This window comes from Arvicola amphibius, chromosome 3, assembly GCF_903992535.2.
Source record: "Arvicola amphibius chromosome 3, mArvAmp1.2, whole genome shotgun sequence".
Lineage (NCBI taxonomy): Eukaryota > Metazoa > Chordata > Mammalia > Rodentia > Cricetidae > Arvicola > Arvicola amphibius.
In genome coordinates this window covers 60,833,653-60,905,741 of record NC_052049.1, presented here as the reverse complement: position 1 = coordinate 60,905,741, position 72,089 = coordinate 60,833,653, and the positions used below count along the sequence as shown (strand labels likewise).

The 72,089-nt window shown below is 38.3% G+C and overlaps 1 protein-coding gene and 1 non-coding gene across 2 annotated transcripts; both read right to left on the bottom strand.

Annotated features, from left to right (window-relative positions):
* Window positions 1-39,573: 39,573 nt before the first annotated feature.
* LOC119809813 (cytochrome c oxidase subunit 7C, mitochondrial) lies at window positions 39,574-42,029 on the bottom strand. The gene is made up of 3 exons (XM_038322959.2): window positions 41,823-42,029; window positions 40,909-41,050; window positions 39,574-39,668 (listed from the first exon to the last, which is right to left on the bottom strand). Exons 1-2 carry the CDS (start codon window positions 41,895-41,897, stop codon window positions 40,934-40,936), a joined length of 192 nt encoding a protein of 63 aa, XP_038178887.1. The 5' UTR covers window positions 41,898-42,029; the 3' UTR covers window positions 39,574-39,668; window positions 40,909-40,933.
* On the bottom strand, window positions 39,747-39,808 carry LOC119810919. Its single transcript, XR_005284857.1, has one exon. It is a non-coding gene; the product is annotated as a small nucleolar RNA Z39 (small nucleolar RNA).
* Window positions 42,030-72,089: the final 30,060 nt, after the last annotated feature.

The following is a 72,089-nucleotide window of genomic DNA, read 5'->3' as shown; positions in this document are numbered from 1 at the left end:
GATAGGGGAAAATTAGTGTCTGTGTCCTGAAGCTATTAAATGGAGACAAACAGGTTGTCTGCAATGTGATGTCAGCATCTGAACTGTGCGATAACAGTGGGTCTCTGGTATCTGCTTAAAGCTACCTTAATTGTGACAGGCTAAAGAGTAAGTGACCTTTGCACAAAAGAACAGTACACTCACTGCATCAAATGGCTTGGTTTTATCTGCTAGGACAGATGTTACACTATCCTGGCATTTGCAGAAATGCACAAATAGTTTCAACTAAGGTTGTTAATTTGCAGGAGAATTTCTATTACCCAGAGCCTTGGTGTGATAAATCCTATCGACGCTCTTGTTCACACAGGCTTTTGTCAACATTTTTTGACATGCACGCAGGAGTGTTTTGTTCTTGGGAAAGGTCACCTCATGAAGACTAACAGTGTGCCCACATGGTAAAGATGATTTGTGGTGGCCACCATTACCAAGCCTACTGCCAGTTTCAGCAAAAGTAGTCAAGGAAGTTTAGACAACTGAGGAGTCAAAGGAAGGGGTGGTTTTACAGAAGTCTTTATGTATCCTGTCATGTGGGCAAGGCTCAGGGTATTTCATCTCTCCAGCTTCTTTCAAATCCAGTCATCATAAGCTTTTTCATTTTGAAGTATTTTTGTCTTCTTTTTCGCTAGCTGTCAATCACCAGAATGAAAGGCACATGTTGCTGAAGCTGTGTTTGACACTGTGTTCCTATCCCAGAATAGCACTGAAGAGAGTTTCCTAAGATCAACATGAAAAAAAAATATGAAGATTAAATAACACTTGAATTACAAAGCACTATTTCCCTTACAAAATCATTTTATTATAGAAAGTTTTAAAGCAAAAGAAGAAGAAAGACATCTCACACTGAACAATTACATATTCTGAAGATCTTTCTTCAGTTTGCCACTCCTACTTATTTTTGCATTGTTTGCTGATGAACTCTAGTGGACTTTTAAATAAGTGTTCAAACATCATGTCAATTGTTTCAGAATTGATGTCTTTCTTTAACATAACAATTTTAAAGTACATTGACAGTGCCATGATAATACCTAAAAGATTATTAATTTTATATGGACTAACAGTTAGTGCATGCTTAGACATTCCAATTTTCACAAAAGAAACCTCTTTATAGTTGACATAAATTTGAAAACAAATTACGCATGTCACATTTGATGGATATCTGTCTTAATCTTCTAATTTTAAACACTTTCTATCTTTCTACTCTTTTTCTTTAAATACCACTTCATCCTACAGTTGGTTATTTGTCATTAATAACTTTGTAAATCTGGCTGATTGATATTTTGTGAGTTCATTAACATACCAGTCTACACTTATTTGCTGTACATAGTGACTTGTTCCAAAAGCTTGATTGGATTCAGGGATGGAAGCTTCTTATTTTGCTGGTGGTTCTATATCACAACAGAAGACACATACTGCATGATTTTTTTACTATTCATGATATTAAGATTGATCAAGAAATTCAGTTTAATCCATCTCCTATAGTACTGCTATCTTTACAATACTTACTAGTTTTAGCAGCCAGTCTTGATTGTTGCCACATTGTACTGGAGTATGAGAATAGGTACACTTTCTAATTCTATTATACTTTCTCTACTTCTTAATTAAATTTCAAAATATATATATCAAATGCAACAATGTAATTTTACTTGCCATAAGCAAAAGCAAATAGCTGTCAGCCAAAATAATGGAATGATTTCATAACACAAAGCAAGAAATAGACAATCTAACAGAGTGATCCTTATGAGGGACAGGGCTGTTGGGGGCTGCAGACCGCTAGCCCCTTGGCTTTTTTTTTTGCCTGCTTCAGACCCTTTGCCTGATGAAGTAAAGAGAGTAAACAACTTGTTTTCCTGTGCCTGCAGCTGCTCTGAGCACAAGACCCTCATGAGTTCCTGGATAGTGGTTCCTGGTGGATTTTACAGCTGCAAATCCCACAAGCTGGGGCATGGCTATCAGTTAAGGATCCCTATATAAGCTTCCCTGGAGCACAATAATGTTGACTCTTGTTTCAAGAATGACCATTATCCCCCGTCTCTGTCTGTGTGTGTGTGTGTGTTTTATATATATATATATATATATATATATATATATATATATATATGGTTTATTTTTTATATTTAAAAATTTCCATCTCCTCCCCTGCTCCTCTCCCTTCCCTCCCCTCCCCTCCACCCATACCCCCCCTCCATCCCTCTCCAGGCCAAGAAGCCATCAGGGTTCCCTACTCTATGTTAAGACCAAGGTCCTTCCAACTTCCCCCAGGTCCAGGAAGGTGATCAACTAAGCTGAGAAGGCTCCCACAGAGCCCGTCCATGCAGAAGAATCAAAGCCCAGGGCCATTGTCCTTGGCTTCTCAGTCAGCCTCCACCATTGGCCACATTCAGAGAGTCCAGTTTGGTCTCATGTTCCATCAGTCCCATTCCAACTGGAGTTGGTGATCTCCCGTTAGTTCTGTCCAACCGGCTCCATGGGTGAACGCACCCCTCAAGGTCCTGACTTTCTTTCTCATGTTCTCCCTCCTTCTGCTCCTCATCAGGACATTGGGAGCTCAGTCCGGTGCTCCAATGTGGGGCTCAGTCATTTTCTTCATCTATCGCCAGGTGGAGGTTCTATGGTGATATGCAAGAAATTCATCAGTATGGCTATAGGAACTGGCCTTTTCAGGCTCCCTCTCCTCAGGTGCCCAAGGAACTAGCTGGGGGCATCTCCCTGGAAACCCGAGAACCCCTCTAGAGTCAAGTATCTTGACAACCCTCAGATGGCTCTCTAAATTAAGATATATGCTTCCCTGCCCCCATATCCACCCTTCCTGTATCCCAAGCATCCCATTCCTCCGAGCTCCCCCCATTTTCCCATTCACGCTTTTCTCTCCCCATCTTCCCTTGGCCCCGTCTCACCCCACACTCAAGTTCCCAATTTTTGCCTGGTGATCGTGTCTACTTCCAATATCCAGGAGGATTATTATATGTTTTTCTTTGGGTTCACCTACTTATTATCGTCTCAAGGATCCCAAATTAAAGGCTCGATGTCCTTTAAAAATGGCTAGAAACCGATTATGAGTGAGTACATCCCATGTTCATCTTTTTGGGTCTGGGTTACCTCACTCAGAATAGTGTTTTCTATTTCCATCCATTTGCCTGCAAAATTCAAGATGTCATTGTTTTTTACCGCTGAGTAGTATTCTAGCATGTATATATTCCACAGTTTCTTAATCCATTCTTCCACTGAAGGGCATCTAGGTTGTTTCCAGGATCTGGCTATTACAAATAATACTGCTATGAATATAGTTGAGCAAATGCTTTTGTAGTATGATTGGGCATCTCTTATTACCAAGAGTGGAAATACTGGGTCCTGGGGTAGGTATATCCCGAATTTCCTGAGAAACCGCCACACTGCTTTCCAAAGTGGTTGCACAAGTGTGCATTCCCATCAGCAATGGATGAGTGTACCCCTTACCCTACAACCTCTGCAGCAAATGTTATCATTGGTGTTTTGGATTTTAGCCAATCTGACAGGTGTAAGATGGTATCTCAACGTTGTTTTGATTTGCATTTCCCTGATAGCTAAGGAGGTTGAGCATGACCTTAAGTGTCTTTTGGCCATTTGAACTTCTGTTGAGAATTCTCTGTTCAGTTCAGCGCCCCATTTTTTAATTAGGTTAATTAGCATTTTATCGTCTAGTCTCTTGAGTTCCTTATATATTTTAGAGATCAGACCTTTGTCAGTTGCAGGGTTGGTGAAGATCTTTTCCCAGTCAGTAAGCTGCCTTTGTGTCTTAGTGACAGTGTCCTTTGCTTTACAAAAGCTGTTCAGCTTCAGGAGGTCCCATTTATTCAATGTTGCCCTTAATGTCTGTGCAGGTGGGGTTATACGTAGGAAACAGTCTCCTGTGCCCATTTGTTGTAGAGTACTTCCCACTTTCTCCTCTATCAAGCTTAGTGTGTTCAGATTGATATTGAAGTCTTTAATCCATTTGGACATGAGTTTTGTGCATGGTGATAGATATGGATCAACTTTCATTCTTCTACAGGTTGACATCCAGTTATGCCAGCACCATTTGTTGAATATGCCCTCTTTCTTCCATTATGTACTTTTGGCTCCCATATCAAAAATCAGGTGTTCATAGGTTTGTGGTTTAAGATCCGGGTCTTCTGTATGATTCCATTGGTCGAATTCTCTGTTTTTATGCCAATACCAAGCTGTTTTCCATACTGTAGCTCTGTAATAGAGTTTGAAGTCAGGGATGGTAACGCTTCCAGAAGTACCTTTATTGTATAGGATTGTTTTGGCTATCCTGGGTTTCTTGTTCTTCCATATAAAGTTGATTATTGTCCTCTCAATATCTGTGAAGAATTTTGATGGGACCTTGATGGGGATTGCATTGAATCTATAGATTGCTTTTGGTAGAATTGCCATTTTTACTATGTTGATCCTCCCAATCCACGAGTAGGGGAGATCCTTCCATTTTCTGGTATCCTCTTCAATTTCTTTCTTCAAAGACTTAAAGTTCTTGTCAAATAAATCCTTCACTTCCTTGGTTAGAGTTACTCCCAGATATCTTATGCTATTTGTGGCTATTGTAAAGGTGATACTTCTCTGATTTCCCTCTCTGCTTCCTTATCCTTTGTGTATAGGAGGGCAACTGATTTTTTGGAGTTGATCATGTATCCTGCCACGTTACTGAAGGAGTTTATGAGCTGTAGGAGTTCTTTGGTGGAGTTTTTGGGGTCGCTATGTACACCATCATATCATCTGAAAATAACGAACTTTAACTTCTTCCTTTCCAAATCGAATCCCCTTGATTCCCTTATTGCTATTGCTAGAACTTCAAGCACTATATTGAAGAGATAAGGAGAGAGTGGACAGCCTTGTCGTGTTCCTGAATTTAGTGGGATGGCCTTGAGTTTCTCTTCTTTTAATTTGATGTTAGCTGTTGGCTTGCTGTAAAAAGCTTTTATTATATTTAGGAATGACCCTTGTATCCCTAATTTCTCCAAGACCTTTATCATAAAGGGGTGCTGAATTTTGTCAAATGCTTTTTCTGCATCTAATGATATGACCATATGGTTTTTTCCCTTCAGTTTATTTATATGATTGATTACATTGATAGATTTTCGTATGTTGAACCAGCCCTGCATCTCTGGGATGAAGCCTACTTGATCGTAGTGGGTAATTTTTCTAATGTGTTCTTGGATTCGGTTTGCCAGTATTTTATTGAGAATTTTTGCATCAATGTTCATTAGTGAGATTGGCCTATAATTCTCTTTCTTGGTTGAGTCTTTGTGTGGTTTAGGTATCAGGGTAACTGTAGCCTCATAAAAGGAATTTGACAGTGACTCTTGTGTTTCTATATTATGAAATACCTTAAGGAGTATAGGTATTAGGTCTTCTTGGAAGTTCTGGTAGAATTCTGCTTTGAAACCATCTGGTACTGGGCTCTTTTGGTAGGGAGGTTTTCGATAACAGTTTCTAATACTTTGTGACTAACAGGACTATTTAGAGGACTAAACCTGTTAAACCTATTTAACAGGACTATTTACCTGTTCCTGGTTTAACTTTGGTATATGGTATTTATCTAAAAAAGTGTCCATTTCTTTTATATTTTCCAATTTTGTGGCATACAGGCTTTTGTAGTAAGATCTAATGATTCTCTGAATTTCCTCTGTGTCTGTGGTTATGTCCCCCTTTTCATTTCTGATCTTATTAATTTGCGTGTTCTCTCTCTGCCATTTGATTAGTTTGGCTAAGGGTTTGTCAATCTTGTTGATTTTCTCCAACAACCAGCTATTTGTTTCATTCATTCCTTGGATTGTTTTCTGTGTTTCTATTTTGTTGATTTCTGCCTTCAGTTTGATTATTTTCAGTCTTCTACTTCTCCTAGGTGAGTCTGCTTCTTTTTTTTTCCAGAGCTTTCAGATGTGCTGTTAAGTCACACCAATGAGTGCTTTCTCTGTTTTCTTTAAGTGGGCACTTAGTGCTATGGACTTTCCTTTTAGCAATGCTTTCATTGTGTCCCATAGGTTTGAATATGTTGTGTCTTTGTTTTCATTAAATTCAAGAAAGACTTTAATTTCTTTCTTTATTTCTTCCTTGACCCAGGTGTTGTTCAGTAGTTGACTGTTCAGTTTCCATGATTTTGTGGGCTTTCTGGGGGTAGCATTGTTGTTGATTTCTAATTTTAATTCATGGTGATCTGATACGACACAGGTGGTTATTAATATTTTTTGTAACTGTGCAAGTTTGCTTTGTTGCCAAGTATATGGTCAATTTTCAAAAAGGTTCCATGAGCCGCAGAGAAGAAGGCATATTTTTTCTTATTTGGTTGGAATGTTCTATAGATGTCTGTTAAGTCCATTTGGTTCATTACCTCCATTAAGTCTTTCAATTCTCTGTTAGGTTTCTGTCTGACTGACCTGTCCATTGGTGAGAGAGGAGTGTTGAAGTCTCCAACTATTAGTGTGTATGGTTTGATGGTTGCCTTGAGTTCTAGAAGTGTTTCTTTTACATAAGTGGGTCCTTTTATATTAGGGGCATAGATATTCAGGATTGAGACTTCCTTCTGAAGGATTTTTCCTGTTATGAGTATAAAGTGTCCCTTTCCATCTCTTCTGATTGATTTTAGTTTGAAGTCAACTTTATTAGAAATTAGTATGGCTACACTGGCTTGTTTCTTAGGTCCATTTGCTTGATAAACCTTTTCCCAACCCTTTACTCTGAGTAGGTGTCTGTCTTTGTGGTTGAGGTGTGTTTCTTGTAAACAGCAGAATGTTGGATCCTGTTTTCGTATCCAATCTCTTAGCCTGTGCTTTTTTATAGGTGAATTGAGTCCATTGATATTAAGTGATATTAATGACCAGTGGTTGTTAACTCCGGTCATTTTTTTTGTAGTAGAGTTTGTGTGTTTCCCTTCTTCTAGTTGTGCTGGTGAAGGGTCACTAGATGCCTGAGTTTTTGTGGGCGTTGTTGGACTCCTTGGTTTGTGATTTTCCTTCTATTACTTTCTGCAAGGCTGGATTTGTGGCTACGTATTGTTTAAATCTGTTTTTGTCCTGGAATATCTTGTTTTCCCCGTCAATGATGAATGCAAGCTTTGCTCGGTATAGTAGTGTAGGCTTCCATCCATGTTCCCTTAGTGTCTGTAGCACATCTAACCAAGCTCTTCTGACTTTCATAGTTTCCATTGAGAAATCAGGCATAATTCTTATAGGTTTCCCTTTATACGTTACTTGACCTTTTTCCTTTGCAGCTCTTAATATCTGTTCTTTATTCTGTATGTTTTGTGTTTTGATTATTATATGGCGTGGGGATGTTTTCTATTGATCCAGTCTATTCGGTGTTCTGTAGGCTTCTTGTACCTTCATAGGAACATCCTTCTTTCGGTTGGGGAAGTTTTCTTCTATAATTTTGTTGAATATGTTTTCTGGGCCTTTGAGTTGTAATTCTTCTCCTTCTTCTACCCTAATTATTCTTAGGTTTGGTCTTTTCATGGTGTCCCAGATTTCCTGGATGTTTTGTGTTAAGAATTTGTTAGATTTGTTTAGTTCTTTAATCTGTGAATTTATTTCCTTTGTAGTATCTTCAGAGTCCGAGATTCTTTCTTCCATCTCTTGTATTCAGTTGGAAATACTTGTCTCTGAAGTTTCTGTTCATTTACTCAGAATTTCCATTTCCAGTCTTCCCTCAGATTGTGTTTTCTTCAATACCTCATTTCATTTATCAGATCTTGTACTGTTTCCCTTACCTGTTTGATTGCTTTTTTCTTGTTTTTCTTGGGTATCTTTGAGAGATTTATTTATTTTGTCTACCTTTTTGTTTGTCATCTCCATTTCTTTTTTTTCCCAGTTTATTTATTTTTTATTAAAAATTGCCATCTCCTCCCCTCCTCCTCCCCCTTCCCTCCCCTCCCCTCCACCTACACCCCCACTCCCTCCCTCTTGAGGCCAAACAGCCATCAGGATTCTCTACACTATGTTGAGTCCAAGGTCCTCCCAACTCCCCCCAGGTCCAGGAAGGTGAGCAACCATACTGACAAGGCTCACACAGAGCCCATCCATGTCGTAGAGACCAAGCCCATCGCCATTGTCCTTGGCTCCTCGGTCAGCCTCCACCATCAGCCACCCTCAGTTTTTTGCCTCCTGTTTAAGGTCCTCTATTATTTTCATAAAGTACTGTTTAAGGTCGATTTCTTCTATTTCTTCTGGAGTAGGGTGTTCAATTCTTGTTGTTTCGGGATGTCTGGATTCTGGTGATGTCATGTTGCCTTTCATGTTGTTGGAGGAGTTCTTGCATGCGCGCCTGCCCATCTCTTCCTTCAAATGGAGCCAGGAGGTGCTTGGTGTCTTAGACCAATCTTTGCTGTGACTGAATCTGGTTGGATCTCCTCAGTGCTAGAGCAGGAGCTATTCCTTGAGGCACAATCTGAAGAAGCCCACACTCCCTTGCAGGAATCCTCAGACCTGCCTGGAGGCCAGAGTCTGACCCCTTTGGGTGGATGGCCTTAGTACAGGAGCAGGACACCTGAATACACTAGGGAAGGCTTGTGAGTGGCAGGAATGTGAGAAACAAAGACAAGCCTGCAGCAGGAGCTGGGGGAGGGGGTCTGTGCTCTCTTCCAGGGCAGGTTGCCCCAGGGTCGCACTCACTCACCAGTCCAGATGGAACTCCACTGCACAGGATCAGGGATTCCTCTGTGTGTGTGTTTTTAAATCTCCAGCCTAGTTCCTGGCCTGCCTACTGTCCCATAGTGCAGGCACTACAAGAGGTCATAGAGATGGGGCAGAAAGAAGACTTGGTAGTGGGAGGGAGAGGAATGAAAGAGGAGATAGAGATAGGGAAAGAAAGAGAGAGAAAAGTGGAGAAAGTAGAGAGACACATGGAAGAGAGAAAGTGGAAAGGAAAAGAAATAGACAATCATGTTTTCAATTTTTCCTTTTGGAAAACAATTATAACCATGATTTAGTTCAATTATGAGGAACAAATGACAGTCTTGTGATATCCTTATCACAACCTATTATTTAGATTTAGAATATGAATCTGTGATATTAGCAGTATGGAAATATAGAAAAAATATAATATTGGACAGAATTTTGTCTGTTAAAATTTTGACCATCCCACAGTATAAATTCTTCCTAGATTATAAAATATATAAAGACAGAATTTTTAAAAAAATATATATTTGACTTGCATAATCTAGAATTATGTTTAGCATACTGTGTATTCTAGGTCAATAGCTCTTGTAAAAATTCTGAATTTTGAGTAAGATAATTTCAAAAGTGGCTTAGTTAAAAGCAAGCATATCAAGAGAAGAGAGAATGATAAAGATAATCTACTTATCTGGAACAATAAATAGCCTAACACTTTGACTCATTAGAAATACATGTGAGCTACTCTTGCCAATAAAACACATACATCTCTTGGTCTAACAAGACAAGGTTTTTATTTTCCCTATAACAACTTACAGTGAGTAACAACCTCATATTGGGTGCCTCCATATTTGCAAACACCTGCTAAATGCAAAAACCCTTGAATTTAATGAGTTTTCTGATAAAATTTATACCAAGTTGTTATCTCTATGGAATATAAGTAAACACCCTTTATATTTTAATATTTCTGGTCTATAGTGAATGTCACTCACTGTTTTTATTAATTATATTATTAGTAAACTTATCTAAAAGTTGAAAGCAGCGTCTTAAAGATTTTGCAATACTGTATTTGTTTTTTGTTAAGAAAACATACCCAGATTTAGGTATGTTTGTCTACTCTAACATTTGCCATAACTACCTTTTCTCTTCTGGGACTATTATGTAACAGACAGTGCTCAATGTTTCTCCTTCAGTGCGTTCATATAAGTGCAATGTCAACAGTTATATATTTCCCCATTCCTTCACCCCCCATGTATACACATACACACTCATTCACACATACAAACCATCATCACAAAAGACCACCATTCTAACTTTTACCACATATTCTGGGGTCTGCCTTCCATATATCTGAAGTCAAGTTCTTAACAGAATTTTAAAAAAAAGATTCAGTAGATCCCATAAAATTTATTTCTGATAGTAATATCACTTTTTTGTCTCTCAAGCTTAACAATAAATTGCCACTCTGCATCCTCTATCCATTTGCAATTACCTATGATTAATCACATTGACTTAACTTCCTCAATCTCTTGGAATGGTCTTTTCAGTTACATCACAATGGTTCTTTCTTTCACACTTTTCTGATGACTGATCATTATAACCTTTTTACTGCTCTTTAGCTTTTCCTATTCCAATCAATCCTATCTATTAATGCAAATCAGTTTTCCTAATGCAAACTGAAGATTATAAGTTTTCTGTTCACAGAACTCAATAGTTATTACTGGATATTTCTCTGGCTACTTTTCTTGGCCTTTGCTCCTGAGTTCTTTGTAACGTATGACTTTGTAGTTCTAAGTGAGTTACTTTCTACTTCACAAATATACTCCAGGAATTTCTGTCTCCATTTCCTTGGCTGTGTTTGTTTCAGGAAACCATCTTCTGCACTCCTCCCTCATGTTGAACTTATCTTCTGAATTTCAACAGCATTTTTTATACTTTCCATAAAATATTACGATATATAAGCTTATATTGTTACATCTATTTTAGGAGTGTTATTTTAACACAGAAAGGTGTGTGTGGCCAGTAATGTTCCGACCTCCAGTGAATGCCTGAAAGCGTACAGTACAGTACTGAGTCCTAAACACAGTAGTTTCTTTCTATCTGGGTTACAGACTTTATACATATTAATTTGCATTTCTAGTTCATTCTCTAATGCCTCTTTTGTATCAAAGTTCTTGTGATTTGAAGTTATAATTAAATAAAATAATGTCTACTTGAACACAAGGCCTGCAATACTCTGTCAGTTAATATGATGATAGTCAGGCTTAAAATTCAATATGAACATCTGGGACAAAGGAAAGAGTCACCTTATAAGCAGGTAGAATGGGACAATGCACTTGTTAGCATGCTAATAAGAACATGTTATTATTTTTTTCTACAGTTACTGAGATCATGGGAACAGAAGCTGCATACAATGGAAGACTGCAGTTTTTATTATGTATCTCCTTAAGAAAAACACCAGACTTTTAGTTTTTTTATATTTTTTATCTCTTCCACATAAAATATGGCACAGTACTTTGTGCAATTATATTTACCAAGCTGTGGTAATTCAGACAAAAATAAGTTATGATTTTATGTTGACTGAAATAATCATGTTAATGTAGCTGTTTTTAATTGAGTGTTATCGGGCACTCATTTTTATAAGGCAGTTAAATAAATATATGACAATGCTGATTTCAAGAGCATCATAAAGGAGAGGAACCATATACAATTATAATTAAGCTTGCATTATTGAATTCTTACTCAATAATGATGTACATAATCTATGATATTGATCTTGAAAATTCAACAGATAATGAAGGATGTATTCAATCAAACAAAATATTTTCAGATAGGGTAATCTTACAAGCAATTCTTTTGTGGAAAGTATAGGCAAGGTCTCATCACTGGTATTTTCTTTCTACCACATTGTCTGCTACTCTCCTACTGACTCTTGATCAAAATTATGGGCCTAGTATTCTATAGATCCTTTTTAGACAGATTGTGTTCTATATATTCTATCCTCCCAAACAAACACATGCTTTAGAAAGTTTAGATTTTCAAAAGCAAGAGCCTGCTATAGTTCTCCCATAATAGAGTTAAGGAGACGTCAGTGCACCACGATCCCTTGGAGTTCAAGTTATACTGCTTTGCCACTTCCCAGTGCATCATGGAGTTTACATAACAAAGAGCTCTGAAAACAAAAATCTCTGCAGTTATGCTACAACTGTAACAGAAGTGTACAAATATAGAAAATTTACTTTACAAAATATCTTAGATATTTGCACAGATCTTGGAGAAGTTAGAATCTTGATGGGCTAAAAATTAACAATCCCATTCAGGTCTATGATGAGAAGGCTGAGATCTTCCTCATCCACTGGATATTTTGGAAAGAAGAATTAAGGACATTTATCAAAGCTCAATAATTAAAGGATGATGCAAAGCACAGCAGGAAAAATTCTGCTCTAGTCAGAAGAATGGCTTTTCCTTATTCTCTTCACCCCAATGAGTCAGTTGCTTTCTTGACAGAACATGGAGCTTCTGTGAGCCACAAGCCCTTCTTATATAATGCAAGAAAGACATATTAAAGTGTATAAACATGACAACACACCCATGGTATGGTTTTGGGGGTTAGGGTGGTTATTGTAAATTTGAAAGAACAGGCAGAGGCATCTAGAAGACCTCAGAGCAGAGAGACAACATAGACAGGGCCAGCAGACAGCTTGTACCTGACCAGGGCTATCTGTAGGAGAAGAGAATAGCACAGGATAGTAAGGGGGGAGAGAGAAAAGAGGAAAAGAGAAAGGTAGAAAGAATAGCCCAAATAGCAGAGTTATAAGGATAGTTACTAGCTGGTGAGAGAAGCCCATAAAATGGAGGGAATGTAGGGTAAGGGAAGAAGTAAGAAGGGCTGTCATGGTAACCAAGACTTTGAAATGTGTAACAGGTATTTATGATTATGAGGCAGCCCAGAGGCCAACATGAGCTTTTAGGTGTTGATAGGAACCATAGGTAGCCCTTTGTTGATTCTGTCAGAGGTAATGGAGATGACTTTTTCTGGTAGATGGGAACCAGTTTCACAAGTTCCTGAGGGATTCTGGCTTTCGTCTAACTGCCAGAAATCCCCCTATAATCCAGGTCAAGACAATTTCCGGATATTTAGACCACATTTTGTAGTTTGGGCAATTAGAGTCTTCTTTGAACCTAACATATAAATCATTACATTGAAAAGGATAGTGAGATTCTGTCTCCTCTCATGTTTTGTTTGCTTCCAAACTGCAGTAAGATTCTTTTTACACCACTATACTCCTACAAGGGGAGAGGGTGTGATCCAAAGGTAAAATGCTTGCTTTACAAGCATGCTTGGACCCTATCTCCAGAGACATGCTCCTACCAATGTGTACTGATTCAAATTAAAACAAGCAGACCAACCAATAACACAAGCTTTAAATTGTGAGCCAAAATAAAACACTTCAAAGTGTCTTACCCTCTCTTAGGATTAGAGGGGGGTGGGGTGGAAAGATGTGTGGAGGGAATGGAAGGAGGAGAAGGAGTGGAAATTTGGACTGGCATTTTTTTTAGAAAAAAATCTAATAAAAAACACTTCTCTTTTTTTTGTTTTTTGTTTTTTGGTTTTTTTGGGTTTTTTTTTATTTTTCTTCCCTCCCCTCCCTTCCACCCATACCCCCACTCCACCCCTCTCCAAGACAAAGAGCCATCAGGGTTCCCTTCACTATGTTAAGTCCAAGGTCCTCCCAGCTCCCCCTAAGTCCAGGAAGGTGAGCAACCAAACTGACAAGGCTCACAGTGAGCCCGTCCATGCTGTAGAGTTCATGTTCATTGCCGTTGTCCTTGGTTTCTCAGTCCTCCTCCACCGTCAGCCACATTCAGAGAGCCCGGTTTGGTCCCCTGTTCCATCAGTCCCATTCCAAATGGACTTGGTGGTCTCCCGTTAGATCTGTCCCACCATCTCAATGGGACACTCCTCACGGTCCTGACTTCCTTGCTCATGATCTCCCTCCTTTTGCTCCTCATCAGGACCTTGGGATCTCAGTCCGGTGCTCCTATGTGGGGCTCTGTCATTTTCTCCATCCAATGCCAGGTGAAGGTTCTATGGTGATATGCAAGATATTCATGAGTATGGCAATAGGATCTGTACATTTCTGGCACCCTCTCCTCAGCTGCGCAAGGACCTAGCTGGGGGCGTCTTCCTGGACACCTGGGAACCCCTCTAGAGTCAAGTCTCTGCCAACCCTAGAATGGCTCCCTTAAGTAAGATATATAATTCCTTGTTCCCATATCCACTTTTCCTATATCCCAACCATCCTATTCCCCTAACTCTTCCCATCCTCCACTTCACACTTTTCTCTCCCCATCCCCCCACCCCCAATTCCACCCCACTCCCATGTTCCCATTTTTTGTCCAGCAATCTTGTCTACTTCCAGTATCCAGGAGGATTATTATATGTTTTTCTTTGGGTTCACCTTCTTATATAGCTTCTCTAGGATTTTTTACGAATTATAGGCTCGATGTCCTTTATTTATGGCTAGAAACCAATTATGAGTGAGTACATCCCATGTTCATCTTTTTGGGCCTGGGTTACCACACTCAGGATGGTGTTTTCTATTTGCATCCATTTGCATGCAAAATTCAAGATGTCATTGTTTTTTACCGCCGAGTAGTACTCTAATATGTATATATTCTACACTTTCTTCATCCATTCTTCCACTGAAGGGCATCTAGATTGTTTCCAGGTTCTGGCTATTACAAATAATGCTGCTATAAACATAGTTGAACAAATGCTTTTGTAATATGATTGGACATCTCTTGGGTAAATTCCCAAGAGTGGGATTGCTGGGTCCTGGGGTAGGTTGATCCCAAATTTCCTGAGAAACCTCCACACTGCTTTCCAAAGCGGTTGCACAAGTTTGCATACCCACCAGCAATGGATGAGTGTACCCCTTACTCCACATCCTCTCCAGCAAAGGCTATCATTGGTGTTTTTGATTTTAGCCATTCTGACAGGTGTAAGATGGTATCTCAACGTTGTTTTGATTTGCATTTCCCTGATTGCTAAGGAGGTTGAATATGCCCTTAAGTGTCTTTTGGCCCTTCGAACTTCTTCTGTTGAGAATTCTCTGTTCAGTTCAGTGCCCCATTTTTAATTGGGTTCATTAGCATTTTAAAGTCTAGTCTCTTGAGTTCCTTATATATTTTGGAGATCAGACCTTTGTCTGCTGTGGGGTTGGTGAAGATCTTTTCCCAGTCAGTAGGCTGCCTTTTTGTTTTAGTGACAGTGTCCTTTGCTTTACATAAGCTGCTCAGCTTCAGGAGGTCCCATTTATTCAATGATGCCCTTAATGTCTGTGCTGCTGGGGCTATACGTAGGAAGCGGTCTCCTGTGCCCAAATGTTGTAGAGTACTTCCCACTTTCTCCTCTAACAGGTTCAGTGTGTTCAGATTGATATTGAGGTCTTTAATCCATTTGGACTTGAGTTTTGTGCATGGTGATAGACACAGATTTACTTTCATTCTTCTACAGGTTGACATCCAGTTATGCCAGCACCATTTGTTGAAGGTGCTTTCTTTCTTCCATTGTGTGCTTTTAGCTCCTTTATCAAAAATCAGGTGTTCATAGGTTTGTGGGTTAAGATCTGGGTCTTCTATTCGATTCCATTGGTCGACTTCTCTATTTTTATGCCAATACCAAACTGTTTTCAATACTGTAGCTCTGTAATAGAGTTTGAAGTCAGGGATGGTAATGCCTCCAGAAGTTCCTTTATTGTATAAGATTGTTTTGGCTATCCTGGGTTTCTTGTTCTTCTATATAAAGTTGATTATTGTCCTCTCAAGATCTGTGAAGAATTTTGATGAGATCTTTAAGGGCATTAAATCTATAGATTGCCTTTGAGTATTGCATTTTTACTATGTTGATCTTCCCAATCCAAGAGCAAGGGAGATCCTTCCATTTTCTGGTATCCTCCTCAATTTCTTTCTTCAAAGACTTAAAGTTCTTATCAAATAGGACTTTCACTTCCTTGGTTAGAGTTACCCCAAGATATTTTATGCTATTTGTGGCTATCATGAAAGGTGACGCTTCTTTGATTTCTTTCTCTGCTTCCTTATCCTTTTATAGGAGGGTGACTGATGTTTTGGAGTTGATCCTGTATCCTGCCATGATACTAAAGGAGTTTATCAGCTGTAGGAGTTCTTTGGTGGAGTTTTTCGGGTCGCATATGTACCCTATCATATCATCTGCAAATAACGAAAGTTTAACTTCTTTCTTTCCAATTCGAATCCCCTTGATCCCCTTGTTTTGTCTTATTGCTATTGCTAGAACTTCAAGCACTATATTGAAGAGATAAGGAGAGAGTGGACAGCCTTGTCGCGTTCCTGAATTTAGTGGGATGGCCTTGAGTTTCTCTCCATTTAATTTGATGTTAGCTGTCGGCTTGCTGTAAATAGCCTTTATTATATTTAGGAATGACCCCTGTATCCCTAATCTCTCCAAGACCTTTATCATAAAGGGGTGCTGAATTTTGTCAAATGCTTTTTCTGCATCTAATGAGATGATCATATGGTTTTTATCCTTCAGTTTATTTATATGATTGATTACATTGATAGATTTTCGTATGTTGAACCAGCCCTGCATCTCTGGGATGAAGCCTACATGATCATAGTGGATAATTTTTCTAATGTGTTCTTGGATTCTGTATGCCAGTATTTTATTGAGAATTTTTGCATCGATGTTCATGAGTGAGACTGGCCTGTAATTCTCTTTCTTGGTTGAGTCTTTGTGTGGTTTAGGTATCAGGGTAATTGTAGCTTCATAAAAGGAATTTGGCAATGACTGTTCTGTTTCTATATTATGAAATACCTTAAGGAGTATAGGTATTAGGTCTTCTTGGAAGTTCTGGTAGAATTCTGCATTGAACCCATCAGGTCCTGGGCTCTTTTTGGTAGGGAGGTTTTTGATAACAGTTTCCAATTCTTCGCGACTAACAGGACTATTTAGAGCATTTACCTGTTCCTCGTTTAACTTTGGTATATGGTACTTATCTAAAAAAGTGTCCATTTCTTTTACATTTTCCAATTTTGTGGCATACAGGCTTTTGTATGAAGATCTAATGATTCTCTGAATTTCCTCTGTGTCTGTGGTTATGTCCCCTTTTTCATTTCTGATCTTATTAATTTGTGTGTTCTCTCTCTGCCGTTTGATTAGTTTGGCTAGGGGTTTGTCAATCTTGTTGATTTTCTCCAAGAACCAGCTTTTTGTTTCATTGATTCTTTGGATTGTTTTCTGTGTTTCTATTTTGTTGATTTCTGCCCTCAGTTTGATAATTTCCAGTCTTCTACTCCTCCTAGGTGAGTCTGCTTCTTTCTTTTCTAAAGCTTTCAGGTGTCTGTTAAGTCTCCAATGTGTGCTTTCTCCGTTTTTTTTAAGTGGGCACTTAGTGCTATGAATTTTCCTCTTAGCACTGCTTTCATAGTGTCCCATAAGTTTGAGTATGTTGTGTCTTTATTTTCATTAAATTCAAGAAAAACTTTCATTTCTTTCTTTATTTCTTCCTTGACCCAGCTGTGGTTCAGTAGTTGACTGTTCAGTTTCCATGAGTTTGTAGGCTTTCTGGGGGTAGCATTGTTGTTGAATTCTAATTTTAATCCATGGTGATCCGATAAGATGCAGGTGGTTACTAATATGTTTTGTAACTGTGGAAGTTTGCTTTGTTACCGAGTATGTGGTCAATTTTCGAAAAGGTTCCATAAGCCGCAGTGAAGAAGGTATATTCTTTCCTGTTTGGGTGGAATGTTCTATAGATGTCTGTTAAGTCCATTTGGTTCATTACCTCTATTAAGTCTCTTAATTCTCTGTTAGGTTTCTGTCGAATTGACCTGTCCATTGGTGAGAGAGGAGTGTTGAAGTCTCCCACTATCAGTGTGTTTGGTTTGATGGCTGTCTTGAGTTCTAGTAATGTTTCTTTTATATAAGTGTGTGCTTTCTTATTAGGGGCATAGATATTCAGGATTGAGACTTCATTCTGATAGATTTTTCCTGTAATGAGTATAAAGTGTCCCTTTCCATCTCTTCTGATTGATTTTAGTTTGAAGTCAACTTTGTTAGAAATTAGTATGGCCACACCGGCTTATTTCTTAGGTCCATTTGCTTGATAAACCTTTTCCCAACCCTTTACTCTGAGTAGGTGTCTGTCTTTGTGGTTGAGGTGTGTTTCTTGTAAACAGCAGAATGTTGGATCCTGTTTTCGTATCCAATCTCTTAGCCTGTGCCTTTTTATAGGTGAATTGAGTCCATTGATATTAAATGATATTAATGACCAGTGGATGTTAACTCTGGTTGTCATTTTTTATTTGGTAGTAGAGATTTTGTGTTTCCTTTCTTTGCGATGTGCTGGTGAAGGGTCGCTAGATGTCTGAGTTATTTTGGGCAATGCTGGACTCCTTTGTTTGTGAATTTCCTTCTATTACTTTCTGTAAGGCTGGATTTGTGGCTATGTATTGTTTAAATTTGTTTTTATCCTGGAATATTTTGTTTTCTCCATTTATAGTGAATGAAAGCTTGGCTGGGTATAGTAATCTGGGCTTGCATCCATGGTCTCTTAGTTTCTGCAAAACATCTATCCAGGACCTTTTGACTTTCATGGTTTCCATAGAGAAGTCAGGTGTTAGTCTGATAGGTTTACCTTTATATGTTACTTGACCTTTTTCCTTTGCAGCTCTTAATATTTTTCTTCATTCTGTATGTTTTGTGTTTTGATTATAATATGGCGAGGGGATTTTTTTTTTTTGATCCAGTCTATTTGGTGTTCTGTAAGCTTCTTGAACCTTAATAGGAATATCTTTCTTTAGGATTGGGAAGTTTTCTTCTATAATTTTATTAAATATATTTTCTGGACCATTGAGCTGTATTTCTTCTCCTTCTTCTATGCCTATTATTCTTAGGTTTGGTCTTTTTATTGTGTCCCAGATTTCCTGAATGTTTTGTGATGAGAATTTGTTGGATTTGCCGTTTTCTTTGATCAGTGCGTTTATTTTCTCTATGGTATCTTCAGAATCTGAGATTCTTTCTTCTATCTCTTGTATTCTGTTGGTTATGCTTGTTTCTGTAGTCTCTGTTCGTTTACACAGATTTTCCATATCCAGCTGGCCCTCGGGTTGTGTTTTCTTCCTTGCCTCCATTTCAGTTTTCAAGTCTTGCACTGTTTCCTTTATCTGTTTGATTGTTTTTTCTTGGTTTCCTAGGAAATCATTTACAGATTTACTCAATTCTTCAAACTTTTTGTTATTCTTCTCGTCCATTTCCTTAAGGGAGTTTTTCACCTCCTGTTTAAGGGACTCTATTACTTTCATAAAGTCAATTTTTTCTACTTCTTCTTGATTAGTGTGTTCAAGTCCTCCTGTTATAAGTTCGCTGGGTTCTGGTGCTTTCATGTTGTTTTTCAAATTGTTGGAGGAATTCTTGCATTGGTGCCTGCCCATTTCTTCCTCTAAATAATCCCCTTTGGGTCTTCTTTTAGAAGTTCAATTCCCCCCAATGAATTCAATTCACTCACCCCAATGAATGATGGATCCTCTGGCAGACTGTCAGGTCTCCTTGCAGGCTAAGCAGCTCACTGACAAAGGGCCTACCTTGCTGCAGGCAGACTAATGAAGGAGGGGACCTCCCACCGGCCTGGGTGCAATCAATTCCAGGTCCCCGGCACCCAAACAGGCTGAGCTGTGGGATTTTGTGGCCCCAAAGACGGGAGGATGGGGGGGGGGGTGTTTCTGGGTGCAAGCTGGGAAGGGACAAGAAGAGAGAGGCAGTATCTGGGAAGAATAACCCCTGCAGGAAGAGCAGGAAGTGTGCAGGTGGCGGGGGAGGGGGGGAGTCGGGGAATGTCGGTGGTCCCTCTCCGGGCAGCAGCCACGGTTCAGGCACTCACTCCTCACTCACCCCAATGAATGATGGATCCTCTGGCAGACTCTCAGGTCCCCTTTCAGGCCAAGCAGCTCGCTGACAAAGGGCCTACCTTGCTGCAGGCAGCAGGCTAATCAACACTTCTCTTTTTTGATTAATCATTTTATGTATTTGTCTCTGCAATAAAAGTCTGTTGGGGTTCAGGTGGTCTGCAGCTCCTTTCTCGGCACAATCCCTGGTACAGATGTGGCCAGGTAACAGAAAAATTGAAGGCATCACTTATGGCCTAGGAAGAATGTCTTCAAGGGAATAAAAAAGACAACAAAGGAAGGGTATGTGGAAACGAGCAACTCAGATAAGGTAGTCATGAGACTTTTTGTCCACGTTCTGCTTGCATTGCCATTTCTAGTAGCTAGGGAAACAATATATAGCTAGCAGTGGGAAAAATAAACATTGTTCATGCATAAGGTGAACCCAGAGTCTTGTGCCTCTTTCTCCCATTACTTTCCTTTCAAAGTCCCTGTGAAGCACAGGATTGAACCAGGTGTTGCAAAGACCTAACAGAGTTTAAGACTTTTGCTGTTATTAATTTGCTTAATCTTGTTCAGTTCCATTTGTGAGTAGATCTCGGTCGGTGAAGATGTGGGAGTTGAAAACACAGGTAGGGGAGACCTTAGATTATATAGGACACTTAAAACCACTGAACTGGATAAAATAGTTGATGCTTTCACATCTACCTTTTTATTACCTAGCTGCAGTAAAAGTGGATCAGGTACATTGAGTAACTCTTACTAAATTACATTCCATGATAATTTGAAGCTATCTGTGTCACTTTATTAACATGATATAGATGGGAAGAAAAGCTGCCAAACATGCCTCAGAAAAATGCATGCTTTTAGTCATGGGTTGATTTAAGCTTCACCAGTACTTTATAATTGTGTGTATTTTCTATGTGTAGCTTCACCTAATGTTCTTTATCAGCTTGAGAAGGGAGACACAAGTTTTATCATTTTAATTTACTTAGATATGTTTCATTACCCTTTGGTCTCTGATCTATCCAAAGCCACTTGATTTCCAATGAAGAACAAAGTTTTCTTTAATTTTTAAATCCATCTAATTAATTGTTTTAAGTACAAACTTAACAGAGTTGCAGGGGAGCTTCATTTAAAGATTATTCTTAGCTAAAGGAAACATAAGATAACAAACACAGAAAGCAGTGTTCTATTGTCAATAGGTTTTTTAAACGGAATGCATTGTTTCAATTTTATGTTCCATTTCACTAATATTTTAAAAATTACATGTTCATATCTTTTTGATAAACATTGAGATAAGCATTATGATCTGACTTGCAGGGTTTTTTTAATATTTGGAATAGTAAGTACTGATTTGAAAATTCTGCCGTCTGCACATCACTGTTCTAGGGCTTCATTTGTCTCTTATTTCTCACACTCTGTCTGTCCCCGACTTTCTCTTAGCTTTAATCTTCCTCAGGAGAGCCACTTTGGACTTGCGCAGAAGGAAACTGAGGAAATAGAGACACAGCACCATTTTGCAGTGTCATCACTTCTGAGTCCCCTTCCCCACCTTAAGTCTGAAAAGCTCATTAATGTTACGCCTTTACTTACCACTTAAAGTCTTGCGACTTTGCTGCATAGCATGAGCAAAAACACTAGAAGAAACAGAATCTTTGTGTTATCCTGATTACAGACTTCTAGAACTCTCCCTCCCCCCTGACCCTGGTCACTGCTCTAGGATTTTGGGGCTACAGATAAGATAAGGTACTGGTGCTACTGAGAATGTGAGCATTCATGAACTCTTAGCAATGCTCTCTATAGCAGCTGATGGGTTCTTAATGACATTTCATTCATGTATTGTAAGGTCTTCTGTGATATTCACGACCCAATACTCCTTCCTGTAAGTCCCCTTTTAGATCATTTTTGTTGTTCCAGTTTCTAAATGATCAGCTTTCTAAATTCAGTGTTTGTCTTCACTGGCCCTTTTGCCTCTTTTTATATACCAAATATCTAAGGTTTTCTTAAAAATTCTCCTTAAATTTAAATTTCTTCATCATGTAAGTAGAATATCTAGTGTAAAGCTCCATGGCTTCCATTCTCAATTGCTGTTCTATGTCCACATAGAACACACAAGTCCACTAAGGAATATACACTTTGGATCTCGTTTGGTGTGTTTTGTACTTTTTATTTGCACATTCATTAAAATAAAGGTTACAAAATTTAAATAAGATTTTCTAACTAAATTCATGTTATCAAATGAACACTAATGAATATAAAATCTTTTCCTTGAAAGGTAGGAAAGAAATGTTACTGAGAACTTATACCATGTAAAGGAGTCACTAATTATCACCTTAGAGTTGAAAACCAGGAATTGCATGTACCGTAGTTACTGTTCTACTGCCACGATGAAACACCATCACCAAGACAACTTCTAAATAAACTTATAATAAGGCACTGGGGAGCTTGATTACAGTTTGGGGTGGTTAGTCATGGTGGGAATGTGGTGGCAGGCAGTCAAACAGGCACGGTGTTGGAGCAATAGCTGAGCGCTCATGTCTGATCTACTAGTTGCACGTAGAGAGAAACTGGGCTTAGTGTGGGCTTTTAAAACCTTAAAGATCAGCCGGGTGGTGGTGGCGCACGCCTTTAATCCCAGCACTCAGGAGGCAGAGGCAGAGGCAGACAGATCTCTGTGAGTTTGAGACCAGCCTGGTCTACAAGAGCAAGTTCCAGGACAGGCTCCAAAGCCACAGAGAAACCCTGTCTCGAAAAACAAAAAACAAAAACAAAAACAAAAAAAACAAAACAAAACAAAACAAAAAAAACCAAAATAAAATAAAATAAAATAAAACCTTAAAGATCATACTCCAGTGACACACCTCTGCCAACAAGACAAACCAGTCCTTACTAAACAGTTTCATTAACTGGAAGCACACATTCAAACATATGAGCGTAAGAGGGCCATTCCATTCAAACCACCACAGTATCTTTATAGATTTCAATAATAACAGAAAGCTAGAAATTTGCATTTAACAATAAAGTATCCTTTCTAAGTTGCCCTTCAGTTTTGAGAAGTTCTGTGCTGAGTTGTGAAAGCCAGGAACTAAATTAGTTTCCGTCAAAAGCAAAAGACCAGCATGGGTCTGGTTATCAGACCAAAGTCTGGTTTGAAGTGGGAGTTGAGGCATTTTTCCTGGCAGAGGAAAAAAGAGTTCAACGAGATCCTTCTTCCTCCCACCTCTTTACAAAGACCTTTTATTATTTTTAAGTTAAAAATCTCCTTTGATGCTGTCCTACTTTAGCATGACATCAGATCATCTTTGGGCTAGTTCTTCCTTTGCTGACATAATGTCTCATCACTGGATTGCCAACGGGATTTTAAACTCACACAGTATAACACACAGTGGACACAGAGCCCAGTGACAACATTAGGCTTTGCTAATAACTCCAATATCAAGTATGGTCTTCAGTTATGCTATGGCATGAAAACATTTGATGCAATATATTGACTTTCTATTATATCTGAGTAGATAATAAAATGGTATAGCACAGCTCTGCCTGGCTTTGTCATCCTTGCTATCTCACGCATGCAACAGAGGCAGTTGGAGTAAGCACTTAGGTGGGCATTCTATCAGAGACGCAGAAACTACCTTCCTGTCAGCCCACAATTTACCCACTTCCAAATTGGAATTTACCCAGTTCCAATTGCAATTGTTCAATTTTTGAAGACATTATCAAAACAAAACAAACAAACAAACACCTAGTGATGAATTCCTTTTCATTTCTGGCAGCTGAAATTTCTATTAAACAGATTCTCTCACACTCTCTCTGTTTCCTACTCACTAAACACTTTGTTTTTCCCTCTGATATCAGGAAAACATTAGTGACAAGCCTGGGGAAATGTCTTAGCAGCTATGAGTGCCACTACAGGGGATCTAGCACCTTCTTCTAGCCTCGGGGGCACCTTCATTTCCCTGCTTATACCACATACAGGAAATACATACGTGTAACTTAAAATAATGAAATAAATGTTTTAAAAAGGAAATTGGTAGCAGAATTAGGTAATTGTTGATAGTTATAAAAGTAGATGATCCCATAGAATTTGAGAAATAAGAAAGGCATGAGGAATATTTTTCTGCAACAAATTAAAAGTAACAGAAACAATACTTTTATTTTGAAAAAAATAATTTTCATAGTTACAAAAATGGATTAAATCAAAACTTTACCAACTTACTCTATAATAATAGCCCTCAGAAATAGCTTTAAAAAACAATGAAGAAGAACATTGGTGAAGTATGTGGGCTGGGAAACCTTTAGTAGAAAACAAAATGTATCTATCTAGTGAAAAATAGTAATAATTTTAAATTGATTATTTTATACTGGATCGTAGATAAAAGGCTAGAAGCAAATAAGTCAATATTTTTAAATAAAAAGCTAATTCTTTCATAATATTTTCTACTGTCATAATGCAAATATGCATATAACTGAAGATTAGAGGCATGTTTTACTTCCAAAATTTATTATAAATTTTGAAATGGATATTGTGCATTTTTGTACACTAAAATTTATAATTAGGTATACAATGTAACTTTCTTACAAATGTATACATAGAGACTCAAACACAGAATCCAGACTACTTACATGTTCAAATTATAAACCAAACATGAGACCCCATTTGAAATTGAATTACCAGAGAAACAAAACCTGAACTGGAAATTCAGCCGCCTTCAGTCAGTCAAATGCACAGCACTTTTTTGGATGTGCTCAATCTTAGAGTTCTGGCAGTGTCCCGTTCGTTCTTGTACATGGACTTAGTTACATTGGCAGCATTCAAATTATGTCCATGTTGGTCTTTGTTTGTCTTGTTTCATTTTGGATAGGATATCACTATGTAGCCTTAGCCTGGAACTCACTTTGTAGAGCAGGTTGGCCTCAAACTTACAGCTATCCTCCTGACTCTGCCTCCTGAGTGTGGAAACCACATATATGCTTGATTTTTTTTTTTAATCTCACAGCTTTGGGAGCTCATGACTTCAGAAAAAACTGTTAAGTTCTTCCTCAAGTTCCTTAAGAGACTGCAAGTAAATTCAGAAGAACATATACTACACCTTCCCTTATCCGAAAGGGGAGGAGACACTGCAAATGCAAATATGAACTCAAAAAAACTGTGACAACATTCCAAGACCTGAGCACAAGTTCAGTAGCGACAAACAGAACAACACAAGAAAGTAATCCTAGTATGAATGATGGAAAGTGGGTGCAGTCTCACCCCCAGACAAGAGGCTCTTCACAAATGTAGCTGGGAGCAGAGGTAAAAGTCAGCTCTTTTCAGAGCAGTAGACACAAGTGATGTCTACCACACTCTAAGACATGCCCCTTGATCAGTAGTTGGCTAAACAAATCAGACTCTCTATTTTAGTGCCCTTTTCCCTTTGTAACGTTTTTGTTAAGTGAGAAAAAGAGCATTGTTTGGTGAGTGGTGGGATGGGATGTAGGATCTAGTCAGTTTTGGAAATGGGAAAGAATTTGACAAAATATACTTCATGAAATTCTCAAAATACTAACCTTTTAAATGAAAAGAGATTGCACTTAGATGAAGGCGGTCATATTTGCTTCCACTGTGAGAATCTGATCTCAAGATTCTAATATGTGAGAGTTAAAGCAATTGGGGCTCTTTGAATATCTTCTTTCAACTCTGATGATCCACATGACCTTCTTAGCATGGATGCTCCAGGATAGCTGGGTGCTGTGGTTTGAATGTTCACACCCTTCTAAAATGAGTATTTTGGACCTTAACGTTAAGAAAAAAAAGCAGTATGATACTAAGGTTTGGGGGTTGTATTGTTTAAGTCATGACAATAACTTAGAGGTTTTATTATCCAAAGGAAATGTGTCAATCTAAATATATCTAATGAGCTTGTGATATGTTCAGATGTGAGACTTAAAGAAGGTGTTCTTGTGGTAAAGAAAAGGAATTTCTTCCAATTTCAGACAAAACATAGTCTGAAGAAAGAGCTGATTCTCTTGACTTCCAAAGATCCTAGCAGTTTTAGACCTGGCCAGAGTGGGCACTAATTTAACAAACTCAGGGCTTCCTTGTGCTGAGAGTTTCGTGGGGTGTTTCTCTAGGAATAAATTCCCGCTGTCGTTACTCAGACTCACTTGGTAAACTGGAATTGATATCAAAAACAACAAAATAAATTCGACATTTTTCCCTTTTAGGAACTAAAGCTATCAAACTGTGAAAATGTTTTATTTTTTTAAGTGAAATTAAAGGAAAATCTAAACATGAGCTGTGAAATCTTCCTAGGTGCAAAGACCAATCTCAGCTTTAAAGGAGAGCTGGAGCTCTCTTAAGGAACCCAGGTTTCATGAATATAAATCTCCAGTTTGTGGTGCATACAAACAGAGCTTCTTCTTTCAGTAAGTAGGAAATCTCACAACATAATATAAAAATGACATGACCTCCATCTATGCTTTATTCTTTTCTTCTTGAACTCAGCTCAACAGAGGACCACAGGGGTGTGCCTTACTCCAGCTTTCTGTCTTGAGGATAAATTTGCCAATGGAAATGATAGAAAGAAATCTTCTTTTCTATGAAATCCGTAACCTCAAAAGGTTGCATGACTAGTTGCAATTTTCTAGCTTATAATAGTGATATAATTAAGGGATTCATAGGCATTGTAGACTTAATTGACATGTAAACAATATGCTTGCAGATGATAAGCACAGGCTAATTTACATATCAAAAATCAAAAATAAATAAGAAGCTTTATTTTTCTTAAGTCTTTTGACAGAGCCTTCTTGATGGCTTTTTTTTCTTATGATTATATTATCAGTGTAGGTTTGACATAAAATAAGAATATTTATTTTGTTCCTGGTAAACATTCAAATGTTGAAGTGATATGTAGAAAAATGAATAGAAAGCCAATTTATATAATTTAGAAGTAAAATCAAGCAAATAAGAAAGAGTTGGATGTTTGCAGAAATAGAGGCGTTCCTTGAAAATAAATACTTTTTTTTTCCTGGAGGGAATGGTGAAGCTCCAGTAACCCTTCCCCACTAGTGTAGTGACTGAGAGCTTTCATGTCAGGAGCAAGGATGGAATTGAAATGTCCTATGTGTTTAGAAGGTTGACATCCTCAGCTAGGCCTGAACACTCTTTGGCCCTATTGTTGTTTTCTTTTTCTTTTGTCTTAGAAAAGCAAAATGGAAGTGAACATACCTAATTTATCTTTCTCTTATAGCTTAATACCTCATTTGTTAGAAAATTCTTGTCAGGAAATCTTATTTCCAAAGCATTCAAAACACCTAATGATTCTAATGGTTAATTCTAAGGATCGTCTTGATTAAGCTACATATTGCCTAGATACATAAATATCATTTCTCAGAGAGGGTATTTTGTGGTAACATTGATGACTGTTGTGTTCCTGTAATACATAAACTGAATCAACCGTTTAGTGTTGAACTAGTTACTTTTGCTATGATAAAATACTTTGAGCGAGCAACTTATAGGAGAATGCATATGATTTGGCTTATGGTATTAGAGGGTTAGAGTCTATGATGGTAGAAAAAGGAACATATAAGAGATCACATATTAACATACATGAAAGGCAAAAACACACTGACAGTGGTGTGAACCTTTTGAAATCTCAAAGCCTGTACCAGTGAAACACCTCCTTTTACAAGGCCACTTTTTTTTTTTTTTCAGTTCTTCCCAAAGAGTTCCAGAATTGGTGACCAAACATTCAAATATATGAGCCTATAAGCACCATTCTGGCTTAAACCAGAACATAGGATGTCAGAACACAGTCAAATGAATAGGCACGTGGTGATCACTACCTTGGGGAACTGTGAGAGTCTCCAGGAAAAAAAGGCAGAGGGCCCTTTATATAAGGTGCATTTCGTTCCCTAGATTGTTCATGGACTTGATTCTATGTTCCCTGTTGACAAACATTTACATTCAATTGATAAGACGTGTTCATCCTTGTTGGATGTTGGAACATAGCTATAGAAGGCAATCTGGTCAGTAAAAGGAAAGATATCTATCTGCTCAGGTCCTTAAAGACCAAGTTCTCAGCACAAAGGAGATTTATTTGCCCCAGAGGAACACAGGGCAGGGATAAGAAACAAAGACAGGGGATACAGGAAGAGGGAGAAGGGGAAGAGAACAAGGGAAAGGAGAAGTGGTATTTGTCCCAGAGGGACAAAGACTGCCTTGGATTAAAGAGACAGACATGGCACACAGAAAAATGATGGCTTGTAAAGATAAAACGGGAAACCCCAAGTTAGTATGAGGCATTTAATTTTAATTGTGCATGATAGTTAAGTGAGCCAAAGGGGACTTTTTATTGCTGGATTTCAGTACTTTGATAGTTGGACCTTGGTAGTCAGACTAAGCAGGAGGAACTGGCCAAATAAGGGAATGCACCTTCGGAGCTAGCTTCAGGAACATAATCTAGCAATAAAGCAGAAGGAATTGCAGAGAGGAGCAAGGCTTGCCAGAGCCACATTTGAGTGGGCTTGCAAACCTGCAGTCAGTGTGCCTCGAGTCTGGATATGGCCTTCTGCCTTGCTTTCATGCTTTCCCAGATGCAATCTATAGTACTGGCCAGGTAACTGTGTTTAAATTGGTCCGTTCCAAGAAAGTCCTGGGAAAGGCCTGCTCTGTTAATATTTAGTATGTGCTTACCAATGTTTAGTTATAGGTTTTTAAGGTCAATTTTTTCTGAACTCAAGCAACCTTCTTTAGATCATTGTTTTCTTTGCTTCATTTGTGGACGAAAGTCTACTGAAACTGAAGTAAGGCTGTCCTTAGCATTAGACTGTAGCTCACCCCATGCTTTCAGCTCCTCAGATCCCAGATCCAGCAGACAAGATCTACTCATGATGACTAAAAAGGAAACAACAGGGCATCAACAAGAGACCAAATATGATTCTTCAAGTATCTAGCATGATGAAACAACAATTTTATTAGGGTTGCTTACAGTACCAGTGACTGAAAAACAACTGAATCCCTAAAAAACTAACCCTACTGTAGACGATTCTGACAAAAGCCATGTCCCTAGAATTCTCACTAAACTGCAGGGCTCAGAGAATGGGACTCCTCTTTCCAGCAATTGTTCGATGCTTTTATTATCTTAGCAAGGAGCTGCATGAATTTTTGAAGTCTCATGAGCTTCCTGATCTTAGCGCACTACAAGTCTTCTTCCCTGCTCTAGAAAGGATGATTCAATTTGGACAAAATAGGTACACAGCAATGACATAAATATTGGAATTCAGAAACTAAAGTAAATTCCTTTCCAAGGATGGATAGATATCATCTAATCCATAAAAACATTTACCTTTCTTCCCACAGATAAATATTGCCCCTTATCAATAAAGCTTCTCTTTGCCACAGATGAATGCTGTTACAGAAAATACAACCCATCAAAGTGCACAGTTGGGAGGCCTGCCCCAGAGAGTGCTTCTGCAGAACATTGCTCCACCTAAACTTTGCTTTTTATAAAATGCCATTTTTCTTTCCACGTTCTTAACTGACAAGGGAATGAGATATGAAGGGATAAAATACAACAGTGGTCTATTTTAAAGATTAAAATGTGCTATACTTTTTAGAATTCACTAACACTTTGCTTTATTTGCCACCTAGGGGTCTAGGACAGAGACATGTTTAAAATTCAAATAGATATACCTTATCTAATCGTTTGTAGGACCTATTGCTATGGAAAATTCTAAAGAGATTAACATTGAACATATACACACACATCTGAGCAAGGGTGTGCAAATACTCACAGGTACACTAAGACACACAGATGAAATGAGTGAAGAAGGCTCAGAGACAAAAATCAGTGACAAAATAAACACTAATGGACCACAATAACTATCTTAGTTAACACAAGAACAACTTAGTTAATTGAACTATTTAAACAATATTAACATCCTGCACTATGGTGAAGGATATATCAAAAGAGTTAAACTTTCCAAATCCTAAGAAGATTTCTTTCTTTTTTTTATTATTTAGTTTTTTTTCCTCATTTTTTTTATTAAAAATTTCCATCTCCTCCCCTCCTCCTCCCCCTTCCCTCCCCTCCCTTCCACCCATACCCCCACTCCGCCCCTCTCCAAGCCAAAGAGCCATCAGAGTTCCCTTCACTATGTTAAGTCCAAGGTCCTCCCAGCTCCCCCTAAGTCCAGGAAGGTGAGCAACCAAACTGACAAGGCTCACAGTGAGCCCGTCCATGCTGTAGAGTTCATGCTCAGTCGCCGTTGTCCTTGGTTTCTCAGTCCTCCTCCACCATCAGCCACATTCAGATGAGGAGCAAAAGGAGGGAGATCATGAGCAAGGAAGTCAGGACCATGAGGAGTGCGCTCACCCATTGAGACGGTGGGACAGATCTAACGGGAGGCCACCAAGTCCAGTTGGAATGGGACTGATGGAACAGGGGACCAAACCGGACTCTCTGAATGTGAAAGATTTATTTCTTAATAAATTTTAGTTGATTTTGTATACAAAACCATACATATTGAAATTAATATCAAAATTCTTCTCTGTGGTTTAGTTTTGTTTTCTGAGTTATTACATTCAGTTAACCTCTCCAGAAAGTTGTCATTCTGTTATTCTATGAAGTTCTATAAATACCAACATCTTGTTGTCCTCATTTATAAGGAGTTTTTGGGGACTTTAATTTTTCATCTGCAGTTCCTGGGGCAGGAGGTGTCACATCTACATTAAACATTCCACAAAGTTGTTTAACTGACCCCTAGCTTCCATCATCCCCAGGTCAAAAATGTCATCAGGCAATATCTGAAGACAGAGACTTCTGCATTCTCAATTACCCACCTACCTGATGTTACCTGTGTATTAGAGAAGTGTTAATCTTTAAGTGTCTTCATTTATGACTTCCTTTGTCTTGTTACTATAAAAACTTCCTGAGACCATGGAGAGTCGTGATTTTGTGTCAACCTATTATCCAACATAAATGACAAACTGAGAGTTTTTAATTTGTAGTTAATTATAGTTTCATATTCCAAATTTGGATCCTGTTGCTCTTGACCCTTATTAAACAGTACCTGAAATTTTGAAATGGCCCATTGGTCTGTTTTGACCACATCCTAGGTACATAAAAATAATCTCAAAAATTCATATCATGGTCTCCCTTCTCTACAAGAGTCTCAATCACTGTTCCACTGAATTTATCACTCATTTATTTGGTTATGATAAGGATGGTGGGAGAGAGTATGCATACCCATAATCACAATTAGAAGGAAGAGACAGGTCAATTGAGAACTTGAGGTCACCCTGTTCTATACAGGAAGACTGTGAGATTCTATTTCCAAGAATAAAAAAAAATATTTGTGCTATACATGTGTTTATGAATATGCCTGATTATATATATAAATAAGCGCTTAAATCTCTTTCAAGGTGTCCATTGAAGGCATGTGTAAATATTTATAGTTCTATAACCAAATTAAGTCTGCAATAAATGTGACTACAATGATCTCTATGTCATTTGATCTTGCTTTCATTACTTTCTAATAATGTGTTTTTTTCATAAATTACATTTAATCCACCAAGTCTCAGTCTTTAAAAAAAAATTTTAGCTTATTGCTTAGGAAGTATTTCTCATTTGCAAATAGTTGGTTGATTTGATTCCAGGGCATGGAGATTCAAAGTTTAATAACAATTAAGAGTCCCAACAACCTAATATATATTTAGTTATCATTACTTTAAACTAGATGAAAGAAGTTGTCATCATAAGAACCAGTATTTAACAGCTAAATTTAGCTTATATGCCTAGATAATAATGTATCTATATTGCTTTAAACTACCTAAAATATAAATAAAATGTTTGAGTATTAATGAGGCAAATTCAAAACAGTTCTTGTAAATACAGCTGTGCAATTCATATCTGTATGCTTCTACATCTATTTATATGTGTCTATATATTTAACATAATTTAAGTATATGTGCTATATACCTTTCTCCCCAAATATCTAGAAGCTCAAAATCTAAAGATCCCAAACATTGTGTCATATATACTAGAATGCACTTTTAATCAGTTTCTCTTTGATTCTTAAGCCTCTTTCCCAGCATTTACAGTATTTTAATTTGTATTCATTTGGTGTGTGGAAGCATCTGTGTTTACCTGAAGTTTATGCACTCCTGAGAGATGGGGAATATCATCTTGCTTCCCTCAGTGTTTTCTCCCAGAGACTGCCACAGTACTATAAACATGAGTGTTGAGCAGATCCTGAAGGGAATGGATCTGTCAGTTGTCACTTCCTGATGCAGCAGGGCATGTCACATTTTGGACTGATAGTTACTGCTTTGATGGAATACTGGCATCCTATGTGCATATGCAAATAGGACTGCTTTCAACTTTGGAGTTCAGCATTCACTGTATTAAATATTAAAGTGAGCTCTCTGTAGAGCACTGCCTCTTGCTGTCACTTGATTAACTGCCCTATAAAGTTATTTTATAATGCCAGAGAAAGTGCTAAGTATTCAAGGCATCAAAAGACTTTACTATGGGTTTTAGTGTGTAGAGGCACTTTGGTTTTAAAGCAAGAAGGAAGTTAACTATGGAGATAGGGAAGCCAGAGCATTTTCCCCACACAACGGCCTCTCACAGAGTTTTCTGCTCTCACTTATTTATCTGAGTTGCAATATAAAGATACAGTTTTTTTGGTTTTTGTTTTTTGCACATGTACTCAACACAATAGAATTTTTAGAGAATCCAATATGTTCCACACATCCACCGAATTTATTTCTGAAACAAGCTAATTAGGAGCAACAGAGATGTGATTTACCTGTTTCTTGTTTCCAAATAACTTTTATATTGAATATTCAACCATTTATTTTTCAATATGTTATCCCTGTTGAACCATCATGTGCTGGATAGTTTTGTGTCAACGTGAAACAAGCTAAAATCATCTGGTAGGAGGGAACCTCAATTAAAAAATGTATCCATAAGAATGTAGCAGGCCTGTAAGGCATTTCTTAATTAGTGATGGATGGAGGAGTGCCCAACCCATCGATTGTGGTGTCATTGCTGGACTGGTGGTCCTGGGATAAGAAAGCAGGCTGAACAAGCTATGAAGAGAAAATCAGTAAGTACTGTCCTCCATGATCTCTGGAACAGCCCCTGAGTTGAGGTTCTTGCCCTCCTTGAGTTCCTTTCCTGACTTCCTACTATTATAAAGAGCAATATGGAAGTGTAAGCCAAATATAACCCCTCCTCTGCCCTTGCTTTCGGACTTGCAATAGAAACAACAGTAATAGAAACCCAAACTAAGACAACTCATATCATAATTCTGGGATAACATGTTCCTGTCTATTGGTTCTCGGACCTTAGATCTTAAGATGTCACATCAACAATTTCCTCCCCACAATGCCACATATTTATTAGTCTCATAGGGTACTCACTTATGCCAGTAGCCTCTTCATGCTTCCCAAGTCTTGTCTCTTTGGTATCTTCAGTGTTTATCCTCTATATTTGTGTGTTTTTCCTTTCAAATTACTTACAAAAACATTTATTGGCAGAAAATATTAGGTGCTTGAGATAGTTGTTTTAATAATAAAACATTCCTTCTGCATTTTCCTACATATAACCTAAAATATTTTAGAGATTTTCTTTTTTCACCCATCTGAAGGCCCACATCCCACAGTTCTTGATTTGTATATTATTTGTGTATATTAGGTCAGATTATCTTTGTGAAATGCTTTGAAAATATTAGATCTGATACAATTGTTCAAATATCCTAAAGTAATGTTTATTATACACAACAAAACATCTTTATGCTCTGAGGGGTTTTTGCATGTGTATACTGAGTATACATGGGTCCATATTTGTATGTGTATATTCAGATGATTGTATAAGCCCAAAATTAAGGTAGGGTGTCTTCCTCAACTGCTTTGCACCTCTCCCACTGAACACAGGGGTTTCTGACTTGAAGTAGTCCAGTTAGCTAGATTGCCGAAAGGATACTAAGTCTCTGCCTCCTGAGTACTGAGACTACCTGCCTGGTTTTCACATATATTTTTGAGGATCTAAACTCCAGTACTTAAACTTGCATGGCTCACACTTTTCTCACTAGGCCATCTCCCTAGCCCCTATATGATTAAAATCTCTGTATAAAAATATGTCTATTAATTTCTAGAATAGATTAAATTAATCCATGTTGAAAAAAGTATACTAGTTACTGTGAGGACAAGGACTTCTCTAGGAATAGGCAAGAGGCACTTTCTGGATTAAGGCAATGTTCTGCATCTGTATAGGGCTTTCTATCATATGGGTATGTGCTTGTGTTTAAACTCATGGAATAGATATACATGTCACTGGCTGCAGGTTTTACTTTACTTTTTTTTTCTTGCCTGCTCCATTCTTCAGTTCCCTTTTTATATCTTCAGGAAAATCTTCCCTTATATCTCTTGCAATTTTGAGGATTATTGTGTTTTCTTCTTGTATTCTTTTTCTGTTTGGAAAAAAGAAATTCACTTCTCACTCTTAGTTGCTGAATTTTTAACTCATGGTGTCTTTTCTTTTGCTATATTTGCAAATGTCTCATTTAATTTTAATTCTTGGCCATGTTCATGGTATTAGGTATGAGTTCCATTTAATGGAGTTAAAAAGTTATCAACTCCCATAACATTTGTGCCACTATTGCACCAATATATCTTGCAGGCATGTCATTGTTGTAGGTTCCAGGGTTCACAGACAGGTAAGATTGATTGATACTTACTCTTTTCTGATAATATGCAAAGTGCCTTCCAGCACCATAAAAACTTTGTCAGTAGGCGTGAAGCTTCTAGTTGGGCACCTAGTCAACTACTCCTTGTTTAAAAGCATAAGCAAGTTTTTTTTTTTTTTTTTTCCTGCAACAATTCAGCCTTACCATCATGTTGTAGAAGTTAACCAATAGTATGGGGGGTGGGAGAGAGAATCCCTTTGTTCAACAACACAATAGAACCTATTCCTCGCACTAGATATTATGATTGGTGACATATGATGTGTACTTGGTGCACATCTCCCCATTATATGAACTCCATTTAAATTCCTTTCATAGTTGTATATAGTCGAGGGAGTTTCTACAGTAGTGGGCTTCCATGTGAATTTTCAAAAGGCCTTTAGTTGTCCCTCCTAGTCTCCCCATTACTTTGTCTCCTACTTCCTCCAATTTAATCCTCCTCTAGTGTTCTCTATATTTCTTTACAATGATGTTCTATTTCCCTTTCCTTGGAAGTTACCCTCCTTCCTTCTGGTATTGTGGTTACTGGATTGAAACACACATAACTAGAACTTTAAAAGCTAACATTTACACATAAAAGGAAACATTTAATATTTGTCTTTTTAGGAATTATTGTTTCAAATTCTATCCATTTGCTTGTAAATTACATACATATTTCATACATACATACATACATATCTTCTTTACTTCCCTCCTTCCTTTCTTCTTTCCTTCTTCCAGTCCTTTCTTTTCCCCCGGAGGCAATGTTTCTCTGAGTTTCCTTGGCTGTCCTGGAACTTGCTCTGTAGACCTGTCTGGCCTCAAACACACAGATCCACCTGCTTCTGCCTCCCGAGTGGAGTGGTGGAATTAAAAGTGCTCACCACCACTTTCTAGTGATAACTTAGTGTTTTTCTAATAGTAGAAAAATACTCCATTGTATAAATATTCCATATTATCTTCATCTACTCATCTAGTGATGAACATCTAGGCTCTAGAAAATTTATGGCTATTATGAATAGAGTAGCTATGAGGACAAATGAAAAAATATCTTTGTAGTAAGATGTAGACTACTTTAGGTATATGCCTAAGAGTGGAATAGTTAGATATTGTGGTATATTGATTTTCAACTTTTTGAGGAACCTCCATACTGATTTCCATGCTGGTTGTCCTGGTTTCCACTCCCACAGCAATAAGCGAGTATTCCCCTTTCCCTGCATCTTCCCCAGCTTCTGCTGTCATTTGGTTTTTATTAATTTTGACTGACATTTTTTGGATGGAACAAAACTCTAGTTTTAACTTGCATTTTCCTGATGGCAAAAGATGTTGAACATTGTTATGTGTTTCTCAGTTAGATGTTTCATCTTTTGAGAATTATCTGTTTAGGTCTGTATCCTGCCTTTATAACTGGGTTATTCATTTTCATGATGTCCAGTCTTTTAAGTTCTGTGTATACTGTAGATACTAATCCTCTGTCAGATGTATAATTGGTAAAGATTGTCCCCATACTTGATAAAGTGACAGTGTCCTTTGATGTACAGCTTTTCAACTACATAAAATCCTATTTATTAATTGTTGGTATTCATGCCTATGCTACTGGTGGTGGCCTATTTAGAAATTCCATTCTTGTGCCATGAGTTCAAGCCTATTCCCCACTTTCTTTTTTTTTTTTTTTTATCAAATTCAGGTATTCTTTGAGGAGATGGGTCTGTAATAGAGAATAGATTATATTGCAGATTATTTTTGCTGTTTATAGATAGTATTTTTGGGGGAAAGTTTCTCATCTGAAATGAATGTTAGTCTAAATTCTATTTTCATATTTAAATGAATTTCATCTGTTATTTGATATTTTCTTTAATATTCTCCTATAATACTCATACATCTTTAAACTGTTTGAGAGTTAGGTCAATTAAATGTCTTAGTTCAAAACAGAATATTATTAGAAATCATTTCATTGACTTTTAAAATTCTACCTACCTATTTATCTATTTATCTATCTGTCTGTCTGTCTGTCTGTCTATAATCATATTTGGTTCTATCCTAGGTATTTGGGCTATCTAGCCTTTGGTTGGTGACCATCCAGGCAGTGTTTAGCATGGGCTCCCTCTTGTGACATTTGCCTCAAGTTGGACCAGTTATTGGTTGGCCATTCCCACAAGTTCTGCACCACCATTACCCCCACACTGTTTGCAGGCAGTACAAATTGTAGGTCAAAAGTTTTGTGGCTGGCTGGGTTGGTATCACTGTTCCACCATGGTAAGTCTTACCTGGCTATAGAACTGTACATTTTATTCAACATCCTTTTTAAAAAGGAGGAACCACTAAATCCCACAGTGACACACCCTGCAAAACTGACCATTGCTCCAAGCCCATCTTATTCTCAGAAAGGATCTTTGGTACTGTAATTGAGAACCGTGTTTACAAAGGGCAGGGGGTTAGGGAGACAGTACCACATAAGAATTTCAAAATACTCTATAATTGGTACTGACACAATGATTCTCATATTAAACTAATTGGCTCTATTTCTGTGAATGTTTACTAGCCACATAATTAGTTTCTGGTAGTGGTAAAATGAATATTGCTTCCCAAACAGGCTTGTAGGTGTGCTCACACACAGAAATTGCTTTGGTTGGAGGCAGTCGTAAGATTGGATATAGATCTCACACTAGCAGTTAAAACTAGATGGATTTAAACTGGAATAGGCTTTTAGCATGATATATAGGAAAATTTGCTAATTATAAGTGGAACACTTAATCTTAGGGTTAAGATGCTAACCTGATAAAACTGTCAATATATGGTTTCTTCCTTGGAAACAGGGAATGAGTCTGAGACCACCTTAGGATGGTCTCTATTTGGAAGTGTTCCTCAACTCAGTATTTATCCTTACCACCACTTACCTAAATGTATTTGCTGAAAGCCTAATATTTACCATAGTTGTACATTTTGATTCCAGCAAAGAAGGCACACAAAGCTTATCCTAAAGTACACAAAATCCTGTTAAAACTTTGAATAATTGATACTCATTTCTTGTTAGATCTGAGAAAATTTGAAATAGTGATTTTTGTAGGAATAAAAATTCAAAGTTAAAGTAACTACTAAGGTAAAATAGATACGCATTGTTTGCTAATGTACAAAGTCACAGGATTCAGAAACTAGGTTATTTTTTACAAAGGATCCAATAAGTGATTGTCCCATCAAAAAGAGAGTGTAGCAATTCCTAGTAACTGCACTTGAAAAAAAAAAAAAAAAACACTTTGAAAACTAAAACCCTCCATGACTTTGGATCCTATTCACACAGATAGTGAGTGTTCAAGAAAATTTTCCTTGAAGGATAGGAAATAAGCACACTATCTTGTGCTTCCACTGTTGTCATCGGAGATACGCTTATTTCAAATTGAAAATGGCCTTGGGGATCTATTTGTCACATTCTGTGTTGCAGAATTAGAGATGTTGACTTGATCGTTTCAAAGGAAACACCACAGGCTTAACACAATGTACATTTCTGTGCCTTCCACTCATTTAATAGAGTTCCTACTCACCATTGTCTCTCAGGGACCTCGTTGGAAGGGAGGATGTTAACACAAGCAGGAGGTTGGATAGTGCATTGCCTTTCAACAGCATCAGTGTTCAACATTTTTGTTCTCAATTTTTCTGTCAAAAGCGTTTGCTTCTTACATATTCATGAAAACTCCAGTCATGTAAATATGAAAACATGTTAAGTCAGGTAACAATCAGGTTGCTTGAACCCATATTCAAACATGGACTTGAGAAGCCTATCCAAAATCAGCTTTGAGTTATTCTAAAAGCCTTCATTTGATTAACATAGAAAGCAGGTATTGTTTCTTACACAATTATGAGAATAAAATATTTGCTAATATGTAAAAAATTTAAGATTCTGATGTAGGCTAAAATATAAATCTCAGAATTTATGAAAATACCTAAGGGATTTATTTTTAAAATTTTGTGGGGTCCATATACATGTGTATAGTTGTCTAAATATATAGTCAAAGGACTGTTGTCCTCTATTGTATTCAGGCTGGGTTGGCCAGTCAATGAGCCCACAACACTCCCGTCTCTTAAGCCTTAATTGATCTAACAATTTCCTACCCTTTGTCTACATCAGTAAAATTTGGGCATGAGATGGAGTAAAACATGCATGCCTGAATTAAACTTTGGCACAGCTGAATTATTTTAATACATTCACACTCGGGAGACCAGTTCAGTTCTACTTAATGGCACATAGAAACACACACACAAGCTTCCAGTTTGCCTTTTTAAGAAATATTACTTTTGGCTCTTATAATTCTTTTGTTTATTTACCACTCACTAGATTATAGATGAAATATATGAACTAAGAAGTCTTTATTTCAAAATGACAAAATGTTGTATAGCCTCAACAGTGTCAAACTTTACAGGAATACTGAACTAAGGTGCCAGCATGAGGCTGAAATGATGGGTAAGTGACTAGAGTATATGAAACTACATATCATCTTTAGACATGGTAAAGCTGAAATCTAGATCTCCCACAGAACCCTTAGTTCCATCTTCAACAATATATTCATTTAGTTTATCACACTCTATACAAACATGTTTAAGATCTGCATTCTTGTGTGGCTGACTGCAGGTGTGGGGAACTTTGGGACAGGTCTTCAAATGAACTTGAGATTCAAATATACAGATAGGTTGGCTGTCCCATAAGCATAAGGGCTCTACTGTTCTGTTCACCTTGCCTCTCACAGCTGTGCTTAAAGACAGCTTTCAAGTGAATTCTGGGTAATCTTAACACCCTCAATGTTGCATGCTAGGCACCAGTCCCAGTTTTTTCTTGATTATCACAAGGAAGCAGTTTTGATACTTCTACTAAAATTTAAGAAGAGGGAGGAAGAGCCCTGTGCTAACATTACATTTGGCCTGGATTTGGGGTCATTCATGGCTCTGTGCGAAGCCCACATTTCTTGTGTGTACTCTAATGCAAACTTCAGGATATCATCCCAGCCCAGCTTCAGAGTGACCAGAAGCTTGTCCTGAAAATAAATCCTGGGTTTTGACCAAATACCTACATTCTGGAGTCTGAGGAATACCCGCAAAATGTCTGTTAACTTGTATCTAGGGAGATACATTTTCATTTTCTCATGTCAATTTAAAATTTTTCAATTAATTTTTTTCAGTGAAAATTATACTAAACATAAGCCCATGTGAAATAACGGTCAGCAACTGCTTATCCCTGTCACATTCCTTATTTCAGAGAAGAGGCATTAAATATTTATGTCACATATTTATTTACAATTTTATTCAGTAATAAGAGTTCAAGAGTTTAATCCAATTTTCAGATCAATCTCCTAAACAATCTTCATTCTGAAAAATAAAAAAATTAATGGCATTAGAATCCATCTGACTAGACAGACGTCACAGCAGTTTCTTCTACCAATTTGATACATCAGAAAGCGTTTACAGTATCATGAGTTTTTCATACTGATTTGCTTCATCACATGTATCAAAACATTTCGTAAATAAACCTTTTTGCATAGATGCAACATCTATGGAGATGTGGTAACATTTTTCCTTAATACAGCATTTCTCAACTTCAGCAGGTTAATTTACTAATACCAAAGCAGATATCTTAGATCGAGAGAACACAAACACCAGAGTATTTTCTTTCTTGGGGGTTTCATAGAATGTATTACATACCTCGGTGTTAAGACTGAAAAATTAGCCTGGCAGTGGTGGGATATACTTGGAGGACATACATGCAGGTATAGCTCTGTGAGTTTGAAGTTAGAGTGGTCTACAGAGTGAGTTCCAGGACAGACAGGGCTACACAGAGAAACCATCTCACTTCTCATTTTCCCCTACCCCCAAAAGAAACATAAAGATTTTTGCAGGCTTGCAGCTTACAGGCCATATGCACGCCAGGATAGGCATAAACGAGGGATTTCAACCTTCCTAATGCTGCAGCCCTTTAATACATACCTCACCCCAACCACAAAATTATTTTCATTGTCACTTCATAGCTGTAATTTTGCTACATTTCCAAATCATAATGTAAAGGTCTGTATTTTCGGATGGTCTTAGACGACCCCCTTGGAAGGGTTGTTTGATCCCAAAAGGGATCACAACCCACAGGTTGAGAACTGCTGATATAAATACAGCGCAACAAAAAACATCTAAGCTCATTCAGTCTGAGTTTTGTGCAATGTAGGAACCTGATTGTGGGGTTCTTCCCTGTGAACTCTGTAGATGATGAAACCGTTTTTTAAATGTTAAAGCATGGATGCCCCTCGTGTATTTTTATTTCCTAAGAGCCATTTGTTTCAGTAAAAGACACAAGACTGATTTTCAACGTGTGAAATTCAGAGCAGGATTACTCTGTGTCGAAATCTTATACACTGTTACTAGCTATGGAATCTCGGTCAACTTATCTTTGTGTCTTCAATGGAGTTTTAATATCACTCATCTTACAAGTTTGTTGAAGAATGTGTTCCGACTATCAGCGTCTTCAGTAATCAGCACACATCTATTTATTGTGTCATGAGTAAGTGTATAGGGTACACCACAGAAATTACTGCTTTAGGAAGAGTAGAAGCCTACTAATTACCTGTTAAAGGATGAATTAAATATTCTCATTTCTTAAGAAGCTGGTGTCTCACTATGAAGAAAGGAGCAGCAAATCCAGATCCAAAGTACACAGTCATCATCGCCAGTAACCGCCACTTGTTCTCCACCGAAAATGGCAAATTCTGTTGGGAAAGAGAAAAAGCCTCGTAATAGTCCTGCAAAGAATTTGATTTCATCCAATAAGGGGGGGGGGGGGGAATCATGTTTACACACGTGTACATATCAGGTGCATTCGTCAGAACATGAAATAAACACCTGTGTTTTCTGAATACCAGTCGGTAAGTCCGATTAGGCTAAGTATAAGAAACAAGTTAACTCTTGTATTTTGGTAACTGAAAAGAAATTACCGTGCACAGTAGCCAGTTTAGAAACAAGCACACCACTCTAGTTCACTGTTTAGAAATTCCCCACCGAGTACAGTATCAACCGCAGTACAAAGGTTGCCTTTTTCACTGGGAGCCATGCCCGGTACATCCTTCCACATCCCTCAGCGGGGCCTCGCGCGGCTGTTACCATTAACTACTGGGTTTACTTACACCTAGGGCTACACCTGCCCTCAAGCGAGGCTTGTCCTTCTAACGCAGTCGGCTGGTTTCCCAGGCTAATCCACAGCCACGGGCCCCCTTCTCCTTTATTCCCAGTGACCTTCACCCGTCGTCCGACCTCATTAACGAGACGCCCTGGAGTCGTGCGGGCCTCGCTGCTCTGCGGCTGGCAGGCTGAGGCCGCAGCTGGGCCCCGGGGACCCAGCTTCCTCGGGGAGGTGGGCTGAGGGCCTGCGGGCTCCCGAGCGCCGGACCTGCCTGCCATTCCCTCCCCACACCCTCCGGCCGGGCCTGCGGTAAGCGGGAGGCGCCGGGCCTCCCTTGCCCTACGCTGCCGGGCTCCCCTCACCTTCCCCGGGCCCTCCTCGTAGTGGCTGCGACGGACCACGGAGGTGGTGAACCTCCGGACACTCTGGCCCAACATGGCGCGGCGGGAAGCTCAGCGAGGGGCGCAGCGGTGGAAGGCGGAAGAAATGGCCGCACCACCACACTCCTCTTCCTTCACGACCTTGCTCTACCGCTCCGAAGACCGAAAGGGAAGACGGGAACTATCGCAAGAACTTCCGGAAACGCAACGCACGGCTGAGCTCTGAGGATTGTGGGCTTTGTAGTTTAGATCATACCGGACGCCATATCAGCTCCGCTGCATTGTGGGAAATGTAGTTAGACTCTGGGACGCGCGAGCGAGTACAAGAGCTAAAGGATATTGTTAGTGATTCAGGTCCTGAGCTATTTTCTGAGTTCAGAGGTGGGATTCTTGGGGCTTGTTTTCAGAAGCAATTTATTGAGATAACTGAAGCTCTTTAACCGTGTTGGTCTAAGTTTATGGAACAAGAAAATAAACTTCCTCTGAGTTCATCAGACTTTTTTTTTTTTTTTTTTTAATTGGACTGTTTTGCCAACACTGAAAGATGGGCAGTGTGGTCCTATCAGAGGGTACACAAGCAAGTGAACAAATATCGTGTAGCACAAAGAATGTCATGGATAAAACTGAATGGAAGTGCTGAGATGGATTCATGAAGATACAGAAATTGTATATAAAAGAACACACAGAGCACAGATAAAATTCCTAGATGCAGTTTGAGTAGGTTATGGAAAAGATAAATACCCTCTGATATCTGCACCTATCCTGGATTAGAAATTGGTGTATTCCTGCTGAACATAACAGTTTCACGGAGCATCATCATTAGACAAAGCCATTAGACAATGATAGACTTTTGAAAATCAAGGCGGGGTCACTATATATATATATTACTAAATACTCGAGTATAAGTTTCTCAGTCTGTGTAATGTTATTTATGTATGTAACAATAGAAAGTGAAAAGAGAATCCGTGAATTTGAAAGAGTTCAAGGCAGGATACATAATAGGGGTTGAAAGGAGAGAAAGGAAGAGGAAAACGATGTAATTATATTATCAAAAAAGATACATTTTAAAAGTGCACTGTATGTCCTTATTAAATTAAGTTTAGCTTAAATATGTTTTATATTTGATGATAAAATTTGGCTGAAAGTAGCCTCTGTACATAGTGAACTAAATCATAAGGAGTGTGTAAGAATACTACATTCAAGAAATGAAGTCTCAGTCAGTAACAGGAGTTAAGCAAATCTTAGGGTCAAATTCTGTCATCTAGCAGTCTATCTGTCATTGTCAGTCAGTCTGTCATATCTATCTATCTATGTATCTATCTATGTATCATCTATCTATCTATCTATCATCTATCTATCTATCTATCTATCTATCATCTATTTGTCATCTACATATCTATATATGTTAAACATGGCTGCAAGTTCTATCAAGTGGTGGAAGCTATCCTTGCATAATCTAGATGGACTCCCTGTGAGTATTGTCACTAAAAAAGCATGGGAAAAGTACCAGTGTACCACTGTCTTGCCCATAAGACACACACACACACACACAACACACACACACACGTATGCACGCACACATGCATACACACACAGAGGAGAGAGAGATATATTCCTTTTCTACTATTTTGGAACATGTGTGTGTGCACATGTGTGGGTGACATATGCTGACCAAACCCAATTCATTGCTTCAGTATGTGGTGTGTCACTTCATTTTTCTCCTATAATGTATATGACAGGAACTTCTGGAGGAGGGAGTCATTCTGAATTTCCTTTAATCTGAAATGCTCCTAATTCTATGACATTTTTTATAAGTAAGCTTTGTTAAATTTAATTGATTTTAGTTTTTATAAAATGACCAAATATCACACCATCTCTTTAATATAGTTGTTATATACATCTATGTATCCATCTATATGTATATATGTCTATATACCTATATCAATCATATATCTGTCTAAAACAGAACTGCTTAATGTAATTGTTCCATATATTACTTGTTAAAACTTTAATGTTGGTCTATATCTATTTATCATATCTATCTACATTCTATCAATTTATCATCTATCTATCTATCTATCTATCATCTATCTATCTATCTATCTATCATCTATCTATCTATCTACCTATCTAAAACAGAACTGTTTAATATAATTATTCTATGTCTTTCTCATTTCAACCTTAATGTTGGGTTCATCATTTTCCTCCAGAGCAAGATTGGAAGAGCTATGCAAGTCAATCAGCAACAAGTCTGTGGTAGTTTGAAATAAAATGGCCCCAAGGGAATGGCACTAAAGAGAGTGACACTATTAGGAGGAGTGACCTTGTGGGGCAAGTGTGGTCTTGTTGGAGGAAGAATGGCACTGCAAAGGCAGGTTTTGTGGTTTTCTATTTGCTCAAGATATGGCCCAGTGACTCAGACCATTTCCTGTTGCCTGCAAGATACAGGACTCTCAACCACTTCTCCAGCACTTCTTGCGACCATGTTCCACCATGATGATAATGGATTGAACCTCCAAACTGTAAGTAAACCACCCCAACTAAATGTTTTCCGTTATAAGAGTTTCTGTGATCATGGTGCCTCTTTCACAGCAATATTATTCCTAAGAGAAAGCTCAAATCTTCCAAACACTTTCTAACATTTTACTGAGAGCTTTGGGGAAGCACTATTCCTCATGGCATATGTGTCTATTCCCGCAGTGAATAATAAACACAATAGATTCATTATAGGTGTGTCCATAATAACTGTGAGTAGAGACCATTTGGAAGAAGCTAGTGATAAAGGAGCCTGGGCAGATTATATTAAATTATATTATAAAGGCTTATTTCCACCTGAATGTCATGTTATCTATGTACTGGAGAGTTTATAATGCCACAAATGGATAGTTTTTAAAGCAGTAAGCAGCCCAAAAGAGTCCTAAAATTTTTTGAAAACTAGATATATAATGTTATCTTGATTTTTAATTTTTTTTATTTTACAGACTTTCAAAGAGAAAAAATGCTTTCTCCTTCAGAGGTTCCTATGTTTTATTTCTACAAATGGTAACAATAAGCAGCTACTACAATTGGTGTCTTCCTCATTTAAAAGGTATATGACCTTAATTTTTAGAATATTTTTTGGGACAGTGTCTTATTGTATAGTCTATGCCAGTTTTAAAATCACTGTTTAGTTCAGGCTGGCTTTGACCTCAAGAAATCCTTTACACTTACCTACTCAATGTGTTCCGACAACATTTGTGAGCTAATAAGACCTCTACTTTTCAACTTCATAATTATTTATTTCATGTATTAATGTGTACCTATGTGTAAGTATGTGCACCATGTAGGTAGTCTGATCCTCATGAAGGTTAGAAGATGGTACTGGATTCCCTGAGACTTAACTTCTTTAAGAGCAACAAGTACTCTTAACTATTAGACCTTCTCTTCAGACCCCTCTTCATATTTAAGAGTTTCACTCTGTACCTTTTTACATTAAAATATTTGCAAGAATATTTTTATTTATTCTATAAGCATTCTTACATGAATTGATGTATTTTGATGATATCTATATATCTATATCTATATATATCTATATATATATATATCATCAAAATACATCAATATATATATTCACTATATCTTCCATACTATTCTATTTGGACTTCCACCATCCTGTTCTCTTCCCAACTTCATGTACTCCCACCAAGTATATTTCGTATTGCCCATATTGACATGATAAATAGATGATTTATATAATCCACGTGAGCAAGGAAAACCTATCCATGGCCACATGCTTAAGGCAAATTGACTCTTCCTTCCCTAGTAGCCAGCAAATGTCAATTTCTCCTCAATTAAGGATGATCAGACCACCACACCCATGCTATAGTTTTGACAAGCTTAATATTTTTCAGGTCTTATGAAAACAACCATATCTGCTGTGAATATGTAAGTGCAATGAGCATGTTATGTCCAGAAGATGGAATTTCAAAGAACTCCTCCTCATTCTCTCACTCTTACATTCTTTCCAACCCTTCTTCCTTAGTGTTCCCTGAGGCTTGGGGGAGAAGTTGGTATAGCTGTTCCATTTAGGTCTGAACACTCACAGCTGTCTTTCTTGCCTTTTGGAAAAATGAGCTCTCAGGAAAGAAGGTTCCTCTACTCAAAGGCCTCTGAGAAAGTTCCCTGCATTCCACCAAAGAGGAGAGTATTTGAGAACTAATCATGTGAATGACATCATCATGTCCCCAGAGCCCAGTTCCACCATGAACTTCAATATCACTACCTGGCTGCATTCTGCGTTATATAGAAATGCCCAGGAGGACCTTTTTGAAAATGTTTAGGTATAAATTTATAATCTATAATTATATAATGTTTCTTGCAAGCAATTAAGATTAAGGGAGATGGTTATAAGTCAATAAATTAATCACCTACTTGTTGGGGTTAGCTGCTTGTTCGTCCCAGCTGTCCAGAACCAAAATATCCACATAGATACTGTATTAACTAAATCAGTGCTTAGCCCATTAGCTCTAGCTCCTCATTGGCTAACTCTTATTTTAATTTAACCCATTTCTATTAATCTGTATATCTCCATGAGATCGTGGCCTACCAGCAAAGTTTCAGCACGTCTATCTTTGGTGGCATCTCCATAGTGTCTCTCTAACCCCACCTTCCTCCTCCCATGCTATAGGCCAAGCCAGTTCTTTATTCATTAACCAATAAAAGTAAACAGACAGAAGGCCCTCCCAAACAACCTACCCTAACAATTTCTTTATTTAAAGAAATTAGCTTTTTTACAAGCTTCCATTAGGACATCCTTTCTCATCATAAGTCTGGATGGCAGCTTGGCTGTATCTTTTAAAATGTTTGTCCTAGCTTAATGCCAATCTGTTTCCACTATACTGTAGTGATGATTCTCCAGCTCTTAAGCTGGGCTGTTCCTACAATGCAACATAAAGCCCTGCTGTTTGGCTGTCTTTCAGCAGCTTTGACATTGGAGAGAAGTAGACATGTTCAGAAATGCATGATCTAGCTTTCTGATGCTCTCAGTGAGTTGAGGGAAATTGGAGTGTCAATAAAAGTGGCCAAGATCACATAATATTGAAACAATTTTTGACCTTGTGTTCATGGCTACTATTGCCCGTAGAGTACACTCGTGACAACTGTATCAAAACACTTGGTAAAAAAATGCTATTCTTTTCATTTTCTCTTTCTTTTTCCTTCCTTCTTTTCTTTTTATGCATCTCTCTCTCTCTCTCTCTCTCTCTCTCTCTCTCTCTCTCTCTGTGTGTATGTGTATATGTGCTTATCTGTATATATGTGCTATTGCTTCTGTGTATGTGTGTGGCATAGAAGTGCCACAGCAGCCACAGCAGCCACAGCACACATGTACATGTCAGAGGGTAACCTTTGGGATCAGTTCTTGTATTAAGACCTTGTTTTGAGAAAGTATTTCTTCTCTCCTGTGTAAGCCAGGCCAATTGTCCTTTGAATTCCTTTAGATTTTTCTGTTTCCATTTCTCCATTACTCCATGCTGGGGTTACTTACATTCATGCTTCTGTTTCCAACTTTTATTTGGATTCTGAGGATCTGAACTCAAGTCTGTGAGGTTACGCAGGTATTATTACTCACTATACCATCTCCCCATTGTAAAGATCTGTCCTGTCCCTTTAAGAGACAAGCCACGCCCCCTCCTTCCCCATCTGCTGAGGCAAGCTGATCTTCAGCTTCCAAGATATTTAGCTTCCAGCCTGAGTCCCTTCCTTTTCTGTCTCCTTCTCAAAGAGGCAGCTGTTGTCTCTCCCAACTTCTCCCCTTCCCCCTTGTTTCCCCCTCTCTCTCCCTTTCTCCCCTTCTCCTCTTTCCCCTCCATAACCCACTAAATAAATATCCAGCCTCACTCTGCATGGCATGCCTATCTATGTCTCTGTCTCTCACCTGCCACATGGCTCCCTGCCTGGAACCAGCCACCTTCGGAGACATGCAGCATGGTCTCATAGTGTGCCCATCTGTCTATCTCTCTTCGTGGTCTGCTGCAGCCACTCACGGAACTGTGCCATCCCTTCCTGGGACTGGTTGCTCTTGGGAGCCACTGCCTGCCTCTACTCAGGGACCTATGGTGTTGTCTCATGGCCCGCTATCCACTGCAGCCACTCAGGGATTCACAGCATTTTTACTTTTACCATTACACCCATGCTTGTAAGTTTGTTTTTATTTAAATAAATAAATATCACCACATACATACATAACACCCACCCACCCAAACAAACAAACTAATCACAAATTTATTTTTTTACATTGATTTTGGATTGTTCTTTTTCATTAGTAATTAGAGACTATCAATTAGTTAAGTACCTAATAACATACTTTAAGAATGAAGTTTATGCTTAATTAGTCTCTTTTAAATTCCCTACTATAAAGGGAAGAGAAAAGCTAAAATAGATCTGGCTGCATTCTATTCCTTAACAAACAATATAATAATATGATAAAATATCTAATTGCAGATTCCTCCTAATTTCCTACTGAGCAGTGAAGAGCATAGTGAATCTTTTCTTGACCTTTATTATGAGCTCAACTAGCAGAATCCAATAGACTGACAGTCAGGTATTTCTGGGGCTTGCAGATCCATTCAGAAATGCTTTCTTAGTCCATCACCTTATAAGAAATCAGTCCCGAGCCTTTGAGAGCTGAGAAGTTCAAGCTAATAATATGGAGAAAACACAGCAGGTTCATGAAGTGGGGAGCAGAGAGGAAGAAGATGAGTCTGGATGGAGAAAGGTAAGAGACAATTGGTGAAAAGAAGAGACAGAAGATGGACGGTCTTTCTGCCCAACCCACAGATGTTCCTTCATCCACACACACTCAGGGGCATGAACACAGGGCCCTAGGTGATTCTCCCCACTCTTTTACTCAGCCACACATTTACAAAGTACGCCAAACAAAAATTTCCCATGGAAACCTTTCATGCCCAGAAACAGAGAACAGCACACATTGCTGACTCGAGTCACCAAGCTCTGGGGTGATTGATAAAGAATGTGGGACCCTGCATGGTTGATGCACTATTTCTTTTAGAGGAAGTTTAGCATTCTGTATTCCTAGCACAGTAACTGGCCAGAAAATGCCATTTCCTTGGAAAAACTTTGGAATGAATATGATACATTTTTACTCTAAAGTTCATTGTAAGAGAAATGTGGCATTTCATGAATTGATTAGTATAAAATAAAGAATCAACCTTAGGGACAGGAGAGCCACTCTAAAGTCAAATTTTAAAAATAAAATCCAAGTATTTTACGTATTGAGAAAGGTATATAAAGTGAGTAATATATTCTTTAGACCCATAGAATTCTCTGGAGGCTAAAATACATTATACAGAACAGTGAAAGTAAAAATTAAAATACAATGTTATTTCTCTCAACAGTATTTATTAGGTTAGATTTTTAAGAAGTAGGTTCAACTTTATTTAAAAATGAACGGCTTAGTGAAGAAACTTTCCAGCTTAAATTGAAAAATTCAAATTAACAAATTTCTTTTGGTCTTGAATTTATATAACTTGATGCTGTGATATGAAAATCAGGACTCTGTGACACCTGTTTATAATTGCAGATATGTAAGAGGAAAGCCTGGTATTATTAAAAGGAGAAAACATGACAGGCTGTGTTCATTAAGATTTGCAAATATGTTGCGAAATTTCTGAATGGATGAGTGGCGCCACTGGGAAGCAAAAGTCTGAGAAGAAAAACATTGTTCTCTAACGATCAAACATGACTTCCTAGGTTTTCTTTGGTTGGAATTCTCCCCAGTTCCTTTCTTTATCCCCTGTTCCACTCTTCAAATTTCATCACACATCTTCAAATATTTCCACAGAAGATTCTCTACCACTTTCAATATTGCTAATGTCGACTGCTACTCACCTCACACAAAATTAAATTTATAAGACTCCATGACAGTAAGGACATGTATCATGTCTTATCTCATTACTATAAACCATATGACACTTTAGAAGAAAAACTGGTTTTTAAATTAGCTTTGTATTCGACCTCAAAGTAGGCATTTAACCTTATGTAGCCGAAGGAAGTTGATAAGGAATGTGGCCCAGGGGTTTTAGAAAGGGCATTTCTTAGTGCAAATTAGATATTTTAAATGAATTATTATAGGATTGTTTCTATTTATAGTCATTGCATGCTTTAATAAAAAGTAACATTATCCCAGTTTTAACATCGGCTTTACATGGTTGTCATTTTGTCCTCAAAGTAATCCTTTATAGCAGATGTCACTAAAGTCACTTGTATTTAATATATGAGGCAAACAATTGATACTGATTAATTTAACTGACTTGACTTTGTCCTCATCAGATACTACATAGCAGAAATAAGGTTAAAACCAAAATTCTGATTTCAAACTTATTGCTCCCAATTGTCCAAGAGAGTTACATGTGAGATATGGAACTCATAGTATAAGAGAAAGGGATAAAAGTTAGTTCATATTTGATCTGTATTAATTTCCCCCCTGCTGTATGTGTGTGTGTGTGTGTGTGTGTGTGTGTGAGAGAGAGAGAGAGAGAGAGAGAGAGAGAGAGAGAAGGTTGAGTAGATCTTAGATCTTTCAGATCAGTTGGAACTGATTGAAGCTGGTGGTAATTCTCCAGCTTCAGGAGCCAGCTGCAGAGCTGTACCTCGTGAGAGCATGTCATGTGGCAAGGGTATATAATCACTGACAACAACTGTATCACACAAATTGTTTCTACCATACCTTCATTGACCCCTGGGGGACTAGAAAGGATTGACTTTCAAGTCAATAAATATATCCAATAATGTGAACAGCTGGGAATTTAACATGGGCCTCAAGCCATGCTGGGGAAACCCTTATCTTAACAACTAAGATGTAACTGAAATATTTTGTTTGCTTGTTGTTTTTTGGTTTCTTCACATCCAGCTTCTTATGTAGGTACAGTCCAACATGATCTCCTTCCTGGAATAAACGAAGGCTCATTAGAAGCCACCTTTGCCCACAAAACAGTCATTCCAGTTAGATGCAAAAATGTGCAAAGATTGACAATGCCTGTCCTCTTGTGTTTGGGGAGGAAAGGAGTCCTCGTGGGAGGCCGTTGAAACCTACCAAACTGACTTACTAATTTTATTCCCTAGAGTTCTGTTCTTCCTCTAACTAAATCATTTGGCTATCCCATACCCCACTGCAAGACTTCTTACTTTCCTTCTCTAGTGCTAAGAAATCACCTTAACATCGTGGTAGTATCCCATTCATCAGAGAAAATTTCTCCTGCATGTAGTAGTATCGATGATTTTTTTTTCCTTTTAATGAGGTCTTTTTATTTTTTTCTATTGATGATTTTTGATTAATTCTTGCCATAATGATTGTAAAATGAGTTTCCATCTCCAACACTTCCTCCAATTTACTAGCTTCCCTTTAACAATCAACTAGAAATGAAAGAATTTCTTCTCTCATTGTCATTGATTTATCTACTTGTTCTTGGTGTAGTTTAATGACTACCTTTAAAAATGGTTTCTACTCATGAGTATGGCAATAGGATCTGTACATTTCTGGCACCCTCTCCTCAGCTGCCCAAGGACCTAGCTGGGGGCGTCTTCCTGGACACCTGGGAATCCCTCTAGAGTCAAGTCTCTGCCAACCCTAGAATGGCTCCCTTAATTAAGATATATAATTCCTTGTTCCCATATCCACTTTTCCTATATCCCAACCATCCTATTCCCCCAAGCTCTTCCCATCCTCCACTTCACACTTTTCTCTCCCCATTCCCCTCTTCCCCCATCCCACCCCACCCCCATGTTCCCATTTTTTGTCCGGCAATCTTGTCTACTTCCAGTATCCAGGAGGATAACTATATGTTTTGCTTTGGGTTCACCTTCTTGTTTAGCTTCTCTAGGATTTTTTACGAATTATAGGCTCGATGTCCTTTATTTATGGCTAGAAACCAATTATGAGTGAGTACATCCCATGTTCATCTTTTTGGGCCTGGGTTACCTCACTCAGGATGGTGTTTTCTATTTGCATCCATTTGCATGCACAATTCAAGATGTCATTGTTTTTTACCGCCGAGTAGTACTCTAATATGTATATATTCCACACTTTCTTCATCCATTCTTCCACTGAAGGGCATCTAGGTTGTTTCCAGGTTCTGGCTATTACAAATAATGCTGCTATAAACATAGTTGAACAAATGCTTCTGTAATATGATTGGGCATCTCTTGGGTAAATTCCCAAGAGTGGGATTGCTGGGTCCTGGGGTAGGTTGATCCCGAATTTCCTGAGAAGCCTCCACACTGCTTTCCAAAGCGGTTGCACAAGTTTGCATACCCACCAGCAATGGATGAGTGTACCCCTTACTCCACATCCTCTCCAGCAAAGGTTATCACTGGTGCTTTTGATTTTAGCCATTCTGACAGGTGTAAGATGGTATAGAACCTTCACCTGGCATTTGGATGGAGAAAATGACAGAGCCCCACCTAGGAGCACCGGACTGAGATCCCAAGGTCCCGATGAGGAGCAAAAGGAGGGAAATTATGAGCAAGGAAGTCAGGACCGTGAGGAGTGCGTTTACCCATTGAGACGGTGGGACAGATCTAACGGGAGACCACCAAGTCCAGTTGGAATGGGACTGATGGAACAGGTGACCAAACCGGACTCTCTGAATGTGGCTGATGGTGGAGGAGGACTGAGAAACCAAGGACAACGGCAATGAACATGAACTCTACAACATGGACGGGCTCACTGTGAGCCTTGTCAGTTTGGTTGCTCACCTTCCTGGACTTAGGGGGAGCTGGGAGGACCTTGGACTTAACATAGTGAAGGGAACCCTGATGGTTCTTTGTCTTGAAGAGGGGTGGAGTGGGCGTATGGGTGGAAGGGAGGGGAGGGAAGGGGGAGGAGATGGAAATCTTTAATAAAAAAATGAGAAGAAAAAAAAGAGAGAGAAAAAAATGGTTTGTACTGGGCAGTTGTTGCACATGCGTTTAACCTAGGCATTCAAGAGACAAATGCAAGTGGATCATAGTGAATTTGAGGCCAGCCTGGTCTACAGAGTGAGTTCTAGGAGTTCCAGGATAGCCAGGACTGTTTATACAGAGAAACCTGTCTCGAAAAACCAAAAATCAATCAATCAATCAATCAATCAATCAAAAGGTTTATAATTCCTGACTTCCGTGAAATAGTACAGCGTTTCATCATTTTGCATTTGGTAATGGCAGCCACTTCTAACTGGCACCTGTGTAACACTTATATACGCTCATCATTTTGTGGTTTTTAGTGTTTCCTTAACTTAACAAGAAATGCTCCTAACCTCATCAAATCTATATTATTCCAGTCATGGGAACCAAGCAGTATTTTACAGATGAGCCCCTCTTTCTTTAAGTAGGAAGTACTCATAGAGATGAAGGTCTGGACATCAGGTCTGTTTACTGAGGCTAGGATGCACTTGCTTTGTAGTGAACATACATGCACATAGACACGAAAATACAGATGCAGATCTATAGTTGAGAAATCACATCTGCTTTATAAATACCACCACTTTAAATCTACACTACAAGCTCCTTTTTATTTATTCCAAGTTTAAACTTTTATGTTCCTTCTTTCACAGTGAGGACACAGAATTCAATATCTTAAACAGGCTCATTCATGCATTATATCTAGCATAGTTTCAGCATTTTGTCTATGACTTGAATTCAGAATGTGCTTGACTTCTGCAATTTCTATCCCATACCCACACATTCTCCAGCTGAGTGACTGTGGTGGAATTCTTCCTTCTCCTCCATTCATTCTTCTGTCACTTTTGACCCCATCTTTTAACCCACCACACTCTTTTTTTTCCTGCCTGCTTTTTATCCCTCTGTTCCTCAGTCCCTCCATCCCTCCCCTCCTTCCTTCTTTCTTTACTATCTCTCTGTCTCCCATGGATATCATCTACTCACCAACATAATGCAGTGACTTTGATGCCTTCATTTCGATTCCTATGTCCACTGCCCTCTTTCTGTTCCTACGATTAATTCTCCTCTCTGTTTCTTTTTTATTTCCATGATTCTATATTAATGCTTATTGTAGTTACTCTTCCAACAATTTCCTAAATATCTATTTATTTTCTTAAGTTTTGTTTTTTTCCCCTTTGTGCCTTTTACACTGCACGTAGATTTCTAAGTCTCCATGTTACTCACTAAGTTGGGTCTCTAGCTTAAGTTTTAAATCAAAGACTCAAAGAGACAGAAGGACATTTTCATCTGATGTCTTCTCACACCACATGAAAGCCACTTTGGTTAGTGTGTATCTCTTTCCTGCCTAAGCTGTATCTAAGAAGATAGAGACAATGTTAAAAAAATTAGGTAGTCTATAAATAACCAACTCCAGACATTTTCTATAGAAGGAAAGAGGGAAACTTTAAGAGCAAACAAGGATGAAGAGCATTGTAAAGCTTGGTGTCGTCCTCTTTTTTTTTAATCCAAAGTCAGAAAGTGTAGAAGTGCTTCTTAATTATTTATCTGGTTGCATTATTTACATGTAAAACACAATGACTGCATTAGTTGGAGTTTCTATTGCGTGATAAAAAACCATGACCTTGTTTTGCTTATAGTCCCACGATACCCAGTTCTGCAATACCCACGGAAGTCAGGGCAGGATCTCAAGGCTGGAGCAGATGCAGAGACCATGGAGCTAAAAGTTATTTTTGTCAAAGTATTTTATGAAAGCAAAAGGAAGATATATATGATATATGTCCAATTTACACACTAAACTTTTCCATAGGTACATACATACATGTACCAGAAAAACAAAAATAGCCTATATTTTCAGAATTCCTGGGATTGAATTAATTCATACATTATAGATGAGAGGGAACTAATTTGAGAGATGGCCCAAATTTTTGCTTCCAGAATGATGAAAGTAAACACTTCTGCAAAGAAATTTCTGAACTTTTGACCTTAATTAATTGGATACAGTATTTGTATTGTGTAGACGAGATATCAAGACCCTAAATGGAGCCTCTCTGAAGTGAGGTATAAAGGTCATAGTTCATCAAAATATACCCATTTATATGAGAATAGCTTTTGTACTTTGTTTTTTCAGTTTGTAATTATAAGATTCGAGAAAACAGGATTTACTTGAGGGAAACGTTTATGCCCTTGGAAGAAATTTTTACTGCATTCACTAGAGATGTTTTAAACATGCCAACTAATTACAAAATTATTACACAAATCGGATTAGGTTTAATTACCAGTTCTTTTACATACTTCTTTGAACAACACTTTAAGCTGTATCATTGTCCCTGAATTGTACTCAACCATATTCCTACCACCTTGTACTAAGGGATTTTATAAATGACAGACTTATAAAACTCATTGCTGTGTTTACTGTATATTTTTCTTTTAAGGATGTGCTTTAATATATTTCATGGTATCATTTTTATAAAGACCCATAGGAAAAATATCTCTCTGGCTTTCATAGTAAGACAGACGGGCTTTGCCTGAGTGTCTGATTTACTTTTGCCTTATGGGTCCTGTGAATAACAATCTCTGCCATGTTTCCCTGTTTAGATGCTTCCTAGAAAGCATACAGCCAAGCATGTGACCTACCTCCAGTGGGAGATGGATATATTTTGTGTACTTTACTCTTGACTCTACCTTCTTTCTTAATTTGTTTATCTTTGCTTTACTTTTATCATGAATTTTAAATGTGTTTTTATCTTGTTTTATAGTCTTTGTCTTTGTTTTGTACTTCAGATATTTCCTGAAGACGTATTAGCATTCAAATAAAATAACAAATCACATATTTTCCTCTCATAAAAATTGTACCAGTCTTATTTATCAAATTTCCTTTTTGCTTTATGGACCCGGGTGAGGCAAGATAATTATAGCTTAGCTGATGGAACAAAGGACCTCCAAATTTAATAGCTTAGAACTAAACTCTCAGAGTTTGCATTTATGATGATGTCACAGCCTGGATCATATTCTCAGAAAACACTCTACTTCCCTAGAATTTTCTATTCAGTCCTCTGGACTAAATACCATTGTGTCAGGCATGAGAAAATATAGGCTAAGCAGAAGGGTTTGGGGCAGGTCTATAGGTGGCATACACCCTCTCATGTCCAGATTTCATTAACCCAAACTTATATAATGCTAACACTACTAAGCATGAAGTCTCAGGAAATGGTGATTTCTCTATATTGAAATCAAATCAGAAAAGTGTTGGCTGAACACACCATCTTCTGAAATGAGATTGTATATTTTCTTTCTAGAGTGACACAATGCAAACTGTGAGGCCTAGATACAAAGGTTGTAAAGCTTCATCGTTTTTCTGGTTGGTTTTCTGGCTTCTGTTCATTTGGCAGAGGTTGCACACTGCAAGTCCCCTGCTATAGTCTCAGATGAGGATGACCAGACCTCATGTCCAAATTTACCGTGGTTCCTTTGTTTGCTCGGTATGCTTCCTGAAATGCTGACGGAAGGGCTTCCTGGGCTGCAATGATAACAATATTAATTATTACTTTATTGGTAATATTTGACAGAAGGATTAATGAGAATACTTTCTAATTTAAAATTTTCTACTAGAGAGTATTTCCATGACAACCCATTTTTTGTGTTTTTTCACATATAACACTTTTATTAATGTTTTCTTTGTCCAGCAGGGCTCCTATTCAAACATGTCTTATGGATCTAAAACAGAAGCATAAGGGCCGGAGGTTGTATTTCAGTTGGTAGAGAGTGGTAACTCAAAACACGATTTCAACCATCAGCAGTGCAGGCCTTCAGCATGGTGGTGCACTCCAGAGAGCCCAGCTGTAGCTGGGTGGACACAGAAGTTCAAGTCACTCTGTGCTACAGCATGTTTCAGGTCAGCATGTGGTACAGAAGAAACAGCCTATTAATTAATTCATGCATACACAATTATAAAAGGCTCCTGTGTAACTAGAATACAAACTTTTGGAAAGAAGGGAGCTTCTCATTTTTGGTTACTAATATCCTAACTATCCTGCACAAACACATTCAATGAATATTTACTTGGAATAGTGACTTGATAAGATGTTCATTTTAATTTAATCAAATACCTACCCTGAGTGTGTGAGCTTATGCATTTGTTCATAAAATCATATTCAATGAAGTATAATTTACATGGAATAAAAATATGGTGAGTTTTACCATTGTACATACCTACTGAGCAGAGACATAATTAAGACAGACCAGTAAATTACCTATACTTTAGTTATAATTTTAATTGTATGTCTTTATGGATTTTGGTATGATAATTTGATATGTATATATAATGTGAATTATCCAAGCCATGTTCTATTTTTACCAGCATAGTTTTGAATTATGTATTAATTGCCTCTGAGTGCCATAGTTCTGGTGTCTGACTTCTCCCAGGGGAGAAGAACCTTACTTAATATCATATAAATGAGTTTATAAAGTCAGGTTTGTTCACACTGAACTATCAATACTATGGGCCCTGATATTGTTTGCACAGGAAAATGTTCTCTATGTTATAGAATATTTAGCTCAATTCCCAGAATCCATTTACTAGATGCCAGTAATAATACTTATCAAACCCCACTTGCCCTCACTAACAGCTCATGCCAACTGAATACACCTTCCAATATTTTCAAATCCTTCATAGAACAATGTTTTGTCTAGAAACCCATCACTCTGTAGTCATTTATTTGAGGGTCACTCTGTCTCAACAAAGTGTGCAATTTTTCTTAACAGTGCTGCTACACCAGCAGGTATTTAATGGTAGGAGGCTTTGCCTTTCTGTTTTAGATGCAGTTACTTTGGAATCGATTATGTAGATCACAGTGCCAACCCTTACTAACAGGTGTAGCACACATCCAAAGAGTCAGTATCATCTCTTGATCCTCCTTCCTTCTGGTTCTTGTTTGTGCATTATGACTGCTTTATAATGTGTGTTCTCTAAGACCTGTTCATGTAGAAGATAATGAACAGCCAGGTGAAGTGATTTATGTTTCTAATCTTAGCATTTTGGAGACAGATACAAGAAGATTATTATTTGTGGCCAGCCTGGGCTACATAGTAAGCACCATGCCATATTGGGTTACAGGATAAACGTTTTAAGAAAAAATAAAGCAGTAAACATGTCCTAAGCAGTTCAATCAGAGACAGACAATTAGCTTTTAACTCAGTGAGTTTTCATGCCTATCATTGTGCCAGGGAAGCAGTGAGAGTTATGCTCAGCACAGAACCCCCCAAAATATGTCATTGCACACCACCACTTTCGTAAGCTGCTCTTCCACTTTTTCCTGCCCTGAGATCATGTGCTAAGGTAGTCCTGTCTTCTTCATACTACACTCTCTTTGTTTGTAACATCTGGTTTTGTATTAAGCTTTGGAAAGAAACTTTTAAAATATATTTATTGTATCAAGACACCCTCAGCTTTGCTTTTCTTATCTATTGGGTCTCCAGTCATGAATTTCTCAGCTTTTGATTTAAATTTTTCATTTACTTTGTGTGTATGTGTACGTGTGTTCTTGTCCTCTCCAGAAGGCCCCATCATCACTTAATTGGGAATAAACTGATTTCCTAAATATCATTAAGAAAAAAATCTACAGAGTAAAAATAATAACAATTTTCTATCTTTGATAATTTTCTAGGTTTTTTCACTGACTTTGTCTAGTTAATCTCATGTATCTTGAAAGTATTGAAAGAATCTGTTTTTTTAAATGTAATTAAAAGAATCAGTTCATAAAAAGTAATTAAAATATCAAAATTAAAGATGTGAATAGATGGAGAGATGGCTCAGTACTTAAAAATGCTTACTGCTTTTGGAGAAGTGTCAGGATCAGTTCCCAATACCCACATTTTGGGCTGCTCACAATTGCCTGAAAATCCACCTCCAGAGGATCTAACATCCTCTTCTGGCCTCCTGGGGAATACTCATGTATCACAGATGCACATAAATACACATAAATAAAATAAAATTTAATTAAAATTTTACATTTAGATATAAAAGAATATTCTTCTCTTCAAATGAAAAATCAGACTAATGAATATTGTGAGAGACTCTTTTCATACAGGGAGGGAATTTCATAGAAGAGTATTAAAAATAGAAATCTACCTCATTAAAGTCTATATTATTTGTTATATGTTCTAAATCTTTACAATTCACATTGCTTTAGTCCATTACACACTGGTTAAGAATGTACAGGTTATGAAATTGAAGTGTTGTTGAGAAGAGCATAGTCTTATTTATATAGCTCAGCTATCATCTTGAAGTTGGATTTTGCTATTCAATCTACTTTCCAATTGCAGTTCCTTCCCCAACCTATTTATCACCAGGGATTTTCCAATTATTCAGAAATTCAAAGCAAATATTATTTTATCTTCATTCTTTTAGATTTTTCTGTAGAAATAGCTGATTAACTTTATACTCACATCTAAGCATCCCTGAGTATGTATTTTGGAATAAGACAGACAGGACATCAGGAGAACAAAAATTTCATTTGTTTTTGCTATAATTCACAAGAGAAAAGTAAAACCTTTTATTTTTTAAATTAAAAACAAAAGTTTGGAAAAATATTTTAAAACTGAAGAGGGATTTGTCTTTAATTTTTGCTTTAAGAACTTTCTTGGAAGTGTAATTACCTGAGGAAAGTGGCCATGATTGAAGCTTGAGAACCACAGGATTTGGGATTTGGGGTTAGAGCCAATTCGGGATGGAATGTACAGGTAACAGTTTCTTACCTGTATTGCTCTGTTTAACTCTTATTCTCCACTCCCTTTCTTTATCCTCCTTCTCCCCTTCCCTGTTTCTCTTCCACTCCCTTTACCTTCTCCTTTCCTCTTCTTTCTCTTCCTTGTTCTTTCTAATTGAACACTGGGGATTTGGTAGAAAATTATAAACATCTAAAGTGAAAACCACTTTAAAACTTTAAAAAAAACTTGAAAAGCAAAGGGGAAAATATCAAAAATAAGGGCTAAGGACTAAGAATTCCAAAACTAGATACATCTGGACAATAATATGGGAAATTTAGATATCTGAAAGTATAAATATAAAAGAAGTATGACAAGGTGAATAGATAATTATAATTATGTCATAGAAAAAGTTTTCACCATAAACTAGACATCTTTTTCTTTCTTTCAGAGGCAACCATTCTTTCTGTACTTAACCTAACTTCTCTGCCTTTTAGCAGTAATCTTTCCCCTGCCATCTCCCTGGTAAAAGAGAAAGCCCCATTTCTATTAAACCCTAGCCTCATCACACACTTATTTATTTTCCAACCAACCTTTTCCTGTATACATTGTTATTTGCTGATCAGTTCAGCCTAGAACATGAGTTTTCTCTGATACTTTCTGTTCTACCTTTTCAAAGACCCCAGAGTTTTATTCAAAACATTCTATTATTAATTTTTAATGCCATACCACAGAGTTATGAAAACTGCAGGGTATTGGCATAAAAACCAGACAAGCTGATCAATGGAATTCTATCAAAGACCAGACATAAATCTACACATTTATTGGCATCTGGTTTTTGATAAGGAAAATAAACAATGTACAAAAAAAGCCATAGTCAGCAAAAGGTGCTGGTCTACCTGGAATTCAGCATGTAGAAGATGCAAATAGACCCATATCTACCACCTTTCACAAAACCCAAGTCCAAGTGGACCAAAGCCCTCAGATACACTGAGTCTGATAAAAAAGAGATTAGCAGATAGCCTTGGACTCACTAGCGCAGGAGACAACTTCCTGAACAGAAAACCAATGGGACCAATAAATGGGACTTCATGAAACTGAGAATTTTCTATATGGCAAAGGACACTGTCAATAAGAAAAATTGGCAGGAGATTGGAAAAAGATCTTCACAACTCTGTATGCCACATAGGGCTAATACCTAAAATATATATATAAAAAATCAAGGCAGTAGATGTCGACCTCAACAAACCAAATAATCCATTTAAAAATGGAACTTGGATGCAAACAGAGGAAACTCAAATGGTCAAGAAACCTTAAAGAAATCTTCAACATCATTAGCCTTTAGGGAACTGCAAATCAAAATGACTTTGGAATTCCATTTCTCACCTGTCAAAATGACTGAGAATAAAAACACAAGTGACAGCTAATGATGTGAAGATATGGAGTAAGGGTAACACTATTCCACTGCTGGTCGCAGTGTAAACTTGTACAACCACTATGGAAATCAATATGGTGGTATTGGGTATCAATCTGTGTTAAGACCCAGTATACCTCTCTAGGACATTTATCAAAAATGGATATTCTATCCTACCACAAGAGCATTTTCTCAAGCATGTTCATTGCAGTTTTATTCATAATAGCCAGAAACTGAAAACAACCTAGACGTCCCCCAACAGAAGAATGGATAAGGAAAATGTGGTACATTTGCACAATGAGGTACTACTCAGCTGTTAAAAACAATAAAATCATGAAATTTGCTGGCAAGTAGAGTGAACTAAAAAAGGTCATTGTTAAGTGAGACAATGCAGATCCAAAACGAAAAGCATGGAATGTACTCACTTATACATGGACATTAAGTAAAGTATCATCATGCTAAAATCCACAGACCCAGAGAAGCTAAGTACAGGAGGATTTAAGGGGGAGGGCACATGGATTTACCTAGGAAGGGGAAATAGAATAGATTTTTTCCATGTGGACTGTAGGTAGGTGGGGATGGGAACAGGAGGGATAAGGCAGGGGGTGGGATGGACACAGTGAGATAGTACTGGGATATAATATTGGATCTGAGGGACATTTGGAGGGATATAGAAACCTAGAGCTGGAATCTCCCTGAAATCTATGAGAGAGACCCTAAAGAAGTTTTCTAGTAATGGGGAATACAGAAGTTGAACTAGCCATCTTCTATAACCAGGCAAGGCATTTAGCAGTGGGATTGAGACATCAACCCAGACACAAAATCTTCAATCTACAATCTGTTCTGCCTTGAAGATTTGCTGGGGCAAAGCAGGCACAGAGTTTGTGGGAATGTCCAATCATGACTGCTCCAACTTGAGGCCCATGCTAGGAAAGGGAGTCCATGGCTGACCTTGCTTGGTTGGCCAGATACCAGAGGCAGAAAGGCCCAAAGACCCAAAAAGAACAAAACATGCCTGGCAAAAAAGTCAATGAAATGGCTCCTAAAAATATTATACTATGTGTATAGTACTCATAGAATGGTGCCTAGCTCAACTGTCATCAGAGGGACATCATATATAAACAGATGGAAGCAGATGCAGAGACCTGCATCCAAACCCAGGCTTAGCTAGTGTAACCTTGCAGAAGAAAGGGACAGAGGATTGTAGGAGCCAGAGATGTCAACAACACCACAAGAACATGAGCTATGGAATCAATTAAGCAGGGACCATCGGGGATCACAGAGACTGAAACCACAAGAAAAACGTGAACCCTGAATGTGTCTGACCTAGGTTCCCTACACACACACACACACACACACACACACACACATATATATATGGTTGTGTAGCTTTGTATTCTTGTAGAACTCCCAATAATACGATAGGGGGTGTCTCTGATTCTTTTGCCTGTGCTTGCGACCGTTTTTCTTCTACTGGGTTGCCTTGTTTAGCCTTAACATGAGGGTTTGTGCCCAGTCTTATTGTATCTTGTTAGGCTATGTTCAGTCGATATCTGAGATCCCTGATTGTTTTATTTATTTATTTTTTTGAAGGGAAATGGAGGAGGAATTTATCTTAGAACAAGGGAAGAAGAGGTGTGGAGAGTGAATGGGAGGTGTGGAGGGAGTGGAGGCTGCAATCAGGATGTAATAAATGAGAGAAGAATAATAAAAGTTTAAAAAATGAAAAAAATGAAGAATAGGCTTCAAAGAGTTAGCAATCATACAGGACAAAATAAAAATACGGTAAGTGTAGTGAGGTGCTGCAGGCAGGCCTGCTTTTCATCCTGCCTGGCTCCAGCACGGCTAGCTTAACACGCGAAACAACAACACACAAATTGTATTCTTTTAAATATTGCCTGACCCATTATTTTCAGCCTCTTACTCACATCTTGACTAACCCATATCGAATAATCTGTGTAACACCATGAGTGGTGTCTTACCGGGAAATATTCAGAACTTCTGACCTGGCAGCTGGCTTCATCACATCTCTCTCCCTGAGGAGAGGCATGGCGGTCTGCCCCAGAGAGGTGAGGCATGGCGATTTATCTCACTTAGGAGGGCGTGGCATCTGACTGAGCCATCTACCTCACTTCCTTCTTCCTGTTCTGTCTACTCCACCCACCTAAGGGCTGGCCAAGGCAGTTTCTTTATTAAAACAGAAGACCCTCCCACATCATTTCCCCTTTTTCTGTTTAAACAAAAAAGAAGGCTTTAACTTTAATATAGCAAAACTACATATAACAAAACAGTTATCAAGTAAGAATTACAGTTACAATATTTATATCTACTTTATCTTTTATCATAACTAAGGAAAACTATAACTATCTATCTATTCTTCAACTCCATCAAAGACTCCAGAAGGACATAATATTACCTAAGTAAACAAGAAATAAGCAACTTCCAAACTCTAGAAATGACAGAGACATCTCGCTGCGGGGACAGTCACCCAAAGTTCTTTTGTACTGTTGGGGCATCCATCTTCGGCCTACAGGCCCATAGTTTCCAGGAGACATTTCCATGATGCAGGAAATTTCAAAGGCAGTTCAGTCAGTATCTGCTGTGTCCTGCAGAATGTCTTGGAGACTCTTTCATGAATCAGGAACCCCGAAAGATCATCTCACCTATAGGCAAGTTCAGCAGTCCTCTCTTTTAGGGTTCTCTGTGTCCAGTCTATGCATCAGTCCAGGCAAGAGCAGTTTCTTGCCCAAATGGCTATCAAACTCCATAAGGAGCCTCTTCGATGCCCATTTTCCTCTTGAAGTAGCTAGTGCTGCCAGGAGCAGATATGTCTCATTGTCATGAAAAGCCTTAAGTTATTAAAACATTTAAGTGGAATATTCTGTAGTCTTTGAAAGATATTAGGAATGCCTATCTAAGTAAAATATATCTCTATATATCTAGAAAATCTAACTAACATGACTATAAGCTTTACTATTATCGACGATTATCCATTAACAACCTATATTTCCTAATTATACATTACATTTTTAAAAGGACTACACAATCACAATACCTTAATCAAGATCAGAAATACATATAACAAGATTGACCTTAATATCATTAACCAAGATTCACAACAATCCAACTTATTTATATCTATATCATCTCCCCCTTTAAATGTAAAAGAACATTTATAAACAATATTTGGGAATATGGGCACAGTTATTTTTCTCCAAACTGCTTTCTGCTGAATGGGGGTGCTGTTAATCCAATCTTCTATGGTGTAAGCTGTGTGCCATGTTCATCTTAGTCATCAGTGGCATAAAGTAATTTTTTGAGGGTGTTCACAGCAACCTTCAGGAGGGCATGGTCTATCATACCATATTGGGATAGAAGCAATCCACAGGGTCTCATTTTCTGTAAAAACAAAAGAAGAATCTCTTTCAAAGTATCATATCCTTAGATCCAAATTCTGAAGTCAAAGTATTTTCAAAATATCTATCTTGGATTACTTCAGCAGCATTTGTATTTAAATATCTTTTAGCAGCTGTTGCTTCTTCCTCAGCATTAAAACAATTCAAAGAAAACATAATAGTATATAGTATCAAGATTCTCTGTGTATTTTCCATCTTATACGACTTTATTTTAACCTCTATTTCGTTTATTTTTACTTTTATTTTTTTATTTTTTGACAAGTTCTCTGTATATCTTTGTCCTGGAATAACTCTGCAGACCAGGCTGTCCTTGAACTCTCAGAGATCCACTTGCCTTTGCTTCCCAAGTGCTGGGATTAAAGGTGAATACTACCACACCTTGAACTCACAGAGATCTGTCTGTCTCTGCCTCCCAGGCATTTGGATGAAAGGTGTGTCCTACCACACCTTGAAGTCACAGAGGTCAACCTACCTTGCGTCCCAAGTGTTGGGATTAAAGATGTGTACCACCACACCCTAGCTACTTCCTTTTTTCTTTTTTACTTTTAAGAACTTTAACCTTTAGCTTGCGTATATTTTTAACACACTTTAAAACATTTAGAGGTTTTCTTCATCTTTGAATCTCTCTTTATTGTATATCTCTTTTTCTGGCCACATGAGTCTTTAATTTACTAAGCAATATTGGTAGGACTAAAGCCATGGCTTTGGCAGCTGGGTATAGCCCATTCCTTAGTTTTCCAGCCTCATGGCAGAGGTACTGGCTGTAGCCATGTTTATCACCACAACTCTGTGGTGGTTCAAGGTCCCTGCCAGCAAGCAAGCTGCAACAGTGTTAAACAACAATCAAAAGCTCCATAGTCAGGACCGCCTACTTGAAAGGGTCAGAGTTTGCCCTGGCAGGACGGCCTAGAAAGCCGACATTTTAAAACAGTGCAACTTTTTTCCTGCTACAGCTGAATACCGAAAAGCATGCGGTTGGCTTTTCATCAACACCATAAGTGTTTCGTGGCAGGACCTCTTTAAAGAGCTGCATGGTTTCGCAGCTAAAGCTGAGTCAGGAAGCCTCTCTTAGATTAGAGTGCTTGCTATCCTCTAGCTAGCAGAAGAGACCCAAGAAATTGCTGCTACCAAGAAAACATGCTTTACTCTATCTATTCTTTCCCAAGCTTTTTCAGGCTTTCTGTGGATTCAGTTATCCACGTTGGGCGCCATTCTGTAGTGAGGTGCTGTGTGTAGGTCTGCTTTTATATCGAATAATCTGTGTAACACCATGAGTGGTGTCTTACCGGGAAATATTCAGAACTTCTGACCTGGCAGCTGGCTTCATCACATCTCTCTCCCTGAGGAGAGGCATGGCGGTCTGCCCCAGAGAGGTGAGGCATGGTGATTTATCTCACTTAGGAGGGCGTGGCATCTGACTGAGCCATCTACCTCACTTCCTTCTTCCTGTTCTGTCTACTCCACCCACCTAAGGGCTGGCCAAGGCAGTTTCTTTATTAAAACAGAAGACCCTCCCACATCAGGTAAGATAAAACATAATTTACAATAGAAGGAAAAGAACCCCAAGAGCATGCACAAGAATTAGTGACCCATAATCTCAGAGTCCCCTAATAATACTAAGCTTATAACAATAATATATACACAGAGAAGCTGGTGCAGACCAATGTAGGTGCTGGGTTTGTTGCTTCAATCTATGTTAATTCATGTGAACTTTGATCAGTTAATTCAGAGAACCTCTCTCTTTGCTGTCCTCCATCCTCTCTGGATCATAAACTTTTTCTGCTCTCCAGGCTTCTCTGAGCTCTTAGAGCAGGGATTTGATGGAGATCATTTAGAACTGTGTGTTTCAAGGACTCCCCATCCATGTAATGTCTGGTTGTGGGTCTCCCCATCTGTTCCTGTATAGAATATCATTAGGAGTCATTTTATTTATACCTTTTTTTGACCAGTTATGTTTGGTTTTACCCTAAGTCTCTGGACTATCTACTGCCTGGATCTTGGTCACCTAAGCAGTGTCCTTGGGTTCAGTCTCATGAATGGGCCTTAAGTAAAATCAGACATTGGTTGGCTTCCTCCCACATGCTCTGTGCTAGCATTGCTCCAGCATACCTTGGAGGGAGGGCAGATTGTAGGTTAAAGATTTTGCTGCTGGATTGGTTGGTATTTACATTTCTACTATTGTAGCCTGCAAAATATCTTCCTAACCAATGGAAACTAGACTTTTTCATGTTCAATGAGTTGTGTGGGTGTTGACCCCTGCAACGGAGCCCCACTGTGATAAAGCAAGGTACCCTGAACCTGACAGAAGTGGAAGTTGAAAATAGTCTTGTCTTTTGAATTTTGAGACAAGACTTAAAATAACAAGTGGGCCTCAGACTCATTTTATAACGAAGGATGACCTTGGATTTCTGATTTTCTTATCTCTACCTACTGAGTGCTGGGATTATGAGTATTTGCTATAAGCATGGTTTATTCAGTGTTATGGGTCAAGATTCCTCAATGCTAGGCATTATCAACTGAACTACATCCCAAGCTTCATCCAATGGTGATGACAGTTTTACATGTTAATCTGAGGACATGCATATTTGCTGACTAAATTTTCTTCCCCTAGTGGAAGGATGGAAATAAAATCCACTTCCTGAATTGCTGTAAGAAACTCAGAAATTTTAGAGGCTTGATATTCCATAGTCTATGGTCAGCATCATGTCTTGTGGTGTATGAAGGCAATATCTATTTAAACAAAACTGTAAGAAAGTAATGCTTTGATTCTTTAAGCTTTGAGCTCCATGCTGGTACATACTAACCTGAGCCTTCTCTGTACATCATACACCAGGGTTTCAAGACACACACTTTACTGCTTAAAGAGAAGTAGGAAGTACATTTGTATGAGATCGAAAATAAATGTATAAATGTATAAACCATTGCCAATTTATTGAAATACTAATGTTCTCTGAAAAATTTCCAGGTTAGTAGTAATTAAATGCCTAAGCAAAAGAGCTGAAGTATTTACAGATAATTTCAGAAAATATGAAGAGGACAAGGTTTCTTTCTATGCCATTTTACTGAACCAGGAGTCAATCATTGTTTAGGATAAAGTTTAGCAGTTATTCTATACTCTGCAGGTGTTAGAAAGTTTTGGAGAATTTTATGCACTAGGTTTCTTTCCTTGCCATTAGTACAACTGTATAATTTTCACTCCACATTTTAGATTTACATGCGTATTAAACATTTAAATTGCATCTTCTATAGTAATTCTGAAAGAGTTTTCAGTTTCTTTGTAGTAAATAAAAAGGTATTCTGAACTTGAAAATAAAAGCAAGCATGTCATTTAAAACTTTAACACGCTTACATTTTTTTTATAGAACATACATTTATTTATGTACAACTTATGATATTCATGAGACAAAACATTTCATTCCTTAACCAACTGATATTTGTTATAAAGACAAAATATTTAATTCTATGGATGGCCTAAATTTCAATTGAAATCTTTTTTTTTTATTTTTTTATTTTTTTTTATATTTAAAAATTTCCATCTCCTTCCCTCCTCCTCCCCCCTCCCTCCCCTCCTTCTCCCCCTTCCCTCCCCTCCCCTTCACCCATACCTCCCCTCCCTCCCTCTCAAGGCCAAGGAGCCATCAGGGTTCCCCATTCTATGCAAACACCAGGGTCCTCCCAACTCCCCCCTGGTCCAGGAACGTGACTACCAAGCTGAGAAGGCTCCCACAGAGCCCGTCCATGCAGAAGAATCAGAGCCCAGAGCCATTGTCCTTTGCTTCTCAGTCAGCCCCCGCTGTTGGCCACATTCAGAGAGACAGGTTTGGTCGCATGATCCATCAGTCCCATTTCAACTGGAGTTGGTGATCTCCCATTAGTTCTGTCCCACCGTCTCCATGAGTGAACGCACCCCTCTCGTTCCTGACTTTCTCCCTCATGTTCTCGCTCCTTCTGCTCCTCATCAGGACCTTGGGAGCTCAGTCCAGTGCTCCAATGTGGGGCTCAGTCACCTTCCCCATCTGTCGCCAGCTGGAGGTTCCCTCACGGTCCTGACTTTCTTTCTCATGTTCTCTCTCCTTCTGCTCCTCATCAGGACCTTGGGACCTCAGTCTGGTGCTCCAATGTGGGGCTCTGTCATTTTCTTCATCTATCGTCAGGTGGAGGTTCTATGGTGATATGCAAGAAATTCATCAGTATGGCTATAGGAACTGGCCTTTTCAGGCTCCCTCTCCTCAGCTGCCCAAGGAACTAACTGGGGGCGTCTCCCTGGAAACCTGGGAACCCCTCTAGGGTCAAGTCTCTTGACAACCCTCAGGTAGCTCTTTAAATTAGGATATATGCTTCCCTGCTCCCATATTCACCCTTCCTATATCCCAAGCACCCCATTCCTCCGAGCTCCCACCGTTCTTCCCTACACACTTTTCTCTCCCCATCTTCCCTTTGCCCAGTCTTGCCCAACCCTCAAGTTCCCAATTTTGCCTGGCGATCGTGTCTACTTCCAATATCCAGGAGGATTACTATATCTTTTTTTGGGAGTTCACCTTCTTATTATCTTCTCAAGGATCCCAAATTTATAGGCTCGATGTCCTTTAATTATGGCTAGAAACCGATTATGAGTGAGTACATCCCATGTTCATCTTTTTGGGTCTGGGTTACCTCACTCAGAATAGTGTTTTCTATTTCCATCCATTTGCCTGCAAAATTCAAGATGTCATTGTTTTTTACCGCTGAGTAGTATTCTAGCATGTATATATTCCACAGTTTCTTCATCCATTCTTCCACTGAAGGGCATCTAGGTTGTTTCCAGGATCTGGCTATTACAAATAATGCTGCTATGAACATAGATGAGCATATGCTTTTGTTGTATGATTGGGCATCTCTTGGGTAGATTCCCAATAGTGGAATTGCTGGGTCCTGGGGTAGGTTGATCCCGAATTTCCTGAGAAACCGCCACACTGCTTTCCAAAGTGGTTGCACAAGTGTGCATTCCCACCAGCAATGGATGAGTGTACCCCTTACCCCACAACCTCTCCAGCAAAGGTTACTATTGGTGTTTTGGATGTTAGCCAATCTGACAGGTGTAAGATGATATCTCAAAGTTGTTTTGATTTGCATTTCCCTGATAGCTAGGGAGGTTGAGCATGACCTTAAGTGTCTTTTGGCCATTCGAACTTCTTCTGTTGAGAATTCTCTGTTCAGTTCAGTGCCCCATTTTTTAATTGGGTTAATTGGCATTTTACCGTCTAGTCTCTTGAGTTCCTTATATATTTTAGAGATCAGACCTTTGTCAGTTGCAGGGTTGGTGAAGATCTTTTCCCAGTCAGTAGGCTGCCTTTGTGTCTTAGTGACAATGTCCTTTGCTTTACAGAAGCTGCTCAACTTCAGGAGGTCCCATTTATTCAATGTTGCCCTTAAAGTCTGTGCAGCTGGGGTTATGCGTAGGAAACGGTTCCCTGTGCCCATTTGTTGTAGAGTACTTCCCACTTTCTCCTCTATCAAGCTCAATGTGTTCAAATTAATATTGAGGTCTTTAATCCATTTGGACTTGAGTTTTGTGCATGGTGATAGATATGGATCTACTTTCATTCTTCTACAGGTTGACATCCAGTTATGCCAGCACCATTTGTTGAAGATGCCCTCTTTCTTCCATTGTGTACTTTTGGCTCCTTTATCAAAAATCAGGTGTTCGTAGGTTTGTGGTTTAAGATCTGGGTCTTCTATACGATTCCATTGGTCAACTTCTCTGTTTTTATGCCAATACCAAGCTGTTTTCAATACTGTAGCTCTGTAATAGAGTTTGAAGTCAGGGATGGTAATGCCTCCAGAAGGACCTTTATTGTATAAGATTTTTTTTGGCTATCCTGGGTTTCTTGTTTTTCCATATAAAGTTGATTATTGTCCTCTCAATCTCTGTGAAGAATTTTAATGGGACCTTGATTGGGATTGCATTGAATCTATAGATTGCTTTTGGTAGAATTGCCATTTTTACTATGTTGATCCTCCCAATCCATGAGCAGGGGAGATCCTTCCATTTTCTGGTATCCTCTTCAATTTCTTTCTTCAAAGACTTAAATTTCTTGTCAAATAAATCCTTCACTTCCTTGGTTAGAGATACTCCCAGATATCTTATGCTATTTGTGGCTATTGTGAAAGGTGATACTTCTCTGATTTCCCTCTCTGCTTCCTTATCCTTTGTGTATAGGAGGTTGACTGATTTTTTGGAGTTGATCTTGTAACCTGCCACGTTACTGAAGGAGTTTATCAGCTGTAGGAGTTCTTTGGTGGAGTTTTTGGGGTTGCTTATGTATACTATCATATCATCTGCAAATAATGAAAGTTTAACTTCTTCCTTTCCAAATTGAATCCCCTTGATTCCCTTATGTTGTCTTATTGCTGTTGCTAGAACTTCAAGCACTATATTGAAGAGATAAGGAGAGAGTGGACAGCCTTGTCGTGTTCCTGAATTTAGTGGGATAGCCTTGAGTTTCTCTCCGTTTAATTTGATGTTAGTTGTCGGCTTGCTGTAAATAGCTTTTATTATATTTAGGAATGACCCTTGTATCCCTAATCTCTCCAAGACCTTTATCATAAAAGGGTGCTGAATTTTGTCAAATGCTTTTTCAGCATCTAATGAGATGACCATATGGTTTTTTTCCTTCAGTTTATTTATATGATGGATTACATTGATAGATTTTCGTATGTTGAACCAGCCCTGCATCTCTGGGATGAAGCCTACTTGATCGTAATGGATAATTTTTCTAATGTGTTCTTGGATTCAATTTGCCAGTATTTTATTGAGAATTTTTGCATCAATGTTCATGAGTGAGATTGGCCTGTAATTCTCTTTCTTGGTGAAGTCTTTGTGTGGTTTAGGTATCAGGGTAACTGTAGCTTCATAGAAGGAATTTGGCAGTGACTCTTGTGTTTCTATATTATGAAATACCTTAAGGAGTATAGGTATTAGTTCTTCTTGGAAGTTCTGGTAGAATTCCGCATTGAAACCATCTGGTCCTGGGCTCTTTTTGGTAGGGAGGTTTCTGATAACAGTTTCTAATTCTTCGCGACTAACAGGACGATTTAGAGCATTTACCTGTTCCTGGTTTAACTTTGGTATATGGTATTTATCTAAAAAACTGTCCATTTCTTTTACATTTTCCAATTTTGTGGCATACAGGCTTTTGTAGTAAGATCTAATGATTCTCTGAATTTCCTCTGTGTCTGTGGTTATGTCCCCCTTTTCATTTCTGATCTTAATAATTTGCGTGTTCTCCCTCTGCCGTTTGATTAGTTTGGCTAAGGGTTTGTCAATCTTGTTGATTTTCTCCAAGAACCAGCTTCTTGTTTCATTGATTCTTTGGATTGTTTTCTGTGCTTCTATTTTGTTGATTTCTGCCCTCAGTTTGATTATTTCCAGTCTTCTACTTCTCCTAGGTGAGTCTGCTTCTTTTTTTTCCAGAGCTTTCAGGTGTGCTGTTAAGTCACCAATGAGTGCTTTCTCCGTTTTCTTTAAGTGGGCACTTAGTGCTATGAACTTTCCTCTTAGCACTGCTTTCATTGTGTCTCATAGGTTTGAGTATGTTGTGTCTTTGTTTTCATTAAATTCAAGAAAGACTTTAATTTCTTTCTTTATTTCTTCCTTGACCCAGGTGTGGGTCAGTAGTTGACTGTTCAGTTTCCATGAGTTTGTGGGCTTTCTGGGGGTAGCATTGTTGTTGAATTCTAATTTTAATCCATGGTGATCCGATAAGACACAGGTGGTTACTAATATTTTTTTGTAACTGTGGA

Coding starts and splice junctions, on each gene's coding strand:
- LOC119809813 (XM_038322959.2), bottom strand. CDS start 41,897: ATGTTGGGCCAGAGTGTCCGGAGGTTCACCACCTCCGTGGTCCGTCGC. Junction 41,051..41,822: donor ACGAGGAGGGCCCGGGGAAG/GTGAGGGGAGCC, acceptor CTTTCCCAACAG/AATTTGCCATTTTCGGTGGA.